This window comes from Acipenser ruthenus, chromosome 53, assembly GCF_902713425.1.
Source record: "Acipenser ruthenus chromosome 53, fAciRut3.2 maternal haplotype, whole genome shotgun sequence".
Classification (NCBI taxonomy): Eukaryota; Metazoa; Chordata; class Actinopteri; order Acipenseriformes; family Acipenseridae; genus Acipenser; species Acipenser ruthenus.
Genome location: NC_081241.1, coordinates 3,565,325 through 3,637,413, shown reverse-complemented (window position 1 = coordinate 3,637,413; position 72,089 = coordinate 3,565,325). Strand labels below are relative to the sequence as shown.

General features: G+C 39.1%; 3 protein-coding genes and 1 long non-coding RNA gene across 5 annotated transcripts; 1 reads left to right on the top strand and 3 right to left on the bottom strand.

Moving 5' to 3' along the window:
- Positions 1-6,752: 6,752 nt before the first annotated feature.
- Positions 6,753-8,454, bottom strand: LOC117432593 (uncharacterized). Its single transcript, XR_004661470.2, has 4 exons — positions 8,359-8,454; positions 8,064-8,120; positions 7,167-7,316; positions 6,753-6,933 (listed from the first exon to the last, which is right to left on the bottom strand). It is a non-coding gene; the product is annotated as an uncharacterized LOC117432593 (long non-coding RNA).
- Positions 8,455-28,006: 19,552 nt separating this feature from the next.
- Positions 28,007-38,601, top strand: LOC117965677 (modulator of macroautophagy TMEM150B-like). Its single transcript, XM_059016453.1, has 7 exons — positions 28,007-28,037; positions 30,834-30,918; positions 31,695-31,754; positions 33,690-33,757; positions 35,841-35,968; positions 36,274-36,451; positions 37,731-38,601. The coding sequence occupies exons 2-7, from the start codon at positions 30,854-30,856 to the stop codon at positions 37,907-37,909; spliced, it is 678 nt and encodes a 225-aa protein (XP_058872436.1). The 5' UTR covers positions 28,007-28,037; positions 30,834-30,853; the 3' UTR covers positions 37,910-38,601.
- A 4,687-nt stretch (positions 38,602-43,288) lies between these two features.
- Positions 43,289-52,161, bottom strand: LOC131723095 (tripartite motif-containing protein 16-like). Its single transcript, XM_059016449.1, has 6 exons — positions 51,529-52,161; positions 51,253-51,348; positions 49,182-49,415; positions 48,932-49,091; positions 48,733-48,801; positions 43,289-45,629 (listed from the first exon to the last, which is right to left on the bottom strand). Exons 1-6 carry the CDS (start codon positions 52,096-52,098, stop codon positions 45,088-45,090), a joined length of 1,671 nt encoding a protein of 556 aa, XP_058872432.1. The 5' UTR covers positions 52,099-52,161; the 3' UTR covers positions 43,289-45,087.
- Positions 52,162-54,218: 2,057 nt separating this feature from the next.
- Positions 54,219-65,102, bottom strand: LOC117432964 (tripartite motif-containing protein 16-like protein). 2 transcript variants are annotated; one of them, XM_034054975.3, is made up of 6 exons: positions 64,483-65,102; positions 62,172-62,267; positions 60,128-60,361; positions 59,814-59,973; positions 59,461-59,526; positions 54,219-56,840 (listed from the first exon to the last, which is right to left on the bottom strand). In XM_034054975.3, the coding sequence occupies exons 1-6, from the start codon at positions 65,071-65,073 to the stop codon at positions 56,311-56,313; spliced, it is 1,677 nt and encodes a 558-aa protein (XP_033910866.3). In that variant the 5' UTR covers positions 65,074-65,102; the 3' UTR covers positions 54,219-56,310. The 2 variants fall into 2 exon arrangements, with proteins under 2 accessions (XP_033910866.3, XP_058872431.1); XM_059016448.1 differs by lacking the exon at positions 62,172-62,267.
- Positions 65,103-72,089: the final 6,987 nt, after the last annotated feature.

Below are 72,089 nucleotides of genomic sequence, written 5' to 3'. Positions count from 1 at the left end.
AGTATATATCACATACTGCATCGTGTGATATTCATAGATTTATTGTGTGTTTAAGAACATAAGAAAGTTTACAAACGAGAGGAGGCCATTCAGCCCATCTTGCTCGTTTGGTTGTTAGTAGCTTATTGATCCCAGAATCTCATCATGCAGCTTCTTGAAGGATCCCAGGGTGTCAGCTTCAACAACATTACTGGGGAGTTGGTTCCAGACCCTCACAATTCTCTGTGTAAAAAAGTGTCTCCTATTTTCTGTTCTGAATGCCCCTTTATCTAATCTCCATTTGTGACCCCTGGTCCTTGTTTCTTTTTTCAGGTCGGAAAAGTCCCTAGGGTCGACATTGTCAATACCTTTTAGAATTTTGAATGCTTGAATCAGATCACTGCGTAGTCTTCTTTGTTCAAGACTGAATATTATTATTATTATTATTATTTATTTCTTAGCAGACGCCCTTATCCAGGGCGACTTACAACTGTTACACAAGATATCACATTATTATTTTTTTTTACATACAATTACCCATTTATACAGTTGGGTTTTTACTGGAGCAATCTAGGTAAAGTACCTTGCTCAAGGAACCCACGACCCTCCGGTCAAGAGTCCAGAGCCCTAACCACAACCAGATTCAATTCTTTAAGCCTGTCTGCATATGACATACCTTTTAAACCCGGAATAATTCTGGTTGCTCTTCTTTGCACTCTTTCTATAGCAGCAATATCCTTTTTGTAGCGAGGTGACCAGAACTGAACACAATATTCAAGATGAGATCTTACTAATGCATTGTAAAGTTTTAACATTACTTCCCTTGATTTAAATTCAACACTTCTCACAATATATCCGAGCATCTTGTTGGCCTTTTTTATAGCTTCCCCACATTGTGTAGGTGAAGACATTTCTGAGTCAACTCTAGGTCTTTTTCATAGAATCCTTTTTCAATTTTAGTATCTCCCATATGATATTTATAATGCAAATTTTTATTGCCTGCGTGCAGTACCTTACACTTTTCTCTACTAAATGACATTTGCCATGTGTCTGCCCAGTTCTGAATGCTGCCTGGATCATTTTGAATGACCTTTGCTGCTGCAACAGTGTTTGCCACTCCTCCTATTTTTGTGAAGTCTGCAAATTTAACAAGTTTGCTTACTTTACCAGAATCTAAGTCATTAATGTAGATTAGGAAAAGCAGAGGACCCAATATTGATCCCTGTGGTACACCACTAGTTACCTCGCTCCATTTTGAGGTTTCTCCTCTGATCAGTACTTTCTGTTTTCTACATGTTAACCACTCCCTAATCCATGTGCATGTATTTCCTTGAATCACTACTGCGTTCAGTTTGAGAAGTAATCTTTTATGCGAGACTTTGTCAAAAGCTTTCTGGAAATCTAAATATGCTTTGAAATTATCCATTGTCGATATTGCATTCTCAAAAAAATCAAGCAGGTTACTGTTACCATATAGGTAGTTTATATATTATTATGGGTTTTATTAGACATATACTGGATCTGCACACTGAACACGATGAAATGTGGCAGAAAAAAACTCTGGAATGATCTTCCTAGCTCTGTAAGGGAAGCACCAAGTGTCACTGCTTTTAAAACAAGATTAAAAACACACTTTTATAATGTAGCATTTTTATGCTAAAATGATGTTTCTTTTATTCTCTGCCTTGTTCACTGTTCTGTGTTTTTCTTGCTTTTCTTTTATTTCATATTAATTAATATTTGTCAATATTTTTATTCATGTGAAAGGCGATATATTGAAAATACAGATTATTATTATTATATTATTAAAAAGAATTTGCTAAAATGCCAAGTTAATGCAAAAATAGTCACTTATTTCATACAGAAGTACAGACCAAAAGTGCTAAGATAAAAGTTGATTTTGATGAAGGGATGAACATTCACCCTTGGCTAGGCATTTTGTACATGCGAACACCTAGATCTTAAATGCTCTGCCATACAACAATGATGTCAAGCCTGTAGAGGTGGGACTGTGATGCTACACTGTTAGTGTGATTGAAATGGAATTTCATGTTTTCTGTAATAACTAACTTGCAATATGCATCCTATTGTACTCATTCCCATTGATTGGTTGATATTAATTCTGGTATAATGAGAATGTATGTATTATATTGATCCTGGTACAATTAACTTGTAATTGATTAAACACTGATATCCATGCTCTTTTTGCTTGTGTTTAACATGCTCCTAATTCAGTGGATGGTTTCAATACAGTACGTGGTGCTAGCACTGAGGATGCTCTTCAGTTGACAGAAATGTGTGCACTTTTTCACTCTTCCACTGACGCACTTTTGGTCTGTACTTCTGTATAAAATGAATGACTCTTTTTGCATACACTGTTTTTTTGTTGCTGTCACATTTCAGTGCTCAGATCTAGTGCACGTCTATGATTTATGACTATTGGTGATTTGCACACCTGCAATATATCTTGGACGTCGTCATTGTCTAAGATGCAGTACATTGCTAATTTATATTTTATTATGGGTTTTAACAACTTTTACAATGTGTTGTACATGTCCACTGTTGACTGTGTATTTCAAATACACCTTGTAATTAATGCTAAACCTAATAGTATCAATCTTTGTGTTTTATTGGTTAGGGTATTGGTGAACTCCAGATAAAGTCATTTTTGCTCAGTCCTTGTGAAGTCATATTAAAAGCGTTTGGCTGTACTTCTATTGTAAGTCCAGGCAGTTCAGTGTTTATAGTACATGATGGGAAAAGTGAGAGAAAAAAAAAAACAGCCAGCAGAACATGTGAAATCAAACATTTATTGCAAACATATTTTAGAAATGGTAACAGACAGATTGCATTATTGGGTAACACTTTACATTTGGTGCCTCGAATTACTGTGTATTTACATAGTAATAGTAGTTACTTAGTAAATACATGTGCACTTAAACATAATTACAATGCTATTATGCATAGTTACAATGTAGATCATGTGTAAATCTTTTTGTACGATATATGTACACCAGAAAAGGGTTTGGGTCATTAATTAGATGCAAGATGAATGGTGTGGCTTCCCCTTGGTGAAAGAAAAAAGAAAGCTGCACAGAGAAGGGACTGAACCGTCTTCCTTTCTGTGATGTTTGCAATCATTCTGAGAGGTTCTCAATGCAATTGTTTGTGTGTTGAGCAGCTTTGACTCAGAGTTCAGGAGCTGATCTTCAGCTCTGGTTGCCTGCTATAGATATCTGTTAGGAAGCTTGATCAGAAGAGTATATTAGGAGGCACCAGCAACAGCATATGTGCACTGCCCGAAAAATAAGAGAAAATCTCATCTTACTTCTTAGACACTCTGGCTGATCTAGCCTACGTTTCATAAATCTATAGCAGCAACTAGACAGCCTTCTTTACCTTACAGAGAGTTTACTCTTATAAAAGTGTCCCTTAGTAAAAGCACAGCAAGGTGTAGTGAAGCACAGTGACAGCATGGTAAAGCACAGGTAAGTATTGTAAAGCACAGAAAGGTATGGTAAAGCATATATATATATATAAAACACTATTGTAAACTAACCTGTATGACAGTCTTCTACAGTAAGTCTAGCAAAGTGCAATAAACCACAGTGAAATCATGGTAAAAGCACAGAGAGGTCTGGTAAAGCATAGGGAAGCATTGTAAAGCACAGAGAGGTCTGGTAAAGCATAGGGAAGCATTGTAAAGCACAGAGAGGTCTGTTAAAGCATATGGAAGCATTGTAAAGCACAGAGAGGTGTGGTAAAGCATAGGGAAGCATTGCAAAGCACAGAGAGGTCTGGTAAAGCATAGAGAAGGATTGTAAAGCACAGAGAGGTATGGTAAAGCATGTATCACAACACCTCTATAACAACAGTGTTATTTTCAAGATACCTATGATTTTTTTTTTTTTTTGAGGCTGACCTGACACCTGAATAAGAAGCCATGAAAGCTTGAGTATCTTACAGTGCACACACACATCCAGCTGATTCTATTGAAGGCTACTGAAAGGCTTTGTTGTACAACACGACACAAAATACATCTAGACTATGACAAGCCCCTCATCCCATCACACCAAGATCACTTCATCAATATTGCATTTTCAAGCTTTCAAACAAAAGTTTTAGATATTAATGCCGTCATCAAGAACACTGATAAAGACAAGTGTTTGTCTACCTGACTCGTCCTGTGTGAAGGACACTGCCTTCCATAAACAGAAAGTCCTTAAACAGGCCTGGACAGGTCTTCATACCACTGCCTGATGCACACGCAGACACTATCTATTTGTTTTTTAGTTTAACAAAGGCCCTGTCCACACTACATAACCGAGCTCGAGAACCGTACTCAAAACCACTCTAATTAATCCATTTCCAAAATTACCAACATGAGGGCATCATACCGGCTGGAGAGCAGCTATCGGGCGGGTCTATATTTATTGAGCAAGGTATTCATTTACTGTGCATGTACAGCACTGAAGACATGGAAAGAGTTTGTCTGATTACTTTCTGTTGGTACAGATAATGAACTCAAGTGTAAGGGCATTGTATATAGCAGGGGTGCACAATTCCGGTCCTGGAGGGCCGGATCCCTCCTGGCTTTTGTTCCAACTGTGTTCTAAATTACTTAATTAGACCAATAATTGGTAATAATTGGTCCAATTAAGTAATTTAGGGCAAGGTTGGAACAAAAGCCAGGAGGGACACCGGCCCTCCAGGACCGTAATTGTGCACCCCTGGTATATAGAGTCACAGTAACAGGCTATAATAAAGTGAAGAACCTATTTAATGTACATGCACGCTATGCCTTTAAGAACACAAGTACCAATTGAGAACATACCGGCAGCTTGTTAAGTGTTAATTGTTTTTAAACCAAATCAACCATTATGCTAGAGAGTTTTTTTTTTGGTGTGTGTGAACGGAGTGTGGAGGCAACAGGAGACGCCAGGATTATTGGGTGGTTTTGTCATGAGTGTTCGAAAACTCGCTTCCGTGTGATTGCATAGAGACGTTCTCTCTGTTTTTGCCGGTTGTGTTATGGGTGACCTCGAGATCTACAGCTGAAGCTCTAGCCTCCACGCTCCGTATTAGGGAAGGTGTATTGTGTGTTTGTGCTTTTGTCTATCTTTTAACTATTGTTATGGTTGTTGCAACCGCAGTGATGTGTGTGTTTTAAACTAGTAATTCGAAGGTGATTGTTGTTTGATTGTGCATTTAACAGACCACGGGCAGTCGTGATAGTCTATAGTTTAAAGTACCAGAGCTTGATAGCAGTTAATTTAGGGTTACCATGTGGCTCCAGATTAACCGGACGCTGTGAGACAGAACGGGATTTCAAACTTGCCCCTAAATTGAAATAAATGAAGGTGTAAATGAACCATCCTTAGCTACAATTAATAATGGTGCTTAAATACCCGCATGCGCGTCAAATAATTGTATTATACCAAGAATGAATTGCAGCCAGTCGCTATTTTTTTCTGTTTGTTAAAATTCAATCGCCCATTTTATTCTGCAAATACAATTTCATCATCATCTCGTTGCTCTGTCGATAAATTAGCTATTCGTTCATTAAGATCTGATCAGAAGCAGCTGATCAGTGTGAATTGTTTGCAGTGCCCAAGCAATTCCACCACAGCAGGATTAATCTCAGCAAAGGTGGAGCTCATTTATACGTGAATTACTTTCAATTTAGGGGGAATTTTGAAATTCCGGTCTGTCTCAAAGCGTCCGGTTAATCTGGAGTCATATGGTAACCCTAGTTAATTACTTTACTAGAAGTGCACTTTATGTATTTTGCTTTGTGTTATTTCCCTGTTGGGACAAGTTGTATATGAGACTTGTTTTGTTGTTTCTTTCTTTATTTTATTTTCACTTGCACGTTTGGATTGTGTTAATCACCACTTTTGATTATTGATTTTTGTTTTGCCCTGTTATCACACTGCTACTAAAGGCTGGACCTTGTAATTTGACTATTGCTGCTATATGTAGTTATTGCTGTGACATTGTGATTACTGCTATTTGAAACCATTTTTATACATTAATATCATTGCTGCTATATTAAAACCATATTCTACATTGCATTTATTGCTGCTAACTCTAGACAATTGCTGCTACATTTCAAATAGTTTTTTAACTGGAATTGCCTTTGTGTTAATAAACTTTGTATACATTTACTTGGCTTCTGGGTTCTGTGTTTGGGAAGTGATGCTGCTATAGAAAAGAACCTTAATTAAGATTTTCCTTTTCTCCCTATTAAGATTGGGGAGTGGCGTAGCGGCTACAATTTAAATGTATTCCTTCAGTGACAGATGTTAATATCGGTTATAAAAGCATCAAACTAGACAAGATTTCAGCATAATCTATTGAGGGGTTGTCAGAAACCCTAGCAGGACAGACAGAAACGCAACCAGGACAGGCAGAAACCCAAGCAGGACAGGCAGAAACCCAAGCAGGACAGGCAGAAACCCAAGCAGGACAGGCAGAAACCCTAGCAGGACAGGCAGAAACCCAAGCAGGACAGGCAGAAACCCAAGCAGGACAGGCAGAAACCCAAGCAGGACAGACAGAAACCCTAGCAGGACAGGCAGAAACCCAAGCAGGACAGACAGAAACCCTAGCAGGACAGGCAGAAACCCAAGCAGGACAGACAGAAACCCTAGCAGGACAGGCAGAAACCCAAGCAGGACAGACAGAAACCCTAGCAGGACAGGCAGAAACCCAAGCAGGACAGGCAGAAACCCAAGCAGGACAGACAGAAACCCAAGCAGGACAGACAGAAACCCTAGCAGGACAGGCAGAAACCCAAGCAGGACAGGCAGAAACCCTAGCAGGACAGACAGACACACACACAGCATACCAGTATAACAAAGCTGTCCCGACACAGGACTTATAAGTGGCTAGGAGAAGGAAAAGCTCCATAATGTGTAAAATAAGCATCAGAATCTCGATCCCTCTTAGAGTCTGCAAAAACAATAATAAAAAAATAATCTTAAGCAAATATTCTTCACAAATATTAGTGGTGCAATCGGCAAACTAACTTCTTAATTGATCATCACATACGCATTCACCGACAAACGCCAACATTTTATTTTTCAAAAACAAACTTTCTTTTTTTTTTTTTTTTAAATCAGAATATTGGACTAACTAATATGCATCTGTCTCAGAATACTAGTGTGTACTAAAACATGACTTACCTTCTTCAAAATGATTTCATTCTGGCATTCGGGTGAAGATTCAGATCTGCAATATGGGATCGGGTCATCAGAAACAATATATATTAAGTAGGCAATTGCAGTTGTTGCCAGTATGTAACTGATGGTGTTCATGCATGAAGACGCCCTCACCTAAAATGTGAATGGACAAATTTAATAAAACAAAGGTTTAGTTCATTAAAAGCAATTGTTGTAAGTGTTCAACTTGTCTCTGTTGAAATTATACATGTATTGTGCCAAATGCAGTTAATTCTCAATCCCGTTTCTTTGTGCTTTTTAAATTATCCAGTAGAAATATACAAACAGCAGGAAAAAATCAACTTAAAAATCAAACCAATTCACTTTAAATCAATACATCAAGGCATTGTTAATAATTTACAATTAAGAAATAGAACGCACCTATTACAGTACAGTTTAAGCACAAGTATTCGTGTGAAATCCATGACCATATGAAATGCATTTAACACATTTTTTTTGTTGCAAAAAAATAACGCTTTTTCTGTTTCGTGCAATGAATGGCAAAATGAAGTATTTTAGGATGCGACATCTATGAGTAAGACAATTACTTTCTTTATACCCCAAACGCCGAAAACGACAAAAAACGCGCGCTCTTAACAGAACTGGACTCACTTGTGTATGGGTCCCGTGAGTAAACGCGCTGTGTCTGCCGAGCTCAATAACAGGCACTCTCAATACAGCAGAGCATTCTCCAGTCAAACAGTTTATTGCAAAGGTACAGCCAACTATCCAGAGCTGCTGCTATAACCCCTAGGAGTCACCGGTCACTTGGTGTACAATAGCATTCCGTTAAGTAACTCCAAAAGGCGAGAAAACATTTTTGGTATAATATATAAATAAATAAAAGAACCATGTACTTACAAGACATACGTTTCCAGCTTTGCATGCAGCAACAGAGAGAGCTCCGGAAATAATGAACTAGAACAAGAATACAGCTTGTGAGAAACTCAATCATCCGCTCATGCAGTTATTACATCTACTACATCTCTATTTACAATGACCGTTAGCAAGCCAGAGCAGTTACCGGAGTATGCAGATCAGACCAATTAAATCAGATCGGAAAACAAGATTTCATTTGAAAACAAACTGCATGCATTCTCTATACAGTACATAAGATTAAAAACTAAAATGAAACAGTGCTTTCTGTGATTCTTACCAGTGCGCTGGTCCAGCCGAATATTGTGCTGGCCGTGTGTCCATGCGCATACATTATACCCCCCAGTACAGCATTTACAATCCCAATCATTATCTGAACAGCCTTCAAAAGAAAAGAGCATCATGAAAAAGAACACTTGGATTGTAACAGGAAACATATCTTTCCTCATGAGCAAATAGTCTCCATTTACAAAGCCTTTACTCAGGAGCTGCTAATGTCTCCTGAATATCTTCTGCACTTCCTCCGAGTTCAGAAGTAATTTATTTAATTCAGCCCTGTTAATTCATATGGATTCTTTTACCTGAATTCATTCCCTTTGTAGCAAATGAAGTGCAGCTGTTATTCAGACAGAAATAATTATGCATTTGCATAAATTATTTGAAAGGGTTACCAAACTGTTCATAAAATACACCCACAGGCACTTAGAAGTTTGTCAAATTAATTTTTTTTTTCTCAATAATATTGCTGCTCAATGATGTATCTGTAATTGGGATCAACATGGGGAATCAGATGAAAGTAGGTTCTATTTAATAATACTTTTAATAAACATATCAATACATTTCAATGTGTATTAAAAAGGAATATCTTGATCCTGATAATTTGTTAAGTTAAGGTCATTGATTTAAAGTTATTAGAAATCTATCCGAGCCCATCAGAACATTCCAGAAAGTGTTGTCAGGGTAGACTACATTGATAACGGCATTAACTATGTATGGTGTTCTTTTATTTGAATTGAAGCATTAATGATAATGAATACATGGATTGTTATTAATGCTGAATATGCGTATACTCTTCTTAGATTCCTGTCTGTCATCTCTATGAAGTCTCCCACTGCTTTCTGTCTTGAACCAGCATCTTTAATCCTGATGGTATGAATATAATAAATATGTGCAACTGCCCATCCAATGCATTCACAAGAAGACACTTTTAAAAGGGATAAATCAATTTATTAAATTTTCTACAGAAACATGACAGACTTACCCCTAGAGGCTCAGTTTTCAGAAAATACCGGGAGGCATCTTGCTGGCTGGTCTCATAGTCGTGTTCGAGGATCGATACAACTGTATCACCGACTGAGGCAGCCATGCTGTACAAACATTCGAAATATAGACGGAAACGGCACTGCATGTTATCGATTTTTAAAAACTCATGTTTATAAACTTAATGAAATAATAATAATAATAATAATAATAATAATAATAATAATAATAATAATACATGTATTTTGTATAGCGCCTTTCATTACAATATCTCAAAGCGCTTCACTAAAACACGGTGGAGATGCGGCAGCGTCTCTCCAGACGATGATAATGAAAAAACGTTATGATGTTAGGCACAGTTTGTCCCAAGCTGTACTGGAAGAAACAAATACATAATAATGTTTTTGTACATCTATTCTCTTTTTGAAAATCAATAAAACAAATCGTTTTTAATGTGAGCACCATCTTTAATAGACTTCAGTCTTCAGTATTGTTGTTCAGCATGATGAGGGGTCATGAAAATTGAAGGTGATATTGTTCAAAGATGGCTCTACAATAAAAACGATGCAAAGTAGGAACCTTAAAATGAGCAAAACTGGCCTACATAGGATTTGATACACATGAAATAAGAATGTGGTGACAAAGATCAGTTGTGAAACAACTTCCATAGGCACTTGTAGTCAAGATTCCCATATAGTCCATAATGAAAAATACTGTGAACGGGCAGATTTACCCAAATATCCCAATAAAAACAGCATGTTCTTCCACACAAGTATTTTTTAATGATTGAATTAAAGATTGCTTTTTTTAAATTAAGCTTTCAAATTTGGTTCTTCAATAATTTCCTAGTAATAATTGTATTCAGCTAACAAATACCAGTATGACAGGCAATTGGATTCCATCCTAAATCCCATATAACACTGAACACAACACAAACACAAGGACCCCTTACCTGACTCATAGGAGTGGCTCTGAGAGGCTCAGCTTCGACACTCTGCAATAAGTTGCATCCACTGCTGCACTCTTACAAAGTAAACTACAAGGAGGAGTCGGGCTCAGAAATACACAAAGCCACACGATGCCTCGGTTTAAAAGACCACAAACACAGGGTTCACATGAATTACTTACTGCCTTGGCTGGGATTACTTATTCTATTAAACTTCAATCTCTTTGTACGTGGATCTCAAATTAATTTTCTTTTTAATATTACAAGGTGGATCCAATCAAAATGATCTGGCCCTGCAAATCCCCTGCTAAACTGTCTTTAGAATTGCATTACTTTACAAAAGCATGGTAAAGTGTGTTGGTCCAATTGATTACATACAATAGCAATCCTTTTTGCTTTCTCTTCCACTATTTTCTAAAATTTGATTATATAGTATAAAGGGTACGTTCACGGAGATCATGCCAATTTAGCCAATGATCTTCTATGAATGATCTCCGTGAACGCACCCAAGAAGAGTAAGTGGACTGGCAGAGTTAAAAGGTCATATCGTCACATGATTTGAATAGAATGAGGATGTCTGTTCATTGGGGCAGTTAGGCAAGCTCAAAGCCAGGTAAAAACACAGAGAACAATGATATTAACTGAATATGGAAACAGAACGCAGAACCACTCCTAAGTGTCACATTATTTCAATGGAGATGTAAAAAAATAAAAAAGCTACCTGCTCTTGAACTCATATAGGAAATGCTCCTCTAGGGCTGTTTGTGGTTTTAGAAGACTAGGGTAAGAATACATCACAAGTAAACCACACTGCAGCTGACGTTTACCAGTTTCACAGTTTGGTTACAGAATGAGGCCCCTGGGGTGTGAACAAGATGAGACTTCAGACCACGATGTGCTCCACTGCAGCGCACTGCTCTGAGAATGTGCAATCTGTTTACCTTGCGATTAAAAGTGCCCATCATTTCATAGGTCTCACATTCGCTATTGTGAAACACATTTTGGTAAAGGTGAATTGGATATTTTTAATGGTATTTTATTGTAAGACATTAGTGGTCTCTCCGTGCTGATACTTCAACATTACACTTTCGTCCAACTTTGGAGAGAATGCATTAAGTGGAATGAAGGCAATACTGAAAACAAGTCTTTGAAGAAGCAGCTATTTAAAAAAAAATTAAATAAAGTGCAAACTTTTAGGGTTTTAAAGATGTTCAAATCGTTTAAACCAAATGCATAGCATGAATGCAGGTATTACACATGTATAGCGTGAATGCAGGTATAACACATGCATAGCGTGAATGCAGGTATAACACATGCATAGCGTGAATGCAGGTATAACACATGCATAGCGTGAATGCAGGTATAACACATGCATAGCGTGAATGCAGGTATTACACATGCATAGCGTGAATGCAGGTATAACAAATGCATAGCGTCAATGCAGGTATTACAAATGCATAGCGTGAATGTAGGTATTACAAATGCATAGCATCAATGCAGGTATTACAAATGCATAGCGTGAATGTAGGTATTACAAATGCATAGCGTCAATGCAGGTATTACACATGCATAGCGTGAATGCAGGTATTACACATGCATAACGTGAATGCAGGTATTACACATGCATAGCATCAATGCAGGTATTACACATGCATAGCGTGAATGTAGGTATTACAAATGCATAGCGTCAATGCAGGTATTACACATGCATAGCGTGAATGCAGGTATTACACATGCATAGCGTGAATACAGGTATTACACATGCATAGCGTCAGTGGAGGTATTACAAATGCATAGCGTGAATGCAGGTATTACAAATGCATAGCGTGAATGCAGGTATAACACATGCATAGCGTGAATGCAGGTATTACACATGCATAGCGTCAGTGGAGGTATTACACATGCATAGCGTGAATGCAGGTATAACACATGCATAGCGTGAATGCAGGTATTACAAATGCATAGCGTGAATGCAGGTATTACACATGCATAGCGTGAATGCAGGTATTACACATGCATAGCGTGAATGCAGGTATCACAAATGCATAGCGTGAATGCAGGTATAACACATGCATAGCGTGAATGCAGGTATTACACATGCATAGCGTGAATGCAGGTATTACACATGCATAGCGTGAATGCAGGTATTACACATGCATAGCGTGAATGCAGGTATAACACATGCATAGCGTGAATGCAGGTATTACACATGCATAGCGTGAATGCAGGTATTACAAAAGCATAGCGTGAATGCAGGTATTACACATGCATAGCGTGAATGCAGGTACTACAAATGCATAGCGTGAATGCAGGTATAACACATGCATAGCGTGAATGCAGGTTCTACAAATGCATAGCGTGAATGCAGGTATTACACATGCATAGCGTGAATGCAGGTATTACACATGCATAGCGTGAATGCAGGTACTACAAATGCATAGCGTGAATGCAGGTATAACACATGCATAGCGTGAATGCAGGTTCTACAAATGCATAGTGTGAATGCAGGTATTACACATGCATAGCGTGAATGCAGGTATTACACATGCATAGCGTGAATGTAGGTACTACAAAAGCATAGCGTGAATGCAGGTATTACAAAAGCATAGCATGAATGCAGGTATTACACATGCATAGCGTGAATGCAGGTATTACACATGCATAGCGTGAATGCAGGTATTACACATGCATAGCGTGAATGCAGGTATTGCACATGCATAGCGTGAATGCAGGTACTACAAATGCATAGTGTGAATGCAGGTATTACACATGCATAGCGTGAATGCAGGTATTACAAATGCATAGCGTGAATGCAGGTATAACACATGCATAGCGTGAATGCAGGTATTACACATGCATAGCGTGAATGCAGGTATTACACATGCATAGCGTGAATGCAGGTACTACAAAAGCATAGCGTGAATGCAGGTATTACAAAAGCATAGCGTGAATGCAGGTTCTACAAATGCATAGTGTGAATGCAGGTATTACACATGCATAGCGTGAATGCAGGTATTACAAATGCATAGTGTGAATGCAGGTATTACAAATGTATAGCGTGAATGCAGGTATTACACATGCATAGCATGAATGCAGGTATTACACATGCATAGCGTGAATGCAGGTATTACAAATGCATAGTGTGAATGCAGGTATTACAAATGTATAGCGTGAATGCAGGTATTACACATGCATAGCATGAATGCAGGTATTACACATGCATAGCGTGAATGCAGGTATTACACATGCATAGCGTGAATGCAGGTATTACACATGCATAGCGTGAATGCAGGTATTACACATGCATAGCGTGAATGCAGGTATTACAAATGTATAGCGTGAATGCAGGTATTACACATGCATAGCATGAATGCAGGTATTACACATGCATAGCGTGAATGCAGGTATTACACATACATAGCGTGAATGCAGGTATTACACATGCATAGCGTGAATGCAGGTATTACAAATGTATAGCGTGAATGCAGGTATTACACATGCATAGCATGAATGCAGGTATTACACATGCATAGCGTGAATGCAGGTATTACACATGCATAGCGTGAATGCAGGTATTACACATGCATAGCGTGAATGCAAGTACTACAAATGCATAGTGTGAATGCAGGTATTACACATGCATAGCGTGAATGCAGGTATTACAAATGCATAGCGTGAATGCAGGTATTACAAGTTTCAAGGACCTGGCAAGTATGTCCTATTTCGTCAGGAGACCCGCGATGTAAGAAATTGATTTCCCGTCTCCAGGTGTTATGCCAAATAGTGTCCTGGGAAGAAAATTGTTGCAATTGTAGTCAGCGCGCAGGCAAATTCATGTGCGCATGCCTAGTTTATTTTTTCCGCCATGTTTAATTAATGTATAAGAACCTGTTGCTGAGTATTCAACCATCATATATATCATGCAATATATTGCACATTACCACAATCGTGCGACACTATTTGGCTCATATATATATATATATATATATATATATATATATATATATATATATATATATATATATATCCACTTATAACGGCTCGCTGAAATGAAAGACGTAGAGCAATGTTTAACACCTCAGATTTATTTTATTTTTTATGGTAACATGTATGGCTTACTTTGCTGTTGTCTGTTTCACTGGGTAACGGGTTCCAATGGAGCATGACAATATCTATACTGGAAATAACAACAACAACAACAATAATAATAATAATAAGAAAATACATGTTTGTGTCAGAATAAATCATTTTAAAATCCACGCACCGCTGCTTCAGCTGTGTCTGTGGTTAAATGCACGTTTCCATCTCCTTCAATATCCGCTCTTCAGCACGTACCCGAATTTAGACTTCTTGTCACCTGCCGAGAATAAAGAACTCCTGTGTTTGAACGCGGTACCGTTTCTTTATCATTTGGTAAGTTATGTAGAGTTTAGAAATACTGCTAATTGAAGATTTAAACTGACACAATTGTAGAATGTGTATCATTCGATCCCAACTCTCTCCTGGAGTTTAATACCATCTTTCAGCTTATAATTCAACTGATAATAAATAAACTGTTTAATGTGATATGAATTATAGAGAGCTTACTATAAACTCGAGATGTGACGGTAATTGTTTGCCATGCGTTTATTTTGAGGGCCTCAAATAAACATCCACGGGTCGATTAATCACCCTGGTTATATTTCCTGCGTGTTTCCAGTTATTATAATTATTATTATTATTATTATTATTATTATTATTTATTTATTAGCAGAAGCCCTTATCCAAGGCGACTTACAGTCGTAAACAAAAAAACATTTCAAGAATCACAGTACAAGTAATAATACAATTAAGAGCAAGATAAAATACAATGACTTCAGTTCTAAAAAGTACAAGTATGACAAAATACGATTCAGTAACGGAGCAGATAACAGTGTCAGTGATAGTTACATCAGGATATAATTAAATACAAAATACTACAGATGAAATAACACTTGACAGATTACAGTACTCTGAAGTACAGGATTAAATGCAAAAAAATAGGGGGCGGATAAGAGCAAGTAAAGCGCATTTAAGGAACAGTGAGAAGTGTCCAGAGGGAAAAAAGAGGAGTTGTATTTGAAGGCTGCTGTAAGTTATTATTGTTATATTTATTATTACTATTTTCCTTTCTGCTTTTTAATAGTACATTTTCTGATTTGATGAATTATTGAGGAATACTACCTGTATGATATTCGATCAGGTTTGAAGTTGTTTGCTGATTTTATTTAGTGTTTTTCTGCAACACAACATTTATTAGTAGGACATGTCCTACATCACAGTACAAATAAGGTTATTATTATTATTATTATTATTATTATTATTATTATTATTATTATTATTATTATTATTATTATTATTATTGCAGCATTCCCTTTTATTTAGTCTCCGGTCATGTCATCCACGGTTCAGATCGCTATCGGCATGCACCCTCTGCCAGAGGATCGCGTGCCCCGGCCTGTCTTGGGCAACATTCACTTAAAGAAAGCTACGAAGAATGATGGTGATGATGATGAAGATTACATTTTCAAGATATTTCTGAAAAGGAAACCGAAAACTTTGGGGGTAAGTAGGAATGCAACACTTAACAACACAAATACCCTCCCATTAGGGTTGCCACCTGGCTCTGTAATTCCCGAACACTGCGAGACACAACAGGATTTTGAAGTTGCCTTTAACAGTACTGAAGGAAATCAACAGGTGAATTGAGCGCTAAACCTTTGCCAAATTGATTTTGTTTATTAATTATCTCGAGGCAGCACGACAATACAATAATAGCTTTAAACAAATTTAATAAATAAATAAATAAATAAATACCATCAATATATATATATATATATATATATATATATATATATATATATATATATATATATATATATATATATATATATAGTTTCTAATAGTTTAATAGTTTATCACCTTCTCCCACTCAAATCATTAATATTGACCAGCTGTTCACAGACAGTGTGAACACCTGATCAGTGTTATTATTTAATTGGAAGAGTCAGTGTAAATTAGGGCTATATGTTACTAATTAACAGAAGATAAATAGCAACTTTTAAATATTGAGAAGTGAAATATTAATTTTACAAAATAAAGTAGATTGAATAAACCTACACACATGTTTATTCAACATGCTTTTTTATTTTGTGAGATTTACATTATCACAATGATCCGGATAATTAAGAAGCAGTATAAATCAAGTGTTTAGCGCTCAATTCGCGTGTTTGTTTCTTTCAGTTTAAGGGCAACCCTGTCCCGTCCCAAAGTGTTCCGGAATTACGGGTTCAGGCGGCAGGCCTGCCTCCCATCCAACAAACACTGCTAATAAACCATTAATAAACCGTGAACGTAATGCTGCTAATAAACCATGAATAAACCGTGAACGTAACGCTGCTAATAAACCATGAATAAACCGTGAACGTAACGCTGCTAATACACCGTGAATAAACCGTGAACGTAACGCTGCTAATACACCATGAATAAACCATGAACGTAACGCTGCTAATACACCATGAATAAACCGTGAACGTAACGCTGCTAATAAACCATGAATAAACCGTGAACGTAACGCTGCTAATACACCATGAATAAACCGTGAACGTAACGCTGCTAATACACCATGAATAAACCATGAACGTAACGCTGCTAATAAACCATGAATAAACCATGAACGTAACGCTGCTAATAAACCATGAATAAACCATGAACGTAACGCTGCTAATAAACCATGAATAAACCGTGAACGTAACGCTGCTAATAAACCATGAATAAACCGTGAACGTAACGCTGCTAATACACCATGAATAAACCATGAACGTAACGCTGCTAATACACCATGAATAAACTGTGAATAAACGAGTTCCGAGTGCTGTCGCAAACTGTAGTTCTTGTTATTTGTATTGGCTTCTGTTTTAATAAATACTTTTATAAATATTTTGATTGTTTAATTATTTAAAACCAAACAAAGTACATTAAGCACAATTAGTATGATGTTATATATATATATATATATATATATATATTATATATATATATATATATATATATATATATATATATATATATATATATATTCCTAAGTAAAGTGAACATAAATTAAATACATAAGAAATATATTTGAAAAGAAAGTAGTTTTTTTTAAAAGATTAGAAAACAAGAGAGACATATCAGGTGATCTCCATATTTAAATGAGACTATAATCACTAGTATTTGTTACGCAATGTTACTGCTTGTCTGATACATTCATGTTTATTGTATTAATGTATTTGCTTACGATTGTAAGTCGCCCTGGACAAGGGCGTCTGCTAAGAAATAAATAATAATAATAATAATAATAATCTGCAAACTCGTTGAGCTACGACACAGCGGTGCTTATGAGCGTTAAGCAGTTACTGCATGCGGCCTCATTGCTAATATAACCTTAACAAGTGCACCCAAAGGGCTTAAAATGAGGTGGAGTTCTTAAATGTACATCTACCTCAAATCATGAATGGAAGACAAATGGAAGGAGCTGCTTACACATAAAGGGAAACTATTCCTGTGGACGTAGACAGTGAAGGTATACCCAGAGATAAAGGGACGCCAGCTTCCCCAGGATAGAGACTGACACCACTATTGTTTTAAGCCTGTTTTTAGTCCCTGGTTGTAATTTTAAATCGCTTAACTTTGTTTTTGTTTTGGAGGCGGTTCAGATAATGATCGCGATAGTGACCCTTGGATCTGGAGTGCTCCTGACGTTGTCTCCCCCTTCTTTGGTGATGGTTACAAGAATTCCCTTTGGGACCAGCTTAATGGTAAAGTGAAATTTACGCCTGCCTTGTTATATACATTACATATTCATTTATTACTTTTTAATTTTTCATTTTTAATTAAAAAAATAGAAAATGTTTGATTTAAAGTATACAACGAATTTGTTTAAATGTGCAATTTTAATTGAAGTGCAGTTCATCTCTAATCAGTTTGAAGGGGCCTCCTTTTACATTAGAAATAGCAACAAAATCCATGTTAAATGTGGACAGTCGCCATTGGAGAAACACATTCTCAGGGAGATAATTCCAAATTATCCCACGATACATTTTCTTTGTCATATTTTCTATTGTTATTGCACGTATTTGGCAGATATATATAATTTTTTTTTTCAGTTTTTGATTTCCGGTGCCTTGTCCACTGCTGTAGAAAGATTTCGGCCAATCCTACAGGTAAGTCACCTGTTCCGATTAGAACATGTAAAGCCAGTCAGATTCTCGTGTTAATGTTGATTGACCGGCACCCATTCTGGTTACAGGCACACAGAAATATAAAACATAGTCTTCCAATGTAAAACGGACAAATTTAAAAATGTGACATTTCGAAATTACGGTACTACTATTATGGCTTCCGGTAGACTTTTGTGATGTCCTTTTCTAGTTTATTTGAATATATGGTGTTAAATAAAAGGATGTCTGTAGAGTAGGATTATGAATAGGGCAGGGCTCCTCAAACTCCGTCCCGGGGACCCCCTGTGGCTGCTGGTTTTCATTCCAGCTGAGCTCTCAATTACTTTACTAGATCCTTAATTGAACGGATAATTTGTTTAATTAGACCTTTCTACTTGTTTTTGTTTTCCTCTTGAAGAGTTGCATATTTCAGGATAGCTATAACATTTGATAAGTAACTTGAACTGAAGTTTGAGAAGCCCTGGAATAGGTCTTCTGATTTGTGTGTTTTACCTCGACTTTTCTACTCTGTAAGAATTCAATTGATACCTGTGAAGCCATTCGTGTATCTCAATCACAACCGAGAAACATGCTAATAGTAAAATTGATTTCATTTACAGGGTTTTTGTTCTGTGAAACAACTAAATTGGCTTTTAAATTGTCCAAGCCTTCATTTTGATTAACAAGCAGAACGAGATCGCAGCATGTTAATAAGCGACTAATCTTTATTAAAGCTGTATTGAAAAATAAAGTATTTTATGCTGCACCCACTTTATTACAATCATTATGTGTGACTGTATTTACATTAATAATACAGACGAGTTGTTTCTGCTTTGAAATGAAAAAGCAGGACTTTGAAAGCCCTTTAGTTGTTTCATAGAAAAACCCTGAAAATGAAATAAATTTTACTAATATTTATTTCTTAGCCGACGCCCTTATCCAGGGCGACTTACAATTCTTACAAGATATCACATTATTTTTTTACGTACAATTACCCATTTATACAGTTGGGTTTTTAGTGGAGAAATCTAGGTAAAGTACCTTGCTCAAGGGTACAGCAGCAGTGTTCCCCACCGGGGAACCCACGACCCTCCAGTCAAGAGTCCAGAACCCTAACCACTACTCCACACTGCTGCCAACGTTTCTCAAGTGTGATTGAGATACAGGAAAGGCTCAACAGATATCAATTGCATTTTTAAAGGAGAGTAGAAAAGTCAGCAGAAAACACAGAAAACCAGAAGTCCACGAATAAGTAAATAAACAAACTAGGTTTTCTCAAAATTAGATACTGTACTATATACGCATGCACACTTGCAGTCAAAAGTTTACATACCCCAATGGAAATGTATAATTTGTAGACATTTCTCAAATAAATAATTATAGAAAAAATCTTTTGTTTGCTTTTGTGGGTGAGGAAAAAAAGTTACAAGAAATAGATGTCTACAATTATTTATTTATTTGCAAAACTCCAAAAATGCTAATTTAAAAGTATTCATACCCTTTGATGCTATGATAGTATTGTCTGCAAGGTGCTAGAAATTTCAATATGATAATGCAGCACCTAATTCTAGAAAAGTCTAGAAAATGCTAGATTGTAGGTGTATGGCCACAGGCTTTTCTCTCCTCTTTTTTTCTAAATAATATGCTACACACTAGCGCTGCTTCTATTATTTGGGTACCTCCTATATTCTTTAAGTGAGGGGTTGTATGAATGTGGATGTTTATGAAGTTCTTCTATTAAAAGTTAATTGAAGTCTTGCTCCATGATGGTTACCAGCGTATGACCATGCAGCAAATGTTGACATTTTCAACATCATCCGGCCCCACGCGCTTTCAGGGCGCAGACGCATGAGGCTGTACGACCTTCCAGAAAAGACGCACTTCGCAAGAGTGTGGATGACGTCGAAATTGTGTTGTCTGAAGTATGATCCAGCAGCGAGGACAGGTAGTCAGCTGTGATCTCAGACACGCTAACATCGAGTTCCTTTTTGTGTTTAGATTTGTGTTTGGATCAACATTGTGAGTTTCATTTGCGCTGGAATTGGAATAATAATATATTCTGTGGATCTGTCAATTTGGAATTCCTATACCACCTCTACAGCGTTAAATGTAAGTACGTCAAATCCATCAGGCTTGCCTCTTCCAGCCTTTCTTCTCTGTCTGTCCTTTTATTAGCATGTCATTCATTTTGGGTAAATCTTCCCTTTCCCTGACTTCAAGGATTTAATTGCACAAAGTGCTGTATACTGTGCAATACAAAACAGTTTACTAGCAAAAGAACATACAAGTGAAGAAGACATTTGACTTCACTACCTAGATACTGATAGATAAGTCTGTGTTCAGGTGCTTTCACTGAGTTCAGGAGCTGCTCTTCAGTTCTTGTTGCCTGCCATAGACACATGTAATATAGAATGTACTTATCATTGAGGTAGTAGGGCTTATGTCTCAAGGACATTCTTGTTTAAATAGTCTTGAATAGTTCTTCAATGAAGACACGAGAAAGACTTCATGTCGAAATGTTTGTCAATCAGTTTATGAATATTCTTTTAGTGTTGCCCTCTGCCCTTGGTTCTGTACTGTGATGAACACAGTGAGCAGAGACCTCTTGTGGAGAGAATATGAATGTGCCTTCATAGCATCTGATATGATGGGATGGTTTTCCATAACTGCAGTAACTTTGTATTTTCAACAACGGCAGGATCATTTAAAGGTAAAGATAGACCTATTTGTTGATGGCCTTCTGTTCATTTCAATATTATTTCCCAGGGGAGCATGCAAATGCTGATTTTGTTCTGAATCCAGTCAGCGAAAAGAAAAACTCTTAGGCTCCTATTCCACGGGCACGTCTGAGCTGTGAGGGCCCCGGGCCCCAGACCCTCACGGTACTGGTGCTTTTCCACCGGCTATTTGTGGAGCCGAGCAAGAACCAAACCGTGAAACTGGCCTCACAACATTACGTTGCGGGTCGTCAGATCCAAATCACTGGTCTCTCAGAGAAGCGTTCTTCTCCTCTTTGCATAATCGGCCCATTTTATTTCAGTTGTATTCAGTAATATCTGAAGAACAAAAATGAAAAAAAAAAAACCCAAAGCAGGATTTCTGGATCCGCCATTCTCAAACGCAGCGCCTCATCTGCATGTGACGTGACATGGTCATTGTGTGTGACGTCAGCTGCGCGGCTCGGACTCTGCAGTGCAAACACAACCAGGCTCCTCTGAACCCGTGCCGGGCTGGCTTGGCTGGGTCCTGGCACGGCTCTGTTGTACAGAGGAATTACAGTCAGGACAGCGCAGGTTCATGTCCTGGTTGTGCACAGTTGCCGGTCTTCACTGGGGATTCCACAGGGAGTGTTAATTTAGCGCTGGTGCTCCTGCGGGTTAGGGAGGCATAATCATCTGGGACTGTTTCTTATACATCTGCTGTGGAGCTCCTGGGTGTAAAGAGGCAGTTGGCTTGGTGGTGGGATCGGACGACTCCACTGACCTTCAGTCACTTCTTGTGGGGAGTTGCTGCGGTGAGGGAGTGTAACTGTACATTGTAAAGAGAAAAAGGAGGGTTAAATAATCGGCCACACTAAAACCAGTGTTCGAGTACTGAGAGCTTGTTCGTGCTATGACTAGAAGCTGTGACAAATCAAAAGGAGGTCAGATTTGTCTCAGTATTACTCAGGGTTACGATTTGTTTGGTCCTTCAAACAGGTGAGCACTGCGGAGATAAAGGGTCTTCTGTGTGCACTGGCTGTGCTGGAGATGTGCATTACAGCAGCCCTGCTGCAGTCCAGATTCAAGACCAGCAGCACCACAGAATGGTAAGGCATGTACTGGGTGTGTTTTGTTTGTGGCATTGACTCTCGCTAACTATTACAAATAATAAAAAATGCACATAGAAAATGCAGAATGGCTGCAAACTTCAAGCGTGGCTAGCAGGAGTTGTTAGCCATGCTTGAAGTTTGCAGTCAAATCTAATACTGTCTGTACCCAACAATTTTGGACATTTTGTTGGGTACAGACAGTATTAGATTTGACTGCAGCTCTGTAATCCAGCACACTGTATAAGTACCAGTCTCCAGTGATGCTATATTAAATAGGCTTTATTGTATATTAATGCACTAATTTACTCCAGCACTGTGTCTAGCATTGTGTTTCCCTTGCTATGTTAAATTAACACTCTAAGGGGTTGATCTGATCAGTACATACCGTGGTAAATCACAACAGGATTCATTTTAGAGCATTTTACAGCACCAATGCATCACCACAGATTGCATCAACCATTTATAATCCTGGGATAACCACGGGTAGGTGTCTGATGCAATGCAGGGTGATTCTCAGTGTTGTAAAATGCTCTAAAAAGTCAGCTGTGGCTTATCAGAGTACAGGCTGATCAAATCAGTCCGTTAAGATATTTATGATTTTTCCCTCTTGGTTTCAGATTGAATGAGGACTCAATGGAGTAACTGTATTGTATGTCCCCAGAGCTTTTAACTAGAGGCTTGGATTAAATCTGAATGGCTAACTATTTTAGGAACATTTGCTGTATAATAACTGTAGAAAAATGAGACAATGCTATTTCTGTGCTTTACAATACCTATTTTTAGACCATGAATAAGATTATTTTTACAGTGAAAGTTTTACAGTTATTTTTACAGTTAACTTGTATTTGGTTACTAATATGAAGCAAAGAATATAGTTGAAAGTTTTACCAATTACCAATTTTACCTCACTACTCTCTTGCTTTAATACATATCTCAGAACAGATAAGCACCCTGCTTTCAAACATATCCAAAAGCTCACCCTCGCTGTGTCTTTTTTAACTTGGCAATTTTATTTTTCATAGATTTCACACTCTTTTATAATGCATGTTTTTTTGTTTTCATCTAAATTGGCTGTTTTTGGACATGTGAAATATTGTGGTTAGATATTGTTTTGTATGCTTTTGTAATTAAAAGTTAATAAAACACATTCTGTGTCTTGTCTATGTATTATTAATAATAATTATTATTATTTATTTCTTAGCAGACACCCTTATCCAGGGCGACTTACAATTGTTACAATATATAAATATTACATAAATTACCCATTTATACAGTTTTTACTGGAGCAATCTAGGTAAAGTACCTTGCTCAAGGGTACAGCAGCAGTGTCCCCCACCTGGGATTGAACCCACAACCCTCCGGTCAAGAGTATGAATTAGACTAATTGAGACATAGTAAAACAAACGTCATAAATTCAATGACAAATGTTTATTTGAAAAAGACTTCTAGTCAAAACATTTGTCATTGAATTTAGAACATTTAACCCACATCAGGTTCTATATAAAGATTAAGAAAAGGAAAAAGTCCAGCTGCTTCGCTATTCTTTAGCTGTTGTTTTACCAGCATATAAAAGTATATGTCTGTTGTACTGTGTGTGCAGACAGCCCTTCTTAGGATCCCATTTTGACATCATTTTGTCTCAAATAAACTGATGTTTAGAACTCGTTCATAGTGCCGCACAGTGTAAGAAAGTACCTGTGTTCTCAGCAACACTAGGGTAAATAGACAGGTGTGTATACCCTATTTATATATATAAACCTATCAGATACATGTGAAATCGCAAATACTGAAAATAAACATTCAGTCATCATAAACTCATCTAAACAAACTAGCAACTTTGTTTCTGGTATATTTGCCAAATAATTAACAAAATAAAATACATAGGAGACACAGGTATAGCTTTATATAAAATAATAGAGACTCACCTACCAAACATAAGAAATAGAAAAGGAAATGAACCAATACTTCAACACTTTACAAAAAATTCACTAGAAATGTTTTTAGCAGGAATGGAAAATCCTCCCCTAATCACAATTTGAAATGCTGCTGGGGTGGGAGAAACGCTGTGACTAAAGAAACCACTGAGGCTTCAAACACACTTTATCAATCAAACTCTTTCATTGTTTTATTAGCACTAGCAACATTATCACTGCTCCCCTTAAAGGAGTGCTAATCAAGACCTTCAAATCCATTCTTACCTCTTATACACTAGCAACATCATCATGGATCCCCTTTAAAGGACTGTAACCAAGGCTTTAAAATCCACACAAGCAACATTATCGCTGATCCCTCTTTAAACTACTGTCCTTACTATGATAATTCCCTATGTGATTCCCCACTGTAGCTATTAATGTTTATTATTGAATAATTATTACATAACTCACACTGTAATGACTTAGTAATTACTATGTAATAACAGACGCTTAACATTTACAACTCTACTTCTTTATATATTTCTATATAAATAGTAAAAGATATGGTTCAGAATATATTATCCCGCAGTATTAGATGTGTGGAGTTGGTTATGCGTTCCAGAACCCCTGACAGTGTTTATAAGAAACATGCTTCTTTACTGCGCTGGATCGTGTGTTGTGTGATTGTTTTACAACATATTGCTGATCATGTTTATATTTTTTAATTCAGACATCTAGGTGAATAAACTAGGGAATTTGTTTTTACTTGGGAACATTAACCATTTTTTTCTTGTCAGCATCGCAGGGTATCCAGTTCATGCTCCCTCCCGAATAAATAACACTTTTTAATATTAAGTAGTCTGTCCAATAAGCACTGTCAAGAATTTTTAAAGAAACCTAGGCATATGTTATATTATTAAATTAAACAATATTGCATGGGTCTTAAAAATATAGATTTAGAGTTATTTAAACCTTCGATTTTGCCTTTATTAAGAAATATATTTTAACCTGAAATCCATGCATGTGTGTTGGACCATTTTAACACGAGACAAAAACCTAATTGGAACGATGCCTCCAAGCACTGTGTGAGGTGTTAGCTGGGGAGACAGAAGTAAGTACAAGATACGCATACGCAATGCCCAGGAAGCAGCGACGTTCACATGACCACCCTTTCATCTGTTCAAGCTTTCAAGATGGCGTGCTTGTTATTATTATTATTATTTATTTCTTAGCAGATGCCCTTATCCAGGGCGACTTACAATCGTAAGCATTTCAAGTATCACAGTACAAGTAATAATACAATTAAGAGCAAGATAAATACAACGACTTTGGTTCAAGCAAGTACAAGTGTGACAAAAGAGGTGAGTCTTGAGGAGGCGCCGGAATGTGGTCAGGGACTGGGAAGTCCTGACATCTGTAGGAAGGTCATTCCACCACTGCGGAGCGAGGATGGAGAAGGAGCGGGCTCTGGAGGCAGGGGAGCGTAGAGGAGGTAGAGCCAGTCTTCTAGTGCAGGTGGAGCGGAGAGGTCGAGTGGGGGTGTAGGGAGAGATGAGGGTCTGGAGGTAGCTGGGTGCAGTCTGGTCAAGGCATCTGTAAGCTAGTACAAGAGTTTTGAACTGGATGCGAGTGGTGATCGGGAGCCAGTGGAGTGAGCAGAGTAGTGGAGTTGTGTGGAAGAAGCGAGGCAGAGAGAACACCAGGCGGGCAGCGGAGTTCTGCATGAGCTGGAGCGGACGGGTGGCAGACGCAGGGAGGCCAGCCAGGAGGGAGTTGCAGTAGTCTAGGCAGGAGAGTACCTGGACCAGGAGCTGGGTGGCGTAGTTGGTGAGGAAGGGTCGGATTCTTCGAATGTTGCTCAGGAAGAATCGGCAAGTGCGTGCCAGAGTGGAGATGTGCTGTTATGGACGCTTTCATCCAAACTTTTCTGGATTGAATCGTCAGCCCGAATATTGATTAGATCAAATGTTTCTTCATCGCTCCACGCCATCCCTGCAGTAATCTGGCACATGGTGTGTCTCAATCAACAGACGTGAAACCTTCACGCAGACGTGGCTGTTTGTTACTTCGTTTGCTTGTGAGCGGCCATCGTGCTTTTTGTCTCACTCGACCCGGGTCAAAGCGGCCTGACCCACATCCTGAGGTTTCACACTACATGGGATTGTTGTGACCCAGGTAACCAGAACCAGAGTCGGGCCCTGGGTAGAAGCGCCAGTGTGAAAGGTGCTTAGGTAAACTGAACACACCCTATTATTATTATTATTTTTTTTTTATTCATTTATTTATTAGCAGACACCCTTATCCAGGGTGACTTACAATTGTTACAAGATATCACATTATTTTTACATACAATTACCCATTTATACAGTTGGATTTTTACTGGAGCAATCAAGGTAAAGTACCTTGCTCAAGGGTACAGCAGCAGTGTCCCCCATCTGGGATTGAACCCACAACCCTCCGGTCAAGAGTCCAGAGCCCTAAGCACTACTCCACACTGCTGTTCATTCTTGAATCATTTTTATTGCTGCCAAGTTTAAGTCGTTAGCAATGGCCCACTGTCTGTTATCTTATCTGTACATAGCTCTGTGTTCCTTTTATTGTATTAATTCAATATGTTCCACACTCTTTAGCGCAAACTACAGAGAAACACAGTTTTGCTTATCTGACCGAGTAATTGAGCAAACAGCAGTAAATTATACCACTACAACATGATGGAAAAACGGCAAAGTCCACAATAGTGGGGCTTGAGCAACTACCATATTTATTGAAATAGAGGGACAGAGTCATCGGATTGCATTGGGATTACAAATCACACCAGTGAGGTCTCACTGATGCGCATCGATTCATATTCAGTGTTTTGGGGGAACATGTTTTTATCACAATCTGTTGGTCATCCCTTCATCATGGGAATTTTGTCTAAAAGTGACGTCCAAAATGAAATATTTACTATGGACGTAGTTTCACCTTTAATTGAACACAAAAGGGTAGATTGGCAGTAATAACTTCTAATAATAATATTCATTAGCATGCCCACTTGTGCACATGCTAATGAATTGTACCCGCTTTGCATCCTTGTTATAATGTGAGGGCCTCACAGTATTATCACATCTCATAATGCTAAACAATGTACTGAAGGCAGGAGCTGTTTAAACATGGCACTTACATTAAACAATGGGACAGCTACAGTAAACATGTTATTTTTGTCCATCCCTTATAGGCAAAATCTCCCTCTTTATAAACCCCTGTCCTTCTGAAATGAATCTAAGCCATTGACAAGTTACAAGTTTTCACAGAAATGAATATCAAAAAAAGAAAATGTAAAAAAAGCAGTATGTGCACTGCACACAAAATACACAGATTATTCTGATTAGCTGGCGTTGGTTTACCTATTAAGGACATACATGTAAGGCTAGAATCTGCACATTACCATTGGCACATGTTTGTGTAATGAAAAAACATCAATTATAATTATAATAAGCTCTTAAATGAAATGTCTGAGTAGTTTATTTCTTTTCATTTTATTGTGTGTTTTTTTTCTATTCTGAAAAAACTTAGACAGTTTGAGAATTTGAGAATCTAAGCACCAGTTAACGAATGTATTGTCACCCGAATAATGAGTGCAGGAAGAAGGAAAGCTAGCGGTTGAGAGAGGGGACTGACTGCACACAGCTGCAGCGCACCCTCCAGAGAATACGGTCAGGGCTGCAAGAACAGGGAAGGAGGGACTGAGAAAGAGAACGTTACTGTTGCCTAACCTCTGCTCCCAGTCTGGGTTTCCTCTCTCAAACACACACACACACAGACTCCTGGGTAAGTCTAGCCTTTTATAATTACAAGCTTTCAATTCATTGACACGCAACACATTGTGTTTTTAACTTCATCTATTTGGGATTGTGTTTATTTTTTCTTTAGTTTGAACCAGTACTTACCAACAACTTTGCATTACAGTTCTAGACAACAGCTTTACATGTATGTTACAGTTCTAGACAACAGCTTTACATGTATGTTACACTTCTAGACAACAGCTTTACATGTATGTTACAGTTCTAGATAACAGCTAGAGATTACGTTTTGCTGTTATGTTTATACAGTGTAGTGCAAATAGCAGTTATCTAAGTAAGCAATTACATAGCAAAATTAGCAAAAATGTATACAAAACATATAAAATATTATTTTATTGGTATTTTTATCTGCTTAACATAAAGTGAGAGCTTTACCAGCACACGTTGTAGACTTCTATTTTAGTGGATTTGTCTGTTTATAAAAAGGCATATTGCATGTTTTCGATGTCAGATGCGAACTACTCCTAACCTTCGGGTGACAGGTATTATTATTTATTTCTTAGCAGACGCCCTTATCCAGGGCGACTTACAATTGTTGTGTTATTTTGTATTATTATTATTATTATTATTATTATTATTATTATTATTATTATTATTATTATTTAAAATGTATAGTTTAGTGTATAAAAACACATTGTTTTTGTTATTATTGTTTACAGCCTTTATGGGGTTAAAATGCCCCATCCAGATAAAATCGTGAGAAGGTGTGGTCAACAGTGAGAGATTTTTGACAAACTGGCTGTTGACCACGCATATGAGAAAACCAGTGCCAAATGTGGTCGAGGGATAAACTAGGTAATTGATAGCTAGCTAATGCCTCGGCCATGATATAAAAACAAGCAGCTTTGGCTGAATGGGTTGGTGTGTACAGAGGCGGAACCAGTCAGGAGGTGAAGTAAAATAACAATTACAATTGCTATTCATGCTGGATTTATACCAGCGTGATACTTGTGTGTTCCGTGTCTAGTTGTTTGTCTGTTTTGGCCACCGTGCCATTTTGTTTTGTTAAGTGTTTTGTTTTGTTGAACTATTTTATGTATTACTAAGCGAGCAGCAGCGCTTTCATACCTCAGTCCTGAGTGTCTTCTTCCTGGTCTGACATCACCTATCAGCCACCCTCTCCACACTTCACTAAACATAGCGCAAGATCTTTATAACAGCCTCAAAAAACCTTTCCTTACAAGAGTGCAGAGAAAATACACTCTCAACTTGATTAGAGGGAGCCACGCAACACTTGGTATTATAAGTAATCCAAGTACAAAACAGACGAAACCTAGATATCAACACACTTAATGTGTTTGTGGTGGTTTAAACATTTGGAATGCTTTGTCGTTGACATTCTGAGTGAGAGATCTACACTCTCAGTGACAGTGTAAGTGTAGCTGCTGCTAATACATTCCATGAGGACTTGACTTACAATGAGGATCAGAGTGAGTGCTCTGCTAAGCAAATACAGAGCCTGATATGAGAAAGTAATGTCCTGAATTCAGGCCTCTAGTTTAAAACATGGATGTGATTTTCTATACATTTGACTTGTTGTAGAAACAGAATACTGCATGAATCACAGGGAGTGCTGTTTATTTCACACATGAAGATAGTGGTAAACAACCTAGTCAAAGATTTATTGAGTACAGTACCTTGACAGAGAGACTGATAAAGACTGGCACAGTCAGAGAGGCAGGAGGGCATTCTTTTCATATACAAGTGCAATGTATGCAAAATAAAGTATGCTTGACTCTACAATAAACATCTGAATTCAAAATGACGTTCTTTAAATCAAAATTTTCTTTCCTAGTGGCGTTAATTTAGAACAGCGTGATTCGTCCGGTCATTCGGTCTTTGGATTTAAATGAATAGTGTGCTTGTTTTACATCAATAAAGGGAGGATTTGGTATTCAAATTGCAAGGGAAAGGCATTAATCTTGCACCTCTTTACATAGCATGCTACCTAAGTAACTTTAGATATCCAAGATCAGTGCTAACCAGGGTCTGTGGAGCCAGCTGTTTAATTAAAGATGTGTGTTTAAACATTCAGTCCTAACATACTTTGAATTCTGGTAACCACTCAGATAACCCATAATAACCAGAAGCACTGCAATTGGGTTTAAAATAACTGAGTACGATATGAATGTGTTTGAGACTACATGTGTACAACACTAATGTGTGTGTGGAATACACTATGAATAAATAGTGACTATTAAATAACTAATCTTACACCGTATAGTTGCTACTGATAGACAGTAAGGCCAACATCTATACTTCATATATATTTCTGATAATGTACTGGTTGTTTCCTTTATTATTACAACAGAGTTAAAAAGTGGAGATCTTCCGAGTGGCTCCCCTGGTAAAGGCACAGCCAGGTGGTGTGCAGGGGTGAGTGGTACAGTCAGGAGAGCTCAGGTTTGGATCCTGGCTGTGCGAAGCTGCTGGTCTTTGCTGGGGATTCCATATTGAGCGTTGCATTGGCTCTGGCGCTTGGGTAGTTAGAGAGACAAAATTGTCTTGGTCGTGGGATCAGAGGACAACCACTGACCTTCAGTTCTCCTGACCTGTTGTGGGGAGTTGCTGCGGTGATAGAGTGTAATTGGACATTCCAAATTCTAAAAGCCATCTTTAAAATGATTGGGCACTCAAAATGATTTTAAAAATAAATGAATAAAAAAGCAGTGCTATTACGATCCACCGCTGTTTGGATCAGTAAAATAGACCCCATTAAGTCCAGGGCAAGTCCACAGTGCTAATCTAGGTCCTCTCGTTTCAGTGGAACACACTGCTTCCAAGATGTGGATCTGGGCAATGATTCCTATTGTATTTGCGCTTACGGGCACTGTTGGATTCTGGGCTGTGTAAGTATTCCAGTCTTTCAACAAGCTTTGTCTATTTACATGATGCTGCAGAACCCACTTCCCACACATCTGCACCCCTGATTTCCAGTAGGACTGGACGTTGAAAGAGCAGACAGACGATTCTGAAGATGCCCATTGCATCCACCTCCCACAGTGTGATTATTGTTGTGGTGTCTGATGGCATCCCTCTTTCTAAACTCATGTGAAGTAGACAGACATTCTAACTAATGTCTTCATGTGTTACTGAGGTAAAACTAGAAGAAACTGAGTCTAGCAGACAAAGTTTTGGCTAATGTCTTCATCAGTGTTATTGATGTGAAACTAGAAGAAACAGAGATTGTATTAGAAAAATAAGCAAAGGAACGCTTTCCAACTTCCTAACATGTAGAAGTTAAAGCTAGCAGTTGAATGGAATGAATAATGATTAGATTTAATAATAATTTATTTAAAATGATCTGTTCACCAAATAGTATTTCCAAATCCCTTGTAACTCTTGAAGAATGAAGACCCTCATCTGCTTTGTAATAGACATGACCTAAACTCTGAGCAGAAATCCAACCAAGACCTCTGAACTTTAACCCCTCTGAACCCTAACCCCTCTAAACTCTAACCCCTCTGAACCCTAACCCCTCTGAAATCTAACCCCTCTGAAGTCTAACCCCTCTGAACCCTAACCCCTCAGAACTCTAACCCTTCTGACCTCTAACCCCTATGATCTCTAACCTCTCTGAACTCTAACCCCTCTGAACCCTAACTCCTCTGACCTCCTTCCACAGGTTTGGGATGGCTGTATCCAACGGGTCTGTCAATCTCACACAGGAGTTTCCTTATATCAGGTGAGACGAGATGAAAAACAATAATGTTTAGTGGAACTTTTCCTTGTTAAAGGTGTTGTTGCTGAGGGTTTAAAATGACTATAATGTCTCCCCTGGCTCTGTGATGTGCAGGGTGAGTCATAGAGTCAGGGGAGCACAGGTTCATGTCCTGGCTGTGCGAAGTAGGTCGGTCTTCACTGGCTCTGGCTCTCCCGTGGGTAAGGGAGGCAAAACTGACAGGGACTGTTTCTCCTCAACGTGCTACAGCGGACCCTACCGGCCAGACAACCAGTGAGCTCAGGTGGACACCTGCAGGGCTGGCCTTTGTCCGCCAGAGGCCGGTAGCTCACTGACACCCGCTTTCTAATTCCTGGGTGTAAAAGAGGAAGCTGGCTTGGTTGTGGGATCAGAGGATGCCCACTGAATCTTCGGGTCTCCTGAGCTGTGTGGGGAATTGCTGCGGTGAGGGGAAAAACAATTATTGGACATTCTAAATTGGGGTGAACATCAGGGGTAAAATAATTGGGCACGAAAACTTATTTAAAAAAATGATGCTAATTGTGTTATCTCTTCCATTTTCACTGCACCCCTTGTCACTGTTATTGCTATCTCATCCATCACATCTCAGCAGCTATGCTAAAATCCTAACCTATGGGTGGTGTGGCATGACTTTTGTGGATTTCAGCTGCACCAAGTTAATTTAACTGTCATTTTTTCGCAATGAATTTCCTGTCTTGTAAACGGTAGTAATGCTAGTATTTGTTATGCAAGCAATAATCCACGACAGGGTGTTGGATAAGAAATTCTTACTGCACACGCTGGAGTGACTTTATTGCTCTACAAATATCCGTCTTCTCGGGCCTGGTATAGCTGGATCAAATCAAGCAGACAAACACGTTTGTTAAGGAGTCATAAAAAAGTAATTCATATCAAAACATTTTTTTATTGCTGTACATAATTTATGAGTGTGTAAAGATACAGGCTTTTTTCTCAGATTGCTGTCAGTGTTAAAAAATTAAATATGAAACTTAATAAAACTTTTTTTGTTAGCATTTTAAGAGGAGTACTGATACAACTAGCCGTTAAAGCTGTCTAACTTTAAGGAATGTTTTGTTAAGCTGTTTTGTTTTGTTAAAGTTCATTTTTTTTATTAATTTAGGATGCAGTTCATGAAACTTCTTTTCAAATGTCTAAGAGATGTGGAAGTCTGTTGTAATTTTTCAAACCGTTGTTTAACCTGCAGTAATGTTTATAAACCCTCTTCAGAAAACAGTCCTTGAAGTTTTGTTCAATAGAACTCTAAAGCTTTCTCAAATTCACAAAAATACAACTGTCATATAATATTTTATTATGCTAGAAAATATATTGGTAAACTCAACTGTACATTATACAAGATAGCTAAATTAAGAATATGTGCATTTAAAGTGCCCTTGTCTGTTTGTTTGTGATATATTGGGCCCTATTCACAGAACCTTAAGGACTGTTTGAAACCCATTTTGATTAATCCATTCAAGTTTGCAGTTCATGAAACTTTTCCAACTTTTTTAGAGAGTGTATATTAGTTAATTCTTGTTTTTAAGTACAGTTAAACCAAAGAGAATGTTTATAAGAACACTCTTCAAAAACAATCTTTCAAAAAACACTCCTAAAATAAATAAGGAGCCCATCTTATCCCTTAATATGTGGTTTTCATTAAAAATAATATGTGGTTTTCATTAAAAATATCAGAGGTCAGGATGTACAAATGAATGTGAAAGTACCTTTTTTATTAGATGTCACCAATTGCACAAACCTTATAAAAGTTTACCATAGTAAAGTGTAATAAAGCACAGTGGAATCATGGTAAAGCATATGTAAGCATTGTAAAGCCTGGAGAGGTATGGTAAAATGTATTAAAAATGTATTAAAAACATTCAGAGTGAGTGATAATTCAGTCTCATCTCTCTCTGTTTTCAGCACTTGTGGCTCCTACCCTCCTCAGAGCTGTGTCTTCGCTCAGATCCTCAACCTGGGCTCTCTGCTCGGTGAGTCTGTAACAGAGTTCACTAGCTGCTACATCGCTTCATTGCAGGCCACTAGTCTGGATCACTCACATTACTGTCATGCCTTGTACCTCAGAGGTGTGATTCTCTCTGGCCTCACCCCTCCTTTCTTCTTTACTCCCTCACTGCCCTGCACTTTCCCTCTCGCACTCTTTAGGCACTGCACCTTTTTTTGCCACTCTCCCTCTCTCACCTCTCTCACTCCCTATCACATTCCCTCTCTGTCACTCCTTCTCACACAAACTCTGTTACTCCCCCTCACTCACACTAACTCTCTCTCATTCCCTCTCCCTCACTCCCTCCCCCACTCCCTCTCTCACCCCCTCTCACCCCCTCTCACTACCCCTCCCCTCTCACACTAACTGTAACAGTAACACAATAACAGTAATTGTAATTAATTTAAAGTGCTTGTTGTAGCTGGCTACGCCATTTGGGATTAAATCCCCAAATTTATATATATAAAAATAATTGAAGAAGAATATTATGCTTAGCACACAGGTTCTTTTATTTTGTGTTTTGAGTATGAGTCCTTCCCTTGTCACAAATACCAGTGAGGCAAAATTAAAAATCAACAAATCTTTTATTACAAAAAAGAAAAGCTGTAGACAGGAGAAGTTCAGCAGATAAAATATTAACAAATTCAAAAGACAATTTAACCCTTTCACAATTCCAGACAGCCCTGAGAGGGGGCAGAGGCAGGTCAGTTTCAACTGATAATACAATAGAGCAAAATGATGAAAACCAAAACAAAGCAAAACACTCCAAAAACCAATTAAGATAAAACCCCCAAAAATAATAAAATAAACACAACAATCAAAATAAAGCAATATCAATTACAAAATTACAAAAAAACACAATTAAGTGTTCCTAATCTAAAACAAGAACTACAGTAAAACTAAGCTACAAAAGCCCCCTATAAACAACCTGACGTAACTAAGTGTAGTTAATTTTACAAAAAAAAAAAGAGAAAAACTATAATAGCTAGGTACAAATTACACCGTGTAACAATTTTTTTTTTTTTTTTGGTTCCTGGGTAGTAAGTGTTATTTCCTAATTGCTTATGCCTCAAAAGTATAGAAAATGGCTATTATTCCCCACAAACTTTGCTTTTGTGACCAGGACAGTGATATTTTGAAATTTACCTATTTCCAATGAGAAAACGGGCGAATTTGTGTCTTTTCGTTCACATAAAGTCAGAAAAAAACAGCATATGAATCCAAATTAACATGTATCTATACTAAAGTAATACAAAAATGACTACAAAAGATTTAGAAGTGAGTAGTTTTTCGAGATTTACGATTATACTGTAAATCACTTTCACGAATCAGCCCCCAAATGTAGTCTCCCATCAGAGACTAGGGTGTGTGAACTATGCATCAGCTGCAGAGTCACTTACAACTACGTCTCACCCGAAAGACGGAGCACAAGGAGGTTAAGTGACTTGCTCAGGGTCACACAATGAGTCAGTGGCTGAGGTGGGATTTGAACCGGGGACCTCCTGGTTACAAGCCCTTTTTCTTTAACCACTGGACCACACAGCCTCCTGTAGCAACTTTACAACACACAGCTTGTTCCCAGTTTGCTCTCTGCATCTCATTTTTAAAAGGAGATAATCAGTAGATTGACTGCAGGTGGAAAATGTGAGATCCTCTCATGCTGATACAGCCACGGCATGCGTGGGGGAGGGGAACGGCGGGGGAACAGAAACACAATGAAGGGGAACAGAAACACAATGAAGGAGCCAGTAGTCTGACCAGCGGCAGCTGTGCAAAAGGGGACAGGAATGTAAACAAACCAATCAATAAATAAACAAACTAAAACAAAACAGTACTAATAATAATAATAAAAAAGAAAGACAAAACACACATGTTACACCCCCTCACCCTCTCTCCCCCCTCTCACTCCCTCTCACACTCTCTTACTCCCCCTCTCTCACTTCCTCTCACACTAACTCTCTCACTCACTCTCCTCCTCTGTCTCACTTCCTCTCACACTCTCACTCCCTCTCTTTCTCTCACTCCTTGCCACACTGTCTCCACACTCACTCTCTCTGTCCGCTCTGCAGTGGTGTGGATCACTCTGATGCGGTTTCAGCAGATTAAGGATTCCGGGCAACACTCTCGTACAAACACAGCCAGCCTTGTCCTCGGCCTCATCTGCTCTCTGGGGACGTCCTTTGTGGGGAACTTCCAGGTAAACACACTAACATATTTATTTCAACTACAAGATTAGCTTGTTACCTAATGAAATAAAATAAAAAATCTGTAGCTGGAGAAGATTATTGTGTGAAATTGCCCCAATGAAAGTTGCCCCAGTGAAAGCATGCCAAAGCATAGGTAAGCATTGTAAATCCCAGAGAGGTATAGCAAAGCATATGAAAAAACATGGTATTGTAAATGCACAGTTTAACTGTGCATGCAGGATTGCTGTGTAAGTTGACTGTGGTAAGGGTGCCCTGAATCTCCTAGTTCCTCTGCTCTTGGTTCCCTGCTCTGCAGCAATCCGTGCTGATGGGGGCTCATCTGTTCGGGGCATTCCTGGCGTTCTTCATCGGGGTGGCGTACTTCTGGGTGCAGGTGTACCTCACCTACACCGTGAAGCCCTGCCATGGGGGCCGCTGGATCCTCCCTGTCCGCACTGCACTGTGCAGCACCTGCACCGTCCTCATCATTATCAGTATCCTTTACCAGCGCCCTGCTGTCACAAGCACTTCCACTGCGGCCATTACAGCTGAGCATGCCAGAGATACAGTAGGGCCTGAATTCAATCAAACATAGCCATAATAGAGCATAGTGATGCAGCGACATAAATTCTGATTTAATTTAGGTCACCAAATTGGCTTCCATTGAAGCAGCTTACTGACTTATGGGTTAATCCACCCATCTCCATATCTATACAGACACACACACACACACACACACACACACACACACACAATTATAGAAATAATCATACACAGTTTTACCATTAAAGTATAATTTTAGGATTTAATACATGGCAGCTTGTTCTGAAGTAGAAAAGACCTGAAGCACAAGTTCATTTTAAGCTTGGTTAATACAGGATTACTTCTCTCACAGGCGCAGGGATTGAGACAGACCTATGGAAATTTATGTAAAAAAAATTCAAATTTCTATATATCTCACTCAGAGTAATATTTAAAAAAAAAGATTAGAATGAAGCGTCCTCTTTGTGTCTCTGAGCATGGATAATCTCCACTCAGGCGTCTGTGAAGACCGGTACAGCAATCATTCAGTGTCAGTCTCATCAGTCTCACTGTGGAAACGCACTTGCATTGTATGTTATTTGTTGCAGAACATGGTCAGAGAAAGCAGTTATTTACACAGTGGGCTTTCTTTTTTGTAAATATCAGTTACCCATACCGGCTTGAGAAACAGGGCACTCACTGTATTGAAAACCCCGGCCATTGCAGCCCAGTAAACAGCAGCAGCCGCACTGAGATATAGGAAAGGAAACAGCCAATACAAGCACACAGTCCTGGGCCTCCTGAACAGTTTGTGTATCATTGTGTTTTCCCATCTTTTTAGAATTTTTTCCAGTAAACATAAGAACATAAGAAAGTTTACAAACGAGAGGAGGCCATTCGGCCCATCTTGCTTTTTGGTTGTTAGTAGCTTATTGATCCCAGAATCTCATCAAGCAGCTTCTTGAAGGATCCCAGGGTGTCAGCTTCAACAACATTATTGGGGAGTTGGTTTCAGACCCTCACAATTCTCTGTGTAAAAAAGTGCCTCCTATTTTCTGTTCTGAATGCCCCTTTATCTAATCTCCATTTGCGACCCCTGGTCCAGTTCCTCCCAGTAATATTAAATCAAATGGTGAATCTGAAAATAGTTTTTTCAGGGCACCACTCCAGCAAAGTCCAGGAATGTGAACTGTTTCAATACAATCTTTGTTGTGCAGTTACCGCAGTCACGACCCTTGACCTCTCCTCCAGTGTCCGTGCTGCACAACCTGAAATTCCGCACGCAGGCTGCGCTCTGTGAGTGGGGAGCAGCCATGGCCTTCTTCCTGCTCTTCGGACTCTTCTCCGTGGAGTTCCGGCACTTGGACTGCCAGTCCTACCATGTCCTGCGCAAGAGGGCCACCACGCCCATGAGCAGGGAGCTGTCCTGAGAGAGCCGCTTCAGACACATGCAAGGAGCCTCGCCTCCAGACCCACAGGCACAGCTTTCACAGAGAGTACAGTGCAGCAATATCACTTCAGAGCACAGCTATGGCCAAACGTTTTGCATCACCCTATAGAATTAACTAATTTAGCTTCATGAAGTTGAATGAAACCTGCTGAATAATGTTACATTAACATATTGAATTGCATACTGCTTTGTAATTTTCCATGTAATTACAACGAAAAACTGACACAAATATGACATTTTGAAATCTAACTTGAAACACTGTACTACTGTTATGGCTTCCAGTAGACTTTTGTGATATAATTTTTCTTTTGAAAAAAATGTATTATGTTCATATAGTTTTTTTTTTTGGAGTTTTTTTTTTATAAAGTTGTCTCAATCCTAAAATTCTAGGAGATGCAAAACGTTTGAACAGAGCTGTACATGGAGGCTGTGTGGTCCAGTGGTTAAAGAAAGGGCTTGTAACCAGGAGGTCCCCGGCTCAAATCCCACCTCAGCCACTGACTCATTGTGTGACCCTGAGCAAGTCACTTAACCTCCTTGTGCTCCGTCTTTCGGGTGAGACGTAATTGTAAGTGACTCTGCAGCTGATGCATAGTTCACACACCCTGGTCTCTGTAAGTCGCCTTGGATAAAGATGTCTGCTAAATAAACAAATAATAATAATAATAATAATACATTATGTGATGAATATTGAAAGATGATGGTGTTTAAAGATGTTGCTCACAGAATCAATGCAGAAAAGTAGGAACTTTAGGATTAGCAAAATTGCTCATTTGAGATTTGATACATGTGATAAAAAGTTAATTCCTGCAAATATACCACATGGTAGTTCTGTTAAAGGTGTCAATATTTCTCTTGTAAAATTTTACATGTTGTAGGCAAAATCCCAGTCTTTATATTTTAACAGAAAATCAGTCTGACGACAAACATTTTAACCACGCCATAGAAAAAGAAAAGGTTTCACTGAATTATTACAATTTTTTTTTTAAATGATAATTTAGCACTTTGTGTGTTTTATTGTTATGGATGCTGTTTCTTCTTTTGCAAAAGTAAAAATTGCTCAAGTTCTGTCAAGATTTTCAAGTCTTGCCACAGATTCTCAATCGGATTGAAGTCTGGGCTTTGACTGGGCCATTCTAAGACATTCAGGTTCTTGTTTTAAAACCACTCCAGTGTAGCTTTGGCTGTGTGTTCAGGGTCATTGTCCTGCTCGAAGGTGAACCTCCGCCCCAGTCCCACGTCTCTTGCAGACTGAAACAGGTTTTCCTCTAGAATTTCCCTGTATTTGGCTCCATCCATCTTGCCCTCAATCCTGACCAGTTTCCCAGTCCCTGCCGATGAAAACCATCCCCATAACATGATGCTGTCACCACCATGCTTCACCGTGGGGATGGTGTTCTCAGGGTGATGAGCAGTGTTGGCTTTGCGCCACACATAGCGTTTTGCGTTAATGCCAAAAAGTTCAATTTTGGTCTCATCAGACCAGAGAACCTTTTTCCACATGTTCGCTGTGTCTCCCACATGCCTTTTGGCAAAATCCAAACAGGATTTGATATGTTTTTTTTTCAGCAATGGCTTTCTTCTCGCCACTCTTCCATAAAGCCTAGCTTTGTGGTTCGGGTTATAGTTGTCCCATGGATGGTTTCTCCCATCTCAGCTGTGGATCTCTCCAGCTCCTTCAGAGTACCATTGGCCTCTTGGTTGCTTCTCTGACTAATGCCCTCCTTACCTGGTCACTGAGTTTTGGTGGACGGCCTTCTCTAAGCAGAGTCGCGGTTGTGCCATATTCTTTCCATTTTTTAATAATGGATTTAACGGTGCTCCGGGAGATGTTCAAAGTTTGGGATATTTTTTTATAACCCAACCCTGATTGGTGCTTCTCCAGAACTTTATCCCTGACTTGTTTTGATAGCACCTTGGTCTTCATGATGCTGTTTGTTTAGATATGCTCTCTAACAAACTCTGGGGCCTTCCAGAAACAGGTGTATTTAATCTGAGATCACATGACACTTTAATTGCACACAGGTGGACTCCATTCAACTAATTATGTGACTTCTGAAGGCAATTGGTTGCACCAGAGCTTATTTAGGGGTGTCACAGCAAAGGGGGTGAATACTTATGCAATTAAGACTTTTCTATTTTTTATTTGTAAATAACTTAGAAAAATATGTAGATTTTTTTCCCTGGACAACGGCTGAACAGTGGTGCTGCTGTGGAAGGATTTTATATATTCACAACAAAAGATGAACCATATTTGGAACAGACCGTTATTCGTCATGACACATTATACTTTGAACGTTTTTTTTTTAAATTTTGCGGGCCGCTGCTGCTGCTACTGAATCTTAAAGATGCACTCTCTTGAAAATCATTTTTTAAATAAAAATACAAAGCTTTTTATTGTTAAATGTGTGATATGTGGATCGCCCTTTTTTATGATCTTTTGCAATTGATATTTTCAGTTTTAACGGTTAGAAACAATATAACCCAATTTTACACAGATTATGACTTCCATAAATATGACCAGGATTTGCAAAAAAGAAAAGCTAGAAATACTATTAGAAATTTAGTAAACTCAATGACAAGTGATTGGACTAAAACATTGGGAATCAAAACGTTTGTATGGCATTGAATTTTATTAACTTTCTTTTCACATTTGTAAAATTGACCATAAGTGTTTTATTGTTATGGATAAAAAAATGTAACCTGAAAAATGATGTCACCTCTTGTCTCTGTGTGGCCCAACTTGAAGGATCCGCGGCCTGCATGGAACTGCAGTCATTTTCCACAAAGGTGGACTGCGCCACTTTCTGAGGGGTGTTATCGCTTCAAAAGGCTGTGCTGTCAATGTCAGCTTATGCCATTAATAAATACAATCAGGCAATTTCCCGGTAAATGACATGAGTGATCTAATCATGGTTGATAAAGGGTTACAGTTTGTAGTTTGATACACTTGACAAAATCCACTATAAATAACACTGAGCAAGTGCTGGTAACATACCTTTTGGTGTAATTGCTGTGGGAAGACAGTCGCTGTGTGAGTGACTCTAATAACTATCTAATGAATGCTGTGTGGATGTCTCTCTTTACCTCACCTCCCCCTCCCCCCCCCTCCCCCCCGTCGTCATATAGAGTGTCTTCACTAAAGCATTGCCTTGTCTGAATGCATTCTGGAGTAGATTAAAGTCTTTATATGCAATTGTAAGTGATGTGTCTGTTTTCTCAGTTCTGTTGATGCTGGGATTTTGACCTGCCTGGTCATGATTACTTTACACGTATTTACTGTGCTATACTTCACCATTCATTAATACACAGACTTACTTCACAGTTAGGCCTTGTCAAGAGTACATTGTAAATCGTACACGTGTATTTTACTCTGTGAGGGCCCTTCTTTAATTCAGTTTCTGTTTTTCAATATCTCTGTCAGATATTGAGGGAGCACTTTGTAATATGATTATATGCAGGGAATGAAATCAGACTCCCACTGCACAGCAGTTTGATCTCTTTCTGGTTTCACTAGGAGTGTTGTAAGGCACACCTGTTACCTGCACACTGTGGCTAATCAAGCTCCTAGTAAAACCTGGATTGGGTTAAACTGCTGTGTAGCAGTGTTATTCCTATCCCTGATATTTGACTATATTCTTTGTGAAGGTACCCACAGACCTTGGGTTTCTCATCTCCTCCCCTCCATACAGCAATACAAGGACAGTCTGGTCACTTTCTTCCAAAGACAAGTGTTACAGGGGTCAGAGGCCCACGCATGCTTACAGCAGCAACCAGTAGAGCGGATTCAGCCAGCAGTGCCCACCCTCACCCCTAAACCTGACTACCCCAGCTGATAAAGCTGCACAGGTGTGTGAGAAAGAAGGCTCTCCTTTCTGCAGGTGTGGGAAGCACCTGTTGATTCTACTTGCTGGTTAATGTTTATGGCTGTGTGTTTGAGCAATTTATTGCAGGTTCCATTAGCTATGTGCTGCTCAGAGTCCAGGGCAGAGGTAGTGGAGCCACTCTGTCCACTGGTACAGTGCAATCTATCGCCATGATAACAGACACACACCCTCCCTGTGAGGGAATGGCAGACAGGAGTTGCCACAATGGGACCCTGAATTACGTCAGCTCTGTGCTTCTACTAATAACAACTTCTACCTGATAACAAAACAGATGACCATTGTATGCTGTGTTAGCACTGAACAGTTGCACACAAAGTAACCAGAATAGAAACCTTGAGAGATACATCTCATTTCAAGGGGGTCCTAGCAAGAGAAGACGATGAGAAATAACATTATTATACCAATAAATCATTCAAACAGGAGAAGAACAGTTCAAACGATCATAAAAAACATAAAATACAAATAAAAGCACAGTACATAAATACGTATAGTTTTCCCAAAGCTGCAAAAAAGATAACAGCAGCATAATTGACATTAAATCCTTGCAATGTGTACGTCTAAGAAATACACAGGGGTTTAATGGATTGTTTCTAGAGGTTCACAGGGAGTGTCGCATTGGTGCTTCTGTGAGGGAGGGAGGTTAAATCACCAGGGACTGATCCCCTCAGCATCCTCTCACAATTCACACACTGTGTGTATTATTACTAAAGGTCCTAGAACTCCATGGTGTTTTCTGTGTTTCTCACATCACGCTCCGCTGGAGTCATACTGTATACTTGTAACAAAAACAGGGGCTGAATACATGGGCTTTATCCGAGTCAAAGAGGCTGTTACTTCAGCCCGGGGTGCCATCCCCATGGCCCCCCCACTTTTACTCTGATAAAATAAAACTGCCTACATTTCTTGAAATGCCCTTTGTGTGGTGCTGTTGTGTATTAATGCACTTTTTTCATAAACTGTGGTTAACATTTTATAGTTGTCAGTATAACCGTTAGTTATGGGACAGTGAAAAAGAAGTATGAACGTAACATTTTCTTAGGGGAATTTTAAATGAAGAGATGAGACTGAATTTACTCTACCCAGGGTGTCAGCTTCAACAACATTACTGGGGAGTTAGTTCCAGACCCTTACAATTCTCTGTGTAAAAAGTGCCTCCTATACCCTGTAGTTAATGTATTATGCATTGTTCCTCACTATCTTGTAAAGCGCTTTGTGATGGTGATCCACTATGAAAGGCGCTATATAAAATAAATATTGATTGATTGATTGATATTCATTGAAGACACTGAGAAAGACTTCTAGTCATTATGTTCGTCATTCAATATTCAGTGGAGACACTGAGAAAGACTTCTAGTCAATATGTTTGCCATGAATGAGACACTGATAAAGACTTTGTCATTGTCATTGAATTTATTATCTCTTTTAGGATTTCTAAAATTGTAAGAACAACAAAAACTACTTTTTTTATGAGATGTTTGTTTTATTTTACAGAAAACATCCACTTGACAAGGACATACACACGTTTCAATCCACAGGATTACAAAGCTACACGTTGAAAGCATAAAAGCACAAAGCCAAGAGAATACATATTCTGCTCTCTATTGAACAGATGTTGCATTGCATGACTAAACTTAAGATGTAAAACAACTGATACACGAAATGCTGTGCAATATGGAATGCATTTTTTAAAACATCATTCAAATACAACATTTTATACTGAATTTGGACTCTGAAATATCACAACGAAGACAGATAACTGTTTCAGTAAATTAATTTGTGGTTCCTAATAAAGACTCTGTGATTGACAGAGTGATAAGACCCAATGTACAGCTACAGACAGATGTCTCTTTGTTACACAGACCTGATTAATTTAAGTGATAAAGAGCAGTGGTTTACAAAATATTGATAGAAAGGCTGCTGTTGTTTTATACAGGTCAGATGGTATAAAGCACTGAGCTGATAGAAAGGGTGCTGTTGTTTTATACAGGTCGGATGGTATAAAGCAGTGAGCTGATAGAAAGAGGGTCCAGTGGTATAAAGCAGTGAGCTCATAGAAAGAGGGTCCAGTGGTATAAAGCAGTGAGCTGATAGAAAGAGGGTCCAGTGGTATAAAGCAGTGAGCTGATAGAAAGAGGGTCCAGTGGTATAAAGCAGTGAGCTGATAGAAAGGGTGCTGTTGTTTTAAACAAGTCGAATGGCATACAGCACCTGCAGCTGTATTTCATCTTGAAGCCGAGCTGGAAATCCCCACAATCAATACAATGATTATATATAATGATCTAACATAAAAAGCGTTGTGTTCTTATCACAAGCCTATTTCTACATGACATGATCTATAAAAAAAAAAAACTACCCGCAGCACTGAAGAGCAGCATCAACTAACAAAACCATAAAATAACTAGAAATAATAGAGCCTAGGATTACATACATACCCATAAGATTACCAGCATGCTTTCTTGGTACTCTGTCATGATTTCTTTCTAAATACAATTGGAAATGTTTAATAAACCCTCCTAAAATAACCCTCTCAGAATGTCATTGTTTCCAGTCCACAATGAAGTTTTGTTTTGCATGTTATACTGGCACAGCAGCATAGCTGTAATACAGAGTTGCAATAAGACATGAAGTAGCACCTGGTCCAGGAATACATGATGCTAATCAATAACCCATAGTGACAGTGTAACTCCCACACATCACAGTAGACAAGACCAGTCGTCAGGGCTGTCATTTTACTTGACATGTCACCATATACTGTGCAGGGCCCTGGAGTGGGAATATCATCTTTCTAGTGCTGTGAAAAGCCTCCTTGAACTAAACGTAATTATCGAAATATAATTAGATTCTGTTATAAATTATACAGTGATTGATTATACTGCATTGCTATCGCATAATGCAAACAGAACTACTTTTATCTGTTAAATCATAGTAACATTCCAATTGACAATGAGCTGCAAGGCTTGAGACAACGTCGATCGGAAACTAGAACAGGCAAGGAACATAATAGCATTGAAAGTAAGAAGCATAACACTGTCTACTACCAAATTCAATTTCTACTGTTGTAGGAAAAACTGACTGCTTGTTCAAACCTGGTGATGGAATAACTACATGACAGTTTGTCTCTGTTGTTTTCTCTATTCTAGATCCTCTTATTTACCACACTGCACAAATCGGTTTCTGGGCTCAGGTTTATGTCACTGTTTAGATCATTAGCATTAGGGCTTTGAAGGGGATATTTTAATTTGAAAAATGTCGGGGTGCCACTTATGCATTATTATAAGTCTACTTCAGCTCTCAGGATTGTTACAGTGGAGTTGCAGGTAACTCCAAAGCCCGAATAGAGCGGCTCAGTGAATGTGGCTTGGAATCTGTGCAGGAGGGTCATTGTGTCAGAGACTCCATAAAATGACAGAGTGCCGGCAGGACAGTCCAGATACACTCCTATTCTGGGGGAGCGAGGGGCTGTTATTACAGTTTCCCTGTAATTGTGACAGGCAGAGTAACTGGAAACAGAGCATTGTAAACTCCAGGACTTATCATTGCAGCCAAAGATCCTGGAAACATCATCTCCTTTCCTGCGGATTCCTTTATATGTGACCCCTATATAAGCCCCCTCCCCAATCCACTCAATCTCCCAGTAACAGCGAGTCCCAAACAACCCCTCCTTACAAAGCACTTGGGGCCAGTAGTCAAATCTGTCTGGGTGCTCAAGATATGGTTGGGTCATTGTACTCCCCCATGTCACCTTTCTGTTCCCTTCATGCAGCCACAGCACCCTGTTCACTGTGTTGGGGTCCAATGTGAGCTCACAGGAATCTGAGTGAAGAGAAGAGGACAGTCAGAGGAGAGACTTTTACAAAAGTATCATTAGTCAGAAAATCACCTCTAGATTTGTGCATCACAAAACCAACAAAATAGACTTAAACAAATGCATTTGCCACTTTACTGATGCTATATATAAACTCACAATGAAGTGGTTAGGGCTCTGGACTCTTGACCGGAGGGTCGTGGGTTCAATCCCTGGTAGGGGACACTGCTGCTGTACCCTTGAGCAAGGTACTTTACCTAGATTGCTCCAGTAAAAACCCAACTGTATAAATGGGTAATTGTATGTAAAAATAATGTGATATCTTGTAACAATTGTAAGTCGCCCTGGATAAGGGCGTCTGCTAAGAAATTAATAATAATAATAATAATAATAATAATAATAATAATAATAATAATAATAATATGATGCAAAGCTAGCGAATCTAGCCAGCTTGATGAGATTCTGGGATCAATAAACTACTAACAACCAAACAAGCAAGATAGGCTGAATGGCCTCCTCTCGTTTGTAAACTTTCTTATGTTCTTATGTTCTTATGAATGCAACTGATTCATCATGTAAACGTGACTTTTCCTTAAACTAACGCAAGAGCTGCCGTTGTGGAAACTGGGATATGTATTTATCTGTTGAGTTTAATCAGAGATTACACCATGCCCAGGACTACAATCCCATGATTCACTGCACAGATGATGCATTTCTAAGGAAAAAACAAAAATGATTTAGTAGTTATTGATTGATAATCAATAATTCTGCAAACAATGGAAAATGGAGGACTACATTTTTTTGTCTTAGTTTTATTCCTTAATACCTAACAACTTCACATTTCTTAAAGGTAAATACTCTGAAGCTATGAGTATTGGCACGCTATTCTGGTGCACCAACAGTACTGATTGTGAAGATCTATTCCTTGTTTCCACTGCCTGGTACTACAGGCTTTGGCTGCATTCTTCATTTTACTCATTATTATTTATTATTTATTTCTTAGCAGACACCCTTATCCAGGGTGACTTACAATTGTTACAAGATATCACATTATTTTTGCATACAATTACATTATTTTTTACACGTTATTTTTACATACAATTACCCATTTATACAGTTGGGTTTTCACTGGAGCAATCTAGGTAAAGGACCTTGCTCAAGGGTACAGCAGCAGTGTCCCCCACCTGGGATTGAACCCACGACCCTCTGGTCAAGAGTCGAGAGCTCTAACTACTACTCCAGACTGCTGCCCTAATTGAATATTATCCTGGACTTGGAAGTAGAGAGTGACATGAAGACGGAACTCCCGCAGGACCCACGGGATTCCTGCGGTACGGGACAAAATTATGTTAAATGTTGCGGGATGGAATGGTACAGGAGTGAAGCTCACTGGAATGGGCGGGAAAATAAAGCTCTCAGGACGGGCAAGAATGGGATTTAAGCTTCCGGGAATGGGAAGGAATGGGACTACTCTGCCACCAGCAGAAAGGAAGGTTGTTTTTGGTCTTTAAAGTCATTAAAGAACCTATGACATGGAATTTGACTTTGACCAAAAACATAAAAAATTATATTAACAGGTGTCACTTAAGAACATAAGAACATAAGAAAGTTTAAACGAGAGGAGGCCATTCAGCCCATCTTGCTCGTTTGGTTGTTAGTAAGATGGGCTGAATAGCCTCCTCTCGTTTGTAAACTTTCTTATGTTCTTATGTGACACCTGTTAATATATTTTTTTATGTTTTTGGTCAAAGTCAAATTCCATGTCATAGGTCCTTCATATAATCACATTAATTTTACCAAATTATGTTTAATCACGCTACAATTAATCAAATAATACCCGGAAATACACAGAGGGCGCTCTCCATTTCCTGGTTTGGGGCCAGGAGACTAACGCCACAGAGGGAGATACCTGCATCTGCCAGTATGGCTGACTGTGACATTGAAAGTGAGAGTAGCCTAATTTTATCAATTTCAGACACCTGTTATGGAATGTGAATCATGTAGTGATGGATCTGATGTAGAGAGAAAACAGGGATTGTCTCCCATATCGATTCGAGCCGTAAGCCTCTGAATCAGAAGGTTCAAACTCGGAGAGAGACTCCATCTTGGCAACATGGAATGGTTAATAAAAACCCTTACGTTTAACACAGGTTGATACTTAAAATATTTCATATTATCCATAATTGTATAGTTATGTCAGTCCTTTAGTTAACAATATTGATACATGAATGATACTAGCAGAATAACTGAACGCTGTGGATTTCTACTGGCATGTATTTAACATATCGCTCTATATATACTTATGTACAGTATATTAAGAATGTGCACATTTTGGTTTTTTATTACCCCTAATAATGCAAAGATGCCAACGGCTACGATTTGGCCGTAGCAGCTACTAGTTTGGAGGTTCTGCTCTGGCGCTATGTTGAAGAGGTATGTACAATACCACGATTTTTAATAAATAAATAAATGATGGATACTCCTTGAACGTTTATGAAATATTATTTTCAATACAATTTTTTTTAAAATGGTTCTTAATACTGTATTTCACTGACAGTTTATTGTGGCATTGACATACTAAAATCTCTGAGCTGAGCTGAGAAACTGAAACTACCACACAAAACTCTAAACAGTTGTTTTTATATTACCAGATTATATATTACATCATTATATTGCACAGTGTGCTTATAAAGACCCCATGCTTGACTGTATTTTTTTCTGAAAAAGCAAAAAACTAAAAACAAAATTACTAGTAGTATACCGGTAGTGTTTAATGCAAAACCCTATAAACCCTAATTTTATACATGAATACAAAAATATCTGTACCTCCAAATAATAGTTGATCTCTGTTATCACGGGATGGGATGGGTCAGGATTTTTCTTTACAGGACAGGATGGGACAGGAATTTTAAAAAAAAGTTACTGGACTGGACGGGACAGGAAAAATTTGGACAGGACAAGATGGTACAGGATTGGAAATTATGACTCTTTTATGGGATGGGATGGGACAGGAGCATTTTTGACAGGACAGGATGGGACAGGACTGAAGTTTCATTCTCGTGTCACTCTACTTGGAAGTTACCATTGCAGTCGACATTCAAAAAGACTTACAGTTCAATAACTCCGCTCGGTCCATTGGCTCTGGAGGCAGTAGACTCTGCTGAACTGCTACTTCATTCACTGGATAGAAAAAAGAGAAATAGAATTGAAGCAGACAAATTATTATAGCGCTACATGTTTCCCTAACACATCACCAATAAAGCTTTAATAGAATGCACATCTCCACCGATAGAATGTATTTCACACCCACCTGCTTTGATTATCATGGCTAGCTCGCCCTTGCACATGTCCTGAATGCGACCCTTCAGTTCAGCTGCTGCTTTCCTCACAGTCCCGAAAGAGATATCCTTATCGACAGTGAAGCCGGGTATATCTTCAGCTTCAGGAAGGGCAATAACAGAGTGAATATGCTGCAACAGCAAGTGGAGAAAATGAGTTTCAGTGAACAAATATATAAGTTTAACGGCAGATTCCTAGGATAAAGTGAGTCTCAGGTGTACCTGTAGAAAATGGATGTGATCCTCTGTCTCTGAAAGCTGTTTCAGATCAGTGTTTCTCCTCTTCAGCTCAGCAATCTCCTGCTCCAGTTTCTTCGTGGGTTCTTCACTCTTTGTTAGTTCTTTTTTCTCAATGTCTCGAATCATCCCAATAACCTCGTGCCGGATCTTCACAATGGGTTGAATCAGTTCATCAAAGATCTTTCCACTTTCCACTACCTCTCTGTTCACATCGAGCTGATTGAAGGAACACATTAGATTAGACATGCAGTCTGGGGAACCTAAAAACATATTTATCATAAAAGAATATTTTAGGTAGTGTTCTTTCACAAACTAAACATTTAAAATGTTGTGGAAACATTTAAACGCTGTTAGAATATTATTATTATTTATTTCTTAGCAGACGCCCTTATCCAGGGCGACTTACAATTGTTACAAGATATCACATTATACATATATCACATTATTTTTACATACAATTACCCATTTATACAGTTGGGTTTTTACTGGAGCAATCTAGGTAAAGTACCTTGCTCAAGGGTACAACAGCAGTGTCCCCTACTGGGGATTGAACCCACAACCCTCCGGTCAAGAGTCCAGAGCCCTAACCACTACTCCACACTGCTGCCCCTTGGAAAATCCCAGCGAAGTGTAATAAAGCATGTCCAGAAGTACAGATGTTAGCAAGGTTATCTATTTAATATTCTATTGCATTTGCACAGTCCAGTGTGTTAAAGTATTTCACATTTTAGTTTGAGTAATTGCAATAGGAAATGGTCACAGTGAGTTTAAAATCCCTGCCCACATGGGAGCAGGTGGTACAATGCTAGAGGTGAGCTGACAGGAGAGAATGAACACAAACACACTGATGGCAGCACACAAGTGAATTAATGCCTTGCACCATTACCAGTCTCTTTACAAACATTCCAGGATACTCCAAATTAAATGATTACCTCTGAACTCTTTTGGCACTCCAGTGTCATGTGGTTACCATTGTACAAGCTTCCCATAGTAAAAGCACAGCAAAGTGTAATAAAGGACAGTGAAAGCATGATAAAGCATAGGTAAGCATTGTAAAGCACAGAAAGGTCTGGTAAAGCATAGGGAAGCACTGTAAAGCACAGAGAGGTATGGTAAAGCATAGGGAAGCATTGGTAAGCATTGTAAAGCACAGAAAGGTCTGGTAAAGCATAGGGAAGCATTGTAAAGCACAGAAAGGTCTGGTAAAGCATAGGGAAGCACTGTAAAGCACAGAGAGGTATGGTAAAGCATAGGGAAGCATTGTAAAGCATAGGTAAGCATTGTAAAGCACAGAAAGGTCTGGTAAAGCATAGGGAAGCATTGTAAAGCATAGGTAAGCATTGTAAAGCACAGAAAGTTCTGGTAAAGCATAGGGAAGCACTGTAAAGCACAGAGAGGTCTGGTAAAGCATAGGGAAGCATTGTAAAGCACAGAAAGGTCTGGTAAAGCATAGGGAAGCACTGTAAAGCACAGAGAGGTCTGGTAAAGCATAGGGAAGCATTGTAAAGCACAGAAAGGTCTGGTAAAGCATAGGGAAGCATTGTAAAACACAGGGAGGTCTGGTAAAGCATATTAAAAAACAGGCTAAACTAACCCTTAAGTTTACCATAGTAAAAACATAGCAAAGTGTAATAATGCTTAGAAAGGTATGGTAAAGGATATTAATAAATGGGGCAAAGCTGGGTAAACTATGGTAAATACATAGCATAACCATGGGCAAAGCATGGAAAAACTACAAAAATACCATGGTAAACTTTTATAAGGGTAAAGTCCATAACACCTACAAAATAATATACAGTACACATACAGTATTACAGTTGAGTTGAATTACATTTTTAATTATATTATTTTCAAAGCTAGAAATATATATTTGTATGATATTTTAAATCATGCTAAATGGTTCTGAGTTCTGTTCTCTAATATTGAGAATTGAATGTATTGTATTTTCTTCTCTAAAAAAAACATTACAGATGTGTAAAAACCCATTTTAGATGTTGTAAAAACCCATTACAGATGTAGTAAAAACCGATTACAGATGTTGTAAAATACCCACTTTGCACAATTCCACATTCTTCTTCAGCTCCAGTTGTTCTCCCAGTCTCTTCTGGATTCTCTGCTGTATTTCTGTCTGTGTCTCCCCCAGCTGCTCCTGTGAAGAAACACAGGCGATATATCTGGGCCTTGAACAGTATCCTGTCACACCCAGCACAGGAGTTTCAGAACAGGTTGTGCTATAAACTCCCTACTTAAAGCTGAATACATTTTAAACAGGTTCTTAATCTCACAATTATGTTTAATACAGCTACAAAGAAATGGTTCGAACCCTTACCTGTATCTCTATTCTTTCTGTCTCAGCGGAGACTGTATCATGGCTCTTGTGTTCCTTGTCAGTACAAAACCAGCAAATGCATGTCTTATCATTTCTACAGAACCCGTCCAAAACTCTGTGATGTTCAGCACAAAGCTTCTGATCCAGATTTGCAATTGCATTGACCAGTTTGTGCCTCTTGAAAGCAGCAACTTCACTGTGAGACTTGATGTGCTTTTTGCAGTAAGAGGCCAGGCACGTCAAACAGGATTTCACAGCTTTAATCTTTCTCCCAGTACAGAAATCACACGGCACATCTCCAGGACCAGCGTAACTGCCAGGATTGAGCTTTGCCTTCTTGAAATTCTCCACAAACTCAACCAGAATGATGTTTTTGCCAAGAATAGGCTTTTGGTTAAAAAGTTGTCTGCAGTGGGGGCAAATGTACTGATCGCAAATATGCCAGTACTTCTTAATACACTTCATACAGAAACTGTGTCCACATGGAATAGTGACAGGGTGCTCGAATATATCCAGACACACTGAACACTTAAACTGCTCCTCTGCTACCTGAATATTAGCTTCCGCCATTTCTGCTGCAGTGAGACAAAGAGCCTGACGATTTCACTACAAACAAAACTCAACTATGCTGATTTCCTGGAATTATGTAAGCTCAAAGAGGCGGGGTTTTGGACTGAGGCCAGATTTAGACACGCAGGCTGTGCACAAACTGCTGAATCAATGTGAGAGGGGCGGAGAGGAAAGAGTTGGGAATGGCAGTCTGTATACGACATTATCACAGTAACCATTCCACATGTCAACAGTTGAAGTTTCCCATAGTAAAAGCATAGTATTGTGTAATAAAGCATAGGTGAGCATAGTAAAGCCTAGAGAGGTATAGTGAAGGTTCTAAAAAAACATGGTAAACCATGGCAAGCTATGGTGAATGCACAGCATAACCATGGGAAAACTGCAAAAATACCATATATGTTTACAGTAGGAAACTTTTTAAAGGAACGAAATAAATGAAATAAATACGACAAACGGCAGTTGTAATTATTATTGCATTGAACTGTTGTGTTCTATTTGTGCTATTTACTTGATAAATGATTAAATGGCCATTAAATAACACCAGCATACATTTTCATTTTAATTTATTTGGACACGTGACATTAGCCATTCACAAAAAGTGAATCTCAATTTCAAAATATACTTTTCAGCTGTTTACTTAGTCAAACGGGTATGATAATTAACACTGGCTTTAGGGCCTGACATGCACTGACATAAAGCACAAATCATGGGTAAGAAGGTGGCGCTCAGCTCTGGCCTTGGAAGCAGTCATTTATTTTCTATCTCTTCTCCCCTTATCTAATCAAATCTCAGCATCAGTGTAAAAGTCTTCCTTGGATACAGCTGTGTGCTGTGGCATGACTTAGCTTTTTTGGTCTAACACACAACATGCATTGAACTGCCCAAACTGTTCTAGTATACAAGGAGTCATATGGTAACCATATATGTATATGTGTGTATATATATATATATATATATATATATATATATATATATATATATATAATGAACACAAAAAAATAAGAAAGTTTACAAACGAGAGGAGGCCCCATTCAGCCCATCTTGCTCGTTTGGTTGTTAGTAGCTTATTGATCCAGAATCTCATCAAGCAGCTTCTTGAAGGATCCCAGGGTGTCAGTTTCAACAACATTACTGGGGAGTTGGTTCCAGACCCTCACAATTCTCTGTGTAAAAAAGTGTCTCCTATTTTCTGTTCTGAATGCTCCTTTATCTAATCTCCATTTGTGACCCCTGGTCCTTGTTTCTTTTTTCAGGTCAAAAAAGTCCCCTGGGTCGACATTGTCTATACCTTTTAGGATTTTGAATGCTTGAATCAGATCACTGCGTAGTCTTCTGAATAGATTCAATTCTTTTATCCTGTCTGCATATGCTATGTCTTTTAAATCCAGAATAATTCTGGTCGCTTTCTTTCTAGAGCAGCAATATCCTTTTTGTAGCGAGGTGACAAGAACTGAACACAATATTCTAGATGAGGTTTTCCTAATGCATTGTAAAGTTTTAACATTACTTCCCTTGATTTAAATTTAAATTCAACTACATATGCAAGCATTTTGTTGGCCTTTTTCATAGCTTCCCTACATTGTCTAGATGAAGACATTTCTGTACTGTATTGTGCTTGTCCATGCTGTACTATTACTGTATGTGGGAAATGTGTTTTCCATTTTACCCCACTCAAACCCTTTACTCACAACATTTCTTGGTATCCCTGAATAGATAATCAATTGAAATGTTACCCATTTACTACCCATATGTAGTTGTTGTAGCACAGACTATTTTTGGATGTTACACAGATGAGGTCTGTGTCCTAGGAAGCAATCTTGATAAGGTCCTAGCAGGGTTAGTCTAGGGCAGTGTTTCTCAATCTGTGGACTGCCAGTGCCCTTCTAGTGGTTTGTGGAAAGGTTACATAATTACAGAAAGGAAGTGGCAGCATAGTTCATAGATCCCATTGCAAACCCAAAATTTCAGACTTTAAAAACTCAGCTCCAGAAGCAGGAAGAAAATGCATACATGGAGAATATCTCCACGTTAAAAAAAGGTTTAAACTCTGTCATATACACTGTGATAGAGTGACCGAAGGCCAAGGCAAACTACAGTAAGAAATATGCAAAACACAGGAGTCGCAGTGACATGCCACAGCATACGTTTATTATATACAGTCGTTAGTTGGCAAAACAAAAATAAACAAAAATCTACTACAACAAGGAGTGCTAAGTAAACACAAGTCCCTATGTAGGACAGGACAGCTAAGCTGTTTCCCTGTACAGAAAAAGGTTGGTCATTTTACAAACAGTACTACTATCCCACACAATAACAGTTCTTGAATACTCATAGTACTCTTTCATAAACAATGCATGTCTCACTCCACAACCAGCTCTCTGAACTGGATTCGAGGCTGGCTTTATACAGCCAGGACCCCGCCCTAACAGGACACACCTGTGTCATGTTACACAATTAACTTTGGCCATTTTGACTATGGCCTTCTGGGAAATGTAGTCCTTTAGTCGGCAGCCATTTTACCCCACTACAGACAGTCTGGAAACAGGATTGTTTTCATTGTGTTACTTACGTATGCACTGTTACACACTTTACCATACGTCCCATGAACCACTCTGTCACAATAGTTTTGGTGTCTAAAATGTATTCTTTACAAGGGAGTTTTGGTGTATTGTGCTCACGTGCACTCAGCACAGCTGCTTGTAAAGTAAGGGATAACAGTAACACACGACAGGGCATGCATTGTGTTGCATTAACATAGAGCTGTAGTTGGGTTGGTGGCACAGAGGCTAACACTTTTGTCATCATTTAAAAATGCCAAGATACAGAAAAGGAGGGAAAGAAAAAGTCCACTATCCACACGTTACTACCACTGACCTGGAGAAGCCAACAATACAAAAATACATGATTGGCATTTTTAAATGCTTGGTCACTAACAGGCTATCATTGCGGTATATGTCAGCACTGTTTATGGATCGATTGAGACCAACACGGAGGCTAACAACACAATTGAATACTATTGACCAGCCGAATAGCACACCTGCAGCATAGAATTATCGTGACAGAGTGTTGACATTTTCAAGACAAACTGTTTTTAAGTCAATTACCATTTCTTTATATTTCATCAAATCAATAAAAACACAAGCTGCCCAAGAATTTTAGTTTTCTTTGATTTCATGAAGTTGTTGACTTGTTACATCTTTGTGTCTTGCTTTTTTTATTTTTTATTTCTGGCCGTTCTACTATCATGCCTCCGAAAAGATCAAATGTGATGAAAGGAATGTCACTCATTTTTAAAAACTTCAAAAGACCTCTCACAACAATGTGTATATTTATTGCGAGTTTGATATGTTATGTATTGATCATTTATTAATTGAACTGTGCTTCGGCAAAAATAAGTTTTGTTGTGCATTTTGTTGTGCAGGGTTAAAAATCCTTAACAGCCAATCAGCGTGCAGGATCCAAACATTCCGTTTTATAAATAAAGATTATAGCTGGAGATTCATAACTCTGACTCTGCTGGCACCTCATGGATGTATTGTAACTAATTCACATAAATACATTTATGCTGTAATTATCAATTTAAAAATAAAACCACTTTGTTTTCTTTTGTTTTCTTTATTAAATCTAAACCTAGGGCTGTCATTGCTAGTACCCTAGTGGCAGCACCTGTGTTCATTAAATCTGCATGCCTGTGCGGCTTGTCAATGAACACAGGTGGTCTGTGTCTGACTTATTATTATTCAGTGATGACCCATGCATGTAACACTTCCCCTGTTACACTGTGCTTTATTGAATTGTTAACTTTGATTAATAAACAAGGCAACATTCTTTTCAACAATGTGTGACTCACACCATGTCTCTCTTTCACACACATCACAGTGTAATACCATCCTCACACCTTACACTGGATCACAGTAGCAAGACTGGTATTTCTGCTGTACTGTGAGGCATCTCCTTTTCATAGAGCATGTTTCTTAAAACAGATAGTTGTAATCATTGTTCATGATTCCGTGAGCACATGTTGAAAATTTAAGCTTTAGGGGGCTTTCCAGGAGCTCCAGAGCGGATGTTGTGAGCTACCGGCTCCGGAGGACAAAGACAGCCCTGGAGGTGTGGTGGCTTTACCAGGCCACACCCACATGGGCACTGTAACATTCCCCTCACCCAAAGAATGTAAAGGAAAGACAGAGGGTTCAATACAAAAGAAAATATCTATTTAAGCTGGCGGATTGTTACTGTGGAATTATCATCTACCCAAACCCCAGGGTAGAGCGGCTCAGTGAATGTGGTTTGGAATTTGTGCAGGAGGGTCATTGTGTCAGAGACTCCATAAAATGATAGAGTGCCGGCAGGACAGTCCAGATACACTCCTATTGTAGGTGAGTAGGGGGCAGTTATTACAGTTTTCTTGTAATTGTGTCGGGCAGAGTAACTGGAGCCAGAGCACCTCAAACTCCATGTCTTGTCACTGTAGCCAAGGATGCAGGAAACATCTTTACCTTTCCTGTTGATTCCTTTATATGTGACTCCTATAATAGTCCCGTTTCCACACCACTCAATCTCCCAGTAACAGCGAGTCCCAGACAAACCCTCTCTGCAAAGCACTTGCCAGTAACTGTCAAATCTCTCTGGGTGATCAGGATAGGGCTGGATTTCTGTCCTCAGTGTCACCTCTCTATTCCCTTTAGAAAGCCAGAGCTTGCTATGCACCGTGTTGGGGTCCAGTGTGAGCCGACAGGAATCTGATTGAAGAAAAGAAAAGATTTAAAGTATTTTAAAATTCAGATTCAAAGTATTACAGGAGAGTACATTTCATTTCACAGCCTCCTGAGTGAACAGACCATCCTGCTTATTTTCAGGGACACCACAACACTAAATTATATATCACACCGTGGGTGGGTAGTAAGTGTTATTTCCTAATTGCTTATGCCTCAAAAGTATAGAAAATGGCTATTATTCCCCACAAACTTTGCTTTTGTGACCAGGACAGTGATATTTTGAAATTTACCTATTTTCCAGAACATTCCAGATAGATTCAGTGCTGAGTAAACTTGGAGTAACTTCTAGAACTTTCTAGAACTTTCCAGTAATATAAATAGTAGTATAAATACAGGGGCCTTAAGCCCACCAGTTCAGTTTAGTTCCAGCTGCCTAAGTGGATACATATCTGCATTTTTCTGAGATGGCATCAAGAGGCTGCAAGCATCCGGCAGACGCATTTTGCTATGTCTGCGGCCAATTTATCAAGACAAGAGCGAAAAAGTACTCCGTGGAAGCATCTGCTAAGATGTGTGAGGCCTACAAGGCATATTTCGGCATGCCTGTCGGGGATCAAGACAAACCCTGGGCACCTCATTTCACCTGCGAGCACTGCAAAAAAACTCTGGAAGGTAAGATGGACAATTGTTGCTCGGAATTTTATGTTAAAAATTTGTTAAAATTTTTAAAATTGTAAAAGTTTTTAAAATGTTTTACAATTTTCAATGTTATTGAAAAAATATATCATATATGAAAAATGTTGCGAGAATCTCTTACACATTAGTCATGGGTGAAATAAATGTATTTTTGTAAGATGGTACAGAGGGGAAAAGAGAGCCATGAAGTTCGCTATCCCAAGAATTTGGCTGGAACCCACTGACCAACTGCTACTTCTGCATGGTGGACCCTTCCAAACATCGGACTGGCAAGAATGCACCTTCTATCACGTATCGGACCTTCCTTCATCCATCGCCCCGGTGCCACACTGCCATGAGCTCCCCGTACCCATTCCTCCGGAGAGAGAGCAGCTGTCTTTAGAAGAGAGCAGCAAGTCAGAGAGCGAGGAATACGTCGTAGATCCAGATGACAATTTCAGAGGTGGAGCTGAGGAGAGAAACCCATACTGCCCCAACCAAAAAGACCTCAACGACTTGATTAGAGATCTTGGTCTCACCAAGTCCAATGCCGAGCTTTTGACGTCTAGGCTCAAGCAGTGGAACTTGTTGGATGAAAGTGTGCAAGTCGCAGATCAAAGGAAGCGTCACCAACCTTTTTCCAGCTTCTTCACCCGTCAAGATGGGCTCTGCTTTTGCCACAATGTGACCAGTCTGTTCGAGGCAATCGGAATCGCCTGTAAACAGAATGAGTGGCGCCTCTTCATTGACAGCTCATCCAGGAGCCTCAAAGCCGTGCTGCTCCATAATGGTAACAAGTACCCGTCTCTTCCCCTGGCTCACTCGGTGCACCTCAAAGAGGATTACAACAGCATCAAGACCTTGCTGGACTCCTTGAAGTATGATGAGTATGGCTGGGAAGTCATAGGAGACATCAAAATGGTGGCATTCCTGATGGGTCTCCAAGGCGGTTTTACCAAGTTTCCCTGCTATCTTTGCCTTTGGGACAGCAGGGACACCAAAGAGCACTACCACAGGCGGGACTGGCCACAGCGGACCGAGTTCTCTGTGGGGAGGAACAACGTCAAGTGGGAGCCACTGGTGGACCACCGGAAGGTGCTGATGCCACCACTGCACATCAAATTGGGCCTTATGAAACAATTTGTCAGAGCTCTAGATAAGGAGTCGGCAGCCTTCAAGTACCTTCAAGACTTCTTCCATAAGCTGTCTGAGGCAAAGGTCAAAGCCGGTGTCTTTGTTGGACCACAGATAAAGAAGATCCTGGAGTGCAATGAATTCCCCAAGAAGCTCACTAGTAAGGAGAAAGCGGCTTGGAACAGCTTTGTCGCAGTGGTTCGGGGCTTCCTGGGCAATCACAAGGCCGAAAACTATGTGGAGCTGGTTGAGACTCTGGTGAAGAACTGCGGCACAATGGGCTGTAGAATGTCCCTCAAAGTCCATATCCTTGATGCTCATCTTGATAAATTCAAGGAGAACATGGGAGCGTACTCGGAGGAGCAAGGCAAGCGCTTCCACCAGGATATACTGGACTTTGAACGCCGCTACCAAGGACAGTATAACGAGAACATGATGAGAGACTACATTTGGGGGCTGATTCGTGAAAGTGATTTACAGTATAATCGTAAATCTTGAAAAACTACTCACTTCTAAATCTTTTGTAGTCATTTTTGTATTACTTTAGTATAAATACATGTTAATTTGGATTCATATGTTGTTTTTTTCTGACTTTATGTGAACGAAAAGACACAAATTCGCCCGTTTTCTCATTGGAAATAGGTAAATTTCAAAATATCACTGTCCTGGTCACAAAAGCAAAGTTTGTGGGGAATAATAGCCATTTTCTATACTTTTGAGGCATAAGCAATTAGGAAATAACACTTACTACCCAGGAACAAAAACTGTGTTACATAGTGTTATTATTATCTACGTATCAGAACATATTAGCTGGACAAGTAAAAAAAAAACTTACATTTTAAAAAGTCAGCTCTGTTCCTTGGTTCTGGAGCCTGCAGACTGTAAACTGGAACTGCATTCACTGGGTAGAAAAAAAGAGAGAAAACTAGAATTAATACATAACAAATGACTAGAATTAATACATAACAAATGACTACAACAGCAATCTGTCATGTTATTAATACAAATGAAAATAAATCTAACAGAATATATTTATGTATGTACTAAATATAACCCTGTCAAACCCCAGCTAAAGACGTATCTGTGGCTTCTATAGTAGAATATAGGTTTCATATACAGCATTCTGTATTGGTTTATCCCTCCTTAAATCTGAGAAATCTCTGCCAAAGGAATCTATTTCACACCAACCTGTTGTGGTTATTTTGACTAATTCCCCCTTGCAGAAGTCCTCAATATGATCTTTAAGTTCAGATACAGCTTTCCTCACAGCCTCAAAAGAGACATCTGTATTGACAGTAACGCTGGGTAAGTCTCCAGCTTCAGGAGGGGCACAGAGAGACTGGAAATTCTACAACAGGAAAGTGGAGAAAAGGAGTTTTCAGTGAAACAGAATGGGGTCCAAAACATTCCTGGGGAAAAGCAAGGATTCATTCAATTGGAGAGGTCTGTCTGAAACTGTCCCAGTTATGGACTTGAGATTTTCTAACAAGCAGTGATGTTACCTGTAGAAAATGGATGTGATCCTCTGTCTCTGAAAGCTGTTTCAGCTCAGTGTTTCTCCTCCTTAGCTCAGCAATCTCCTGCTCCAGTTTCTTCATGAGTCCTTCAGCCTGATTCACTGCAGCCTTCTCGTTAGCTCCAATCAGCTCAATAACCTCAGTGTGGATCTTCTCAATGGATTGGATCAGCTTAGTAAAGATCTTGTCACTGGCCTGCATTTCTCTCCGTGCAGATCTCTTAGTGAAAGAAAACACATTAAGAATGTATATCAGAATACGGGATATTCTGAATTGTACACATACCTGAGCTATAAAATGCCTCTGAATACGGCTCTACATATTGTATGGCTGAACTTTTTATTATAACTTGATTATTTCTAATTTCCACAGCTAAAATGTATGAGCACATATTATATACAAACAAAGTTCCTTAGAAATAGTGTAAGAATGAAGCCCTAAGTTTTTAATTAAGCTGCAAATTCTGTTGGGCATATATTACAACAATAGCTACTTTTAAGTTGATCTGAATGTTTTTGCTGTGGAAAATGCTGCCCACAGCCATGTATTGCAGGTATGGTCAAACCTCGTCCTTCCACTCCTGGTCTTTGTTCCAACCCTGTTCTAATTTAACCAAATAAATCTCCATCCAGACCCTGAAGTAGGTAATTATATAATTTTACTTGTTAAACCTGGAGTGGACCCCTGCTGTATTGCATACTAAAGCAGGAGTGTTAAACTCCAGCTCTTGAGGGCCGCACGCAGGGTCTTCTAGTTTTCATTCCAACTTAAGCTCTCATTTAACATCACTGATCTAATTATTTGTTGAATTTGACATATTTCATATTTTTCAAGGTCTTTTACAGTTGATGGTTTTAAAAATACACTTGATTCAAGGTACACTACCTATGAAACATGTTGAGGCCTGAAGAAAAGTGTTAAATGCGTCCAGTTAATGAATAATTAGACCAATTAAGTAATAGAGAGCTCAGGTGGAACGAAAGCCAGAAGACACTGCGGCCCTCCAGAACTAAGTTTGACACCCCTGTACTAAACATGGATTAGCTTTAGCATTTGGCCTATAGCGGGGCTTCCCAACCCTGGTCCTGGGGACCTCCTGTGTCTTCTGGTTTTTATTCCAACTGAACTCTCAATTACTTAACTAAACCTTCAATCTAACTCATAATTTGCTTAATTAGACCTTCTTACTTGTTTTCAGCTCTTAAACAGTTGCAGATTTCAAGTTAGCTATTACATTTTATAAGTAACTTGAACTCTGCAACTTTTTAGGTGCTGAGAACAATTAAAAAGGTCTAATTAAGCAAATGAATAGTTCAATTAAGGATCTAGTTAAGTAATTGAGAGCTCAGGTGGAATGAAGACCAGAAGACACATCGGGTCCCCAGGACCAGGGTTGGGAAGCCTTGGCCTATAGGTTAAGGTTGAGTGTGGCAAAGTGGTGAGTGAATACAGGTGAGTGCAGTGCAGAGTGAATATAAAGGTGCAAGGGTGTTTATTGATTTAATTAACAATGTCCAGAGCCTTATGGCAAACAATAATGTTGGAGTGATACAGCGGCGTGTATCACTCAGTATTTGTAATTCCCCGGGATTCACCCGTAACCAAAAAGTCCAGTTTTACACACCAACACAAAACACAAAACACAAACACAGTTCTTAGTGATAGAGAATACGTGCAAGTGGTGTATTACAGTTCTCCATGAAATGCAGGGGTGAAAGTGATGTCCGGGTTTATGATGGCTTTCGCTACAGCTCCGGATCGAGCAACTGGTAGTCTATTAAAAACAGAGTTTGGATACCGTAGCTGCGCCCCTTTCCTAAATGACCAACTTCCACCTACCCTACGGAATAAATTATCGTGCCATTTAGTTAAGGGTACTCTGTTCCCGTTACACAGTGCCCTCACAGGTCGAGAGGGAGATCTAACACCAAGTAACATTCGATCTCTGTCACATTGAACCATGGCCTTAACTAAGTAAACATGTTTTTGTTATGAACTTTTATTGAATGAACCCTCTTTATATACCCACTTTCAGTGACTCCACAGCCTGTTTCAGCTCCTTCACTTTTTTCAGTCTCTCCTGGATTCTCTGTTGTATTTCTGTCTGTGTCTCTCCCAGCTGCTTCTGTGTAGAAACACAGTGACACAGTAATATTTCTGATGGGGCATTGAGTGATAAACTGTCACACCCAACACAGGCTGTTTCAGAGCAGATTAAATGAAGGTCTTAGTTTCCATGCCTTACTCCAGTATGTTACTGGCTGAAAGCAGTCAATAGGGGAAGCAGGTGGTTTGAGTTTCAAGTTTTCTTGTACTTAATAAAGTGAATATTCAGTTGAAATAAAATGCAGTTTTGTAAAAACACTGCCATATCTTGAACATTTGAGAAGTAGTTTAAGAAGTAGTTTAGATGGGAGTTTTATCTTTACACTTAATACTGCACATAGGCTGAAAATAAAAATGTAAACAGGGTTTTAGTGGAAGTTTTACAGTATTTGTTTGTCCAATTTAAATAACAAGGTTTCTGTAAAATCAATATTATAATATGAAATAGAGATTCATGGGAAAGCCATGATGAACCAGAACATTCTACTGATTAGCTCACAATATACAACATGAACAGATTCATCAGATACATGTAACCCCTAAATAATATAGTGCCTTTCACAAAATAAAATTTTGCTTTACATGAATAAAAAACAAATGACAAATGAGACACCACGCGGTACCCCGGGGTACCATTGTACCCTGCTGGTCTCTCTCGTTCATATTACTTCATAAGAATATTCCTGGTTCCCACTAAACAACAATGGCTACGTGTGCAGTGGATACTCGCCGTTAAAATTCTGCAATAACTATTGCATTTAGCACCATCTGCATGTATTTGGAGATTGCTGGTGCCGCAGTCTCTCTGCCAGTTCTGTAACTTCTAAATCCTCGCCTGCTTGCCAAAACCAAAATCAACTCTGTTGCAAAAATGTTGCCCTGCATCCCAGAACAGTTCCATGATTACACCCAAAAACAGAAGTACTGGGGAAAGTGATGGTGTATGGAGACCTGTTGGATGACTTACAGAGCTAGGCAGATCATTCCAGAGTTTTGGGGCCCTATAACTGAATGCTCTACCACCGGGCATTCTGTGATCTGAATGGGCGTCTAGGAATATATGGTATTAAAAGATCATTAAATATGATGGTGAAAAGCAACACTTTAAATTCTATCCTGAATCAGACCGAAAGCCAGTGCAGAGATGCTGCACAGGAGTAATGTGATCTTGTCTATTAGTTCTGGTTAAAATTCTAGCTGCAGCATTTTTTATAAGTTGCAGTCGAGATATAACATGGCTATGAATACCAGAGAATAGGGCATTACAATAATCAATTCCAGAAGATACAAAAGCAGGCATCAATCTCTCAGTATCTGAGTGGGAAAGAATACTTCTCAATTAGCGATATTTCTTAGATGATATGAAATACATTTTAGTAATATTTCTGTTGTGTCTCAAAAGAAAGATTTGGGTCGAAGATCACACATAAATTTCTCATTTCGTCTGTAAGTTCATAAGGGAAGCCACCAAGGAGACATATTACTTTGTTGCTTCTGAGATCCCAGAATCATCTCTTCTGTTTCATCTGAGTTTAGCATTAAAAAGTTTTCAAGCATCCATTTTTTATGTTAGCAAGACAGGTTCTCAAAATATTTACAGTCAAGGTGTCACCCTGTTTCAGGGATAAATATATTATTATTATTAATTTCTTAGCAGACACCCTTATCCAGGGCAACTTACAATTGTTACAAGATATCATATTATATTTACATACAATTACATTATTTTTTACATACAATTACCCATTTATACAGTTGAGTTTTTACTGGAGCAATCTAGGTAAAGTACCTTGCTCAAGGGTACAGCAGCAGTGTCCCCCACCTGGGATTGAACCCACGACCCTCCTGTCAAGAGTCCAGAGCCCAAACCACTACTCCACACTGCTGCCCTGTGTACCATCACTGTAACAATGAAAATGAACCCCATAGCTACAAATAATATTGCCCATAGGCAGCATATACAAAGAAAACAGAGTTGGGCCAAGAACGGAGCCCTGTGGGACCCCGCATGTAACCGTTGACAAAAAAAAGGTCTCCTCTATTTTAGCAAATTGTGACCTGTTTGAGAGATAGGATCGAAACCAAGATAAAATTTTAAATTTTATCTTGAAATTTTAAAATTCCTTATATTGCTATTAATATATATTGAAAGAATCACACCTCTACAACAGCCTGATGTAAAGGGAAAGTGTATAACATTGCAAAACATACAAGGAAATAGTTCAAACCCTTACCTGTTTCCCAGTCCTTTCTGTCTCAGTTGAGACAGTATCATGGCTCCAGTGTTCCTTGTCTGCACACAACAAGCAAATACAAGTCTGATCAGTTCTACAAAAGACCTCCAAAACCTTTTGGTGTTCAGCACAAAGCTTCTGCTCCAGATTTCCAATTGCATTGATCAGCTTGTGCCTCTTGAAAGCAGCACCCTCATAGTGTGTCTTGATGTGTGTTTTACAGTAAGAGGCCAGGCACGTCAAACAGGATTTCACAGCTTTGAACTTTGAACTCCCACTGCAGACATCACACGGCACATCTCCAAGTCCAGCATAACTTTGAGCAGGAGGAGGATTGAGTCTTCTCTTCTTGAATTCTCCAACAACTTCAGCCAGCACTGTGTTTTTGCGCAGAACAGGCCTTGGGTTAAAAGTCTCTCTGCACTGGGGGCAGCTGTAGACACTCGTATGATCACTCTGATTCCAGTAGTTATTAATACACTGCATACAGTAACTGTGTCCACATGCAGTGGTGACTGCATCCTTCAGTAAATCCAGACACATTGGACAGATAATCTGGTCCTCTTCTATGTGAGTATTAGCTTCTGCCATTCTTGTTTCACAACAAAAAAGTGCTTCTGATTTCCTGGAGTTATATAAAGCTCTAAGAGGTGGGGTTTGGACTGAGGCCAGGTTTTGAAAAGCAGGCTGAGTAGAAACTGCTGAAACAGTGTGAGAGAAGCAGAGAGGAGAGAGCTGTGAATGGAACTGGAGTTTAACTATGGCACTATCACAATGATCCTTTTCCACTTCTAAGTAGTAAACCGTCTATATTGTATATGACCTCAGACGTAAACCGTCTGAGGTCATATACAATTGTGGTGAACATTCTTGCAGGTTAAACGTGGAAAAATTAAGTATAAGTAGGGCTTGTCTGATTGAACTAAGCAAAAATAGCCCTTCATCAAATCATTCTGCAGTGTTGCATTTAATAGTTACAAATGCTTAGGACCTGTCATATCTGATCCTGTAAGATAGGATGCTCTCTATTAATACAGAGCCTGTCATATCTGATCCTGTAAGATACGATCCCCTCAATTAATACAGAGCCTGTCATATCTGATCCTGTAAGATATGATCCCCTCTATTAATACAGAGCCTGTCATATCTGATCCTGTAAGATACGATCCCCTCTATTAATACAGAGCCTGTCATATCTGATCCTGTAAGATACAATACTCTCTATTAATACAGAGCCTGTCATATCTGATCATGTAAGATACAATCCCCTCTATTAATAAAGAGTCTGTCATATCTGATCCTGTAAGATAGGATGCCCTCTATTAATACAGAGCCTGTCATATCTGATCCTGTAAGATACATTCCCCTCTATTAATACAGAGCCTGTCATATCTGATCCTGTAAGATACTATCCCCTCTATTAATACAAATCCTGTCGTATTTGATCCTGTAAGATAGGATACCAACTGAACGGTACTGATGGAAACTGATCAATGCACATTTTATTATGGGTCTAAAACAGTGTGGGAGGTTGGCTTGTAGAGTGACGTCAGACCAGGAAATGAATGCAGCAACACGAGCACTGCGGGTAACTGAGACACAGCTGTGCTCAGGATTTGTATTAAATAATAAACACTGTTCAACAGTCAAACAACACGGCACGTTGGCCAAAATAAACAAAACACAAACAAACAAAATACAAGTACCCTTCAGGAAGGTGGGAAGGGAGTTGGGTAGGCAGGTAGGCAAGTAGGTAAGTAAGTAGGTAAGTAAGCAGGTAGGTAGGTAGGCAGGTAGGTAGGTAGGTAGCAATTGGTTTCATCAGTTTCTTTGTGTATCTCTCGAACACCTCTCACCGCCCGCGAGTGGTGATGTCCCTTTATATATGTGACCATCTTCATATCAACAAATCATTCAATTAATCTGGAACTGGCCACATACGCACAGGTCTAATAATCTGCATGGCCGATAGCCAATTCAATACTCATTAGCTGACGGCCATGCATTTTCATAAGAGTAAAACCAATAGAACAATAATAGATGACAGGCTTTTTGCCCGTCATACAATTACAAAACAATAATAATAATAATACAAAATACACATATATACATAGGGGCGGGGTGTACCCTGTCACAAACAGTAGCAGGACAGAATGGATTCCGCTGCAGATGAAAAGAAAAGACAGAGCGTTTGTGAATTCAGTTTCACTTTTTACATGCTGTCACTTCAGGTAACTGACCAGTTTAATAAGGTTAAATAACCGAAAACTAGAAAGTAGTTTTTATTATACTGTTAAAAAGGTGAAACAAGATTTTTCGTCAACCTCCAAAGCCAGTTTGTGTTTGTTTCTTGACGTTATTTGTGTATCGGGTTATCACCCACAGTGCAAAAAAATATAGTGGGAGTGATGGAGCATTAAACAAATATACCGGTATTTGGTTAATGGACCCAGGGCGCCATTGAGCTAGAGCCCTCTTGGGATAGCAAAGTTTATATGAAAATTTCACAAAACGATGAAACTGGGTAAACAACAAGAAAATAAACATAAACAGAAGGTCAGGTAGAGCCGCTGGGTTTATTCCTCTTTTGTAGTACTGTCAGGTTGACAAGCCAAATCTTCCAGGTCCCGACCTCTTGGGCTGCCTTTCGGAAGAGTCTCTTATGTGGTTCCTGCTCACAGGAAGAACAATCAAGCAATTGTAGTCTTATCACAGCAACGCGTAAACCCGTTCTCTCCCTCCTGTACCCTAATACGAACTAAAGAGAAAAGTGTAAGGTACTGCACGCAGGCAGTAAAAATGTGCATTAGAAATATCATATGGGAGATACTGAAATTGAAGAAGGAATCTATGAAAAATACCTATTGGTTTATGTAGAAATGTCTTCATCTAGACAATGTGGGGAAGCTATAAAAAAGGCCAACAAGATGCTCGGATATTAGTGAATAGTGTTGAATTTAATTCAAGAAAAGTGATGTTAAAATTTTACAGTGCATTAGTAAGCATACTAGATGCGCAAAACAATTACATCCCAAAAGTAGACAAATCTAAATCTAAAACAAAATGGCCAAAATGGTTTAATAGATCAATTAAAAAAAATATTCAGTGAAAAAAGGTACTTTACAGAGCATTTAAAAGGGACCAAAAACAAAGTACACAGAAAGAGTACTTGGAACTGCAAACACAAGTCAAAAAGGAAGTTAGAAAGGACAAGAGAGAGAGATAGAAATCAATATTGCTAAGGGGGCTAAAACCAATTCCAAAATGTTTTTCCAATATTATAACAGTAAGAGAACATTCAAAGAAGAGGTTAAATGCCTAAGAAACACAAATGGCAAAATCATAGATGAAGAAAAAAAATAGCAAATATATTAAATGATTACTTTTCACAGGTTTTTACAAAGGAGGACACAGACAACATGCCCCACATGTCTACCTGTTCCTATCCAATTTTAAATAACTTTAGCATAACAGAGGCAGAAGTGTTAAAGGGACCAGGAGCTCTTAAAATAAACAAATCCCCTGGGCCGGATGAGATCCTCCCAATAGTACTCTGCTGCCTTTGACACTGTTGATCACTCTATTCTACTATCATCTCTTGCTGACCTGGGGATCTCTGGCACTGCTCTGGCCTGGTTCTCCTCCTACCTCTCCAACCGCACTTATCAGGTAACCTGGCGTGGAGCAACCTCCACACCTCACCGACTCTTAACTGGAGTCCCCCAAGGGTCAGTCTTGGGTCCTCTCCTGTTCTCTCTCTACACCTGCTCCCTGGGCCCCCTCATCGCATCCTATGGTTTCTCATACCATTTCTATGCTGATGATGCTCAGATTTTCCTCCACTTCCCCACCTCTGACTCCACCATCTCCTCCCGTATCTCTGCCTGTCTGTCTGCTATTTCCTCCTGGATGCACTCGCATCACCTCAAACTCAACCTCTCTAAATCTGACCTCCTTTTCTTTCCCTCCTCTTCCCCCTCCTCTGATCTCTCTATCTTTGTTCCTCTGGAATCTACCACACTCTCTCCCTCTTCCTCCGCTAAGAACCTTGGAGGCACCCTGGGCCCCTGCCTCTCTTATTCCCAGCACATCTCCACTCTGGCACGCACTTGCCGATTCTTCCTGAGCAACATCCGAAGAATCCAACCCTTCCTCACCAACTATGCCACCCAGATCCTGGTCCAGGCCCTGGTACTCTCCCGCCTAGACTACTGCAACTCCCTCCTGGCTGGCCTCCCTGCGTCCGCCACCCGTCCGCTCCAGCTCATCCAGAACTCTGCTGCCCGCCTGGTGTTCTCTCTGCCTCGCTTCGCCCACGCTACTCCACTACTCCGCTCACTCCACTGGCTCCCGATCACCGCTCGCATCCAGTTCAAGACTCTTGTACTAGCCTACAGATGCCTTGACCAGACTGCACCCAGCTACCTCCAGACCCTCATCTCTCCCTACACCCCCACTCGACCTCTCTGCTCCGCCTGCACTAGAAGACTGGCTCTACCTCCGCTACGCTCCCCTGCCTCCAGAGCCCGCTCCTTCTCCACCCTTGCTCCGCAGTGGTGGAACGAGCTTCCTACAGATGTCAGGACTGCCCAGTCCCTGACCACATTCCGGCGCCTCCTTAAGACTCACCTCTTCAAACAGCACCTGTAGAACTCCTCTGTTGTATCCTGGGACACTATCACCCTTCATTTAAATGTGCTTTATTTTGCTCTTATCTGCCCCCTATTTTACTGCATTTAATCCTGTACTTCAGAATATTGTAATCTGCCAAGTGTTTAACCTGTAGTATTTTGTACTTAATCATATCCTGATGTAACTATCACTATTTAATCATATACTGATGTAACTATCACTATTATCTGCTGTATTATTGAATTGTGGTTTGTCACACTTGAACAAAAAAATATTGTATTTCTTGCTCTTATTGTATTACTTGTATTGTAACACTTGAATGTATTTGTATTTGCTTGCGATTGTAAGTCGCTCTGGATAAGGGCGTCTGCTAAGAAATAAATAATAAATAATAATAATAATAATAATAATAATACTCAAAGAAATGAAAGAAGTTATTTACAAACCGCTAACCAAGATCATGCAACAGTGTCTTGAAACAGGGGTTGTACCGACAGACTGGAAAATAGCAAACGTAATACCGATCCACAAAAAGGGAGACAAAACCGAACCAGGTAACTACAGACCAATAAGCCTGACTTTTATTATATGTAAACTTATGGAAACTATAGCATTCAGAACTGGGCAGACACATGGCAAATGAAATTTAATAGAGAAAAGTGTAAAGTATTGCATGCGGGCAATAAAAATGTGCATTATAAATATCATATGGGAGATACTGAAATTGAAGAAGGGAACTATGAAAAAGACCTAGGAGTTTATGTTGACTCCGAAATGTCTTCATCTAGACAATGTGGGGAAGCTATAAAAAAGGCCAACAAGATGCTTGGATATATTGTGAGAAGTGTTGAATTTAAATCAAGGGAAGTAATGTTAAAACTCTACAATGCATTAGTAAGACCTCACCTAGAATATTGTGTTCAGTTCTGGTCACCTCGTTACAAAAAGGATATTGCTGCTCTAGAAAGAGTGCAAAGAAGAGCAATGCAGACAGGCTAAAAGAATTGAATCTATTCAGTCTTGAACAAAGAAGACTACGCGGCGAACTGATTCAAACATTCAAATTCCTAAAAGGTATAGACAATGTCAACCCAGGGGACTTCTTTGACCTGAAAAAAGAAACAAGGACCAGGGGTCACAAATGGAGATTAGATAAAGGGGCATTCAGAACAGAAAATAGGAGGCACTTTTTTACACAGAGAATTGTGAGGGTCTGGAACCAACTCCCCAGTAATGTTGTTGAAGCTGACACCCTGGGATCCTTCAAGAAGCTGTTTGATGAGATTCTGGGATCAATAAGCTACTAACATCCAAACGAGCAAGATGGGCTGAATGGCCGCCTCTCGTTTGTAAACTTTTTGTTGTTCTTTCTTATGTTCTAACTCTCAACAGCTGACACAGTTCCCTATATACTTCAGGGCAGCAGTGTGGAGTAGTGGTTAGGGCTTTGGACTCTTGACCGGAGGGTCGTGGGTTCAATCCCAGGTGGGGGACACTGCTGCTGTACCCTTGAGCAAGGTACTTTACCTAGATTGCTCCAGTAAAAAACCCAACTGTATAAATGGGTAATTGTATGTAAAAATAATGTGTAAAAAAAAAAAAAAATCTAATTGTATGTAAAAATAATGTGATGTCTTATAACAATTGTAAGTCACCCTGGATAACCGGTGTCTGCTAAGAAATAAATAATAATCAATCGCTATTATCCAATCTTTATCAGCCTGCGTCTTGATAGGGAGAAAATCTGAAACACTTGTGTTACTGTCCTTATCAAGATGGCCGCCACAACCCGACACTAGTTCTACTGACAGTTCCATCTTGGTAAGGAAAGAGAAAGCAGTCACATTAACACCTCCACTGGTCATGAGGCACACTTCACCCCTTTTACACCCCTTCACCCTGTCACTGTTGGATTACTGTGGCATGGCCTGAGAAACCACGATAAGGACTGTTTTTTGAATGCTGTCTTGTAAGTGACCAAATACTGTATTACAGTGCTTTGTTTTGCAATAATTGTCACTGGTTCTCTTTGTATAGTAATACCTTCAACAGTACCGTACTGTTGTGTTTTAGACACACTGATGTACCTGACATTGTTAATAAAGCAACTACAGTGGATCATATAACATATAAGTTGGATCCCTGGAACCAATGAAATAGGATGTGACAGGTTCTACTGTATTGTACACAGGTATGTTTGTTGTACCCAAATCAGTGGATTTGTTTTCTTCACCATCCTTTCACTAAGAACAAACTACATACAAACAAACACTCATCAGCCTCTGACTTTTCTGGGAAAAATAAATTGCAAGACATCCACTTAATATCCACTGAAACTGGCATAGCACTTTTAAATAAATTCAGATATGCATGCATTGTCAAGGTGAACTGATAAGGTAATACAAGAATAGTAGCATGACCAATGCAGAGTTATTGAATTTATTGACAAAGACAATGGCAACATGAAATCTCATGAAAGAGCCTTTTGGATTCTACACCAAGGATCAAGTTAAGTTGTGTATTTGAGTTAAATGCCAGTGATACAGCAATAAAGATCTCCACGTGTGACGGGGTATGCCCGCCCCTATGTTTATTATATTTTTGTAACATTATTGTTATTACTTAAATGTGTTGTGTATTATTATGAATGTGGTTTTAGGTTGTCAGGGAAGCCTTCAATTATCTTCCCTGCCAAAAATAACACATGGTCACGGGTGTATAAAATAGGTGTTCATGGGTGGTAAATTATGAAATTTTACAACCCAATCACCGAAATTAACTGCAAATTTATCACATGCATTTATTAAAACCCTAGAATAAGAGGAGAGATTTGATGTTGGTGTTAGTGGGTGAAGGTATGTGTTATGAGGTGCTGTGTAAATATATGTATATAGATAATTATCGTTGGGGTGTAGGAGAGTTTATGTGGCCGTGGTTATGTTTTGAAAGCAGTGGCTCAGTCTACAACCTTGGAG

Excerpts from the sequence above, each read along its gene's own strand:
- LOC117965677 (XM_059016453.1), top strand. The coding sequence starts at position 30,854 with ATGTGGATCTGGGCAATGATTCCTATTGTATTTGCGCTTACGGGCACT. Across the intron at positions 35,969-36,273 it reads CCTTTGTGGGGAACTTCCAG|CAATCCGTGCTGATGGGGGC; the intron begins GTAAACACACTA and ends CCTGCTCTGCAG. Across the intron at positions 36,452-37,730 it reads CACCGTCCTCATCATTATCA|TGTCCGTGCTGCACAACCTG; the intron begins GTATCCTTTACC and ends CCTCTCCTCCAG.
- LOC131723095 (XM_059016449.1), bottom strand. The coding sequence starts at position 52,098 with ATGGCGGAAGCTAATATTCAGGTAGCAGAGGAGCAGTTTAAGTGTTCA. Across the intron at positions 49,416-51,252 it reads AGAATGTGGAATTGTGCAAA|CTCGATGTGAACAGAGAGGT; the intron begins GTGGGTATTTTA and ends TCCTTCAATCAG. Across the intron at positions 45,630-48,732 it reads CCGAGCGGAGTTATTGAACT|ATTCCTGTGAGCTCACATTG; the intron begins GTAAGTCTTTTT and ends CTCTTCACTCAG.
- LOC117432964 (XM_034054975.3), bottom strand. The coding sequence starts at position 65,073 with ATGGCAGAAGCTAATACTCACATAGAAGAGGACCAGATTATCTGTCCA. Across the intron at positions 62,268-64,482 it reads CAGAAAGGACTGGGAAACAG|AAGCAGCTGGGAGAGACACA; the intron begins GTAAGGGTTTGA and ends GTTTCTACACAG. Across the intron at positions 60,362-62,171 it reads AGGCTGTGGAGTCACTGAAA|AGATCTGCACGGAGAGAAAT; the intron begins GTGGGTATATAA and ends TCTTTCACTAAG.